Here is a 72,089-nt window from a genome sequence, read left to right as displayed (position 1 = left end):
CTTCCATAGTTCCAGAAATCTGTGCAGGCTTCTGGGGGGAGATAACACATTATATTTGCCATCACTGGACTCTGAAGTTTGCAATACTAAACTTCCAGGCAATATGTGCCCATTGAGGCAATACTAGTGGTAGCCAACTGCTCTCTATAGAACTTGAGGTCTGATGTGCAGGAGTGTATTCATGCCAGGTAGTAGACACATGATCAAAACCCATGGGTAAAGAATTCACAGGCTCCAGGAGAGAATATTTTGATGATGTTGACAAGTGGTCATGTTGTCAAACTGTCTTCTAGGTATTTTTATTTATTTCAATGTATTTGTTCTAATCCCAGTCTTGGACAGAGAATCTTCTTATTGCAATGTGTCACAGTTAATATAGTTACTGTTCAAGATCTGTGAATCCTCAGTCACATAAAGGACCCATATAGCATCCCCCTCCTCAAAGAGCAGGAAACATGGTAGGACAGAGGACAAAAAGTGTTCAAAACTTGCTCTTGGGAGGCTGGGATTTGTTTGAGAAAGGATTCAGGAAGACAGCCTAGCCAGAAGCAAAACCCAACCAATGCCAGATCCTTAGGAAAATAACTTAAATGGCGAGGTACATTTGATGAGTAGTCCATTTGATGGCTAGCCTAGTTATTCCACCACAAAATAATAAATTTGTTGTATTTGTTGTTGTTTTATAGGTACCCAAAGTTGAAGAAATGAAAATCTTTTAGAGACACTAATGTTTTTCTGAGAAACTTTAATCTTTGAATAAGACTATGGATGTTTAAAGTAACTAAACTTTAACGTGTTGAAATTTTGGACACTGGGGAACTTACAAAGCTGTACTGCATTTCATTTTGATATTAGCATACCATCTAGGGAAAAATGATAAAGGAAGGGTTGTAGTTGGATTGTGTTGTGATCCTGCATTAAGTTAACCATAGTCAGTGTCCAGTCAAGTTGGTACTTGCCTTATTAGTTTAGGAAGATGGATCCTCTCCTATTTTAGTGTTTCACAATTTATGTTCCTTTTTACTATTTTATGTTATTTAAAACAATTTTAAAATTTAACTATAATTTGATCATATTCTTCCCTTCCACCAAGTCCTTCCAGATCCCTACACATTAAATTTTAGTTTGTTTCTCAAAAAAGTAAAAAACAGAAAACACAATTTGAAAAGAAAATTCTGCCAAAACAATAAAACAAATACGTCCCCCCAAAAACAACCAAATGTAACCAAATAAAAGCCCACACAGAAAATAACTTGGAATTTCAATTATATGCTGGGCATGAGGCCTATCCTGGAGTGGTTGGTATATCCAGTGTATGGGGAAAACATAATTTTGCGTTTTGCAGCAGGTATACGTGTAAGGGACAGCTCTGTTGCTTAATTTTATCCTGGTGGCTAGGTTTTCTTTCATTCACTCATTCATTCATTCATTCATTTGTAAAACAATTTAAGAAAAAATATGTAAAACACAATCTATGCTATGAACTTCCCCCGTAGCACTGCTTTCAAAGGGTCCCATAGGTTTGGGTATGCTGTGTCTTCATTCTCATTGAATTCTTTCTTTACTCTGTATATTTGGGGTCTTGATTATTATGTGGTGAGGGGATTTTTTTGTGATCCACTCTATTTGGTGTTCTGTAAGCTTCTTGTACCTTCATTGGCATGTCTTTCTTAAGATTGGGAAAGATTTCTTCTATGATTTTGTTGAATATGTCTTCTGCCCCTTTGAGGTGGTTTTCTTCTCCTTCTTCTATACCTATTATTCTTAGGTTTTGTCTTTTCATGGTGTCCCATATTTCCTGGATGTTTTGTGTTAAGGATTTGTTGGACTTAAGGTTTTCTTTGGTTGATGAATCCATTTCTCCTAGGGTATCTTCAACACTTGAGATTCTCTCTTCCATCTCTTTATTCTGTTGGTAATGCTTGTATCGGTCGTACTTGACTGTTTGCCCAGCTTTTCTATTTCCTGCCTTTCTTCAGATTGTGTTTTTTATTGTCTCTATTTCAGTTTTCAACCCTTGCAGTGTTTGCATTGCTTCTTGCAATTTTCGGCTTATCTTTTCATCCATTTGTTGCCTTTTATGAATTTTATGGTTTGCTCTTTCTTCCATTTCTTGCATTTTTTGGTTTGCTTTTTCTTCCATTTCTTGCATTTTTTCCTTCATTTCTTCTTCCATTTCCTGCCTTTTTTGGTTTGTTTTTTTCTTCCAATTCTTGCATTTTTGGTTTGTTTTTTCTTCCATTCCTTTGAGGGATTTTCCTATATCCTCTTTTAGGGCCTCTATCATTTTCATAAAAGTGGTTTTAAGGTCATTCTCTTCTGCTTCGTTTGCATTGGAATGTTGGAGTCTTGCTGGTGTGGAGTCTCTAGAATCTGCTGGTGTCATATTTGTTTTTCTGTTGCTGAGTGTGTTTTGTATTGTCTCTTTCCCATCTCTTCTTCCAGTGGGTGTAGAAAGAGCCCCTTACTGGTCTGGTGGTTAGGGGACCAGAGTTCCCGTTTGGTGGGTGCTAGCAAGTCCAATAATCTGGTGGTTCTTCTTTTTTTTTTTTTTGGTTTTTCGAGACAGGGTTTCTCTGTGGCTTTGGAGGCTGTCCTGGAACTAGCTCTTGTAGACAGAGATCCACCTGCCTCTGCCTCCCAAGTGCTGGGATTAAAGGCGTGCGCCACCAACGCCCGGCTCTGGTGGTTCTTCTATTCCTTGTCCTCGTTCTGGTCCCGTGGGTGGAAAAGAAGAACAGAAATCTGGAGCGCTTAGCCTCCCATGTGGTTCCTTGGACCCTTTGCTGGATCCTGTTGTACCTGATCCTGCGGCTGAAACAGCAGCTCACCTGGTCTCCCTGGCTCCTCTTGTTTCCTGGTCTCCAGAATCTTCTTATTGTACTGTGTCACAGTTAATATAGTTACTGTTCAAAATCTGAGAATAAAATTGTGAATCCTCAGCCACAGATAGGAGCAAGGGAGTCCAGGGAAGCAGCTGTTCCGGCAGTGGAATCAGGTACAACAGGCCTTGCTTCTGGGCCTGTGTTCCAGTGCCTGGGGATCGCCTGGGAACTGTACAGAGCTTCGAATACCGGCAGGAGCCAAACATCCCAGACTCCAGGACTTCTCTCCCACCAACGAGACCAGGAAACAATGTTGATGTTGCTGATTTTAGCCATTCAAGCAGGTGTGAGATTTTATTTAAGAGTTGTTTTGATTTGCATTTTCCTGATGGCTAAGGATGTTTAGCAATTTCTGTCATTTTAGATTACTTTACTGAGAAATCTCTATTAAGTTCCACACCCAACTTTTTAATGGGATTATTTGGTGTTTTGGTGACTAGCTTCTTGAGTTCTTTGTATATTTTGGAAATCAGCCAAACGTCATGTGTGGGGTTGTTGAAGATCTTTTCCCATTCTGTGGGCTGCCATTTTGTCTTGTTGACTATGTACTTTGACATATAGAAGCTTCTCAGTTGCAGGAGGTCCCATTTATTTTCAATCTCAGTGTAAGTTCTACTGGTATTATGATCAGGAACAGACTTCTGCACCAATTCATTCAAGGGTACCTCCCACTTTCTCTTTTCAGTGGTTCAGTGTGGTTGAATTTATGTTGAGGCCTTTGATCCATTTGGACTTACGTTTTGTGCATGGAGACAGACATGGATTCTTCTGCAGTCTTCTACATGTCAGCATCCAGTTATGCCAGAACCAGTTGATGAAGATGCTTTCTTTCTTCCATTGTATAATTTTAGTTTCTTTGTCAAAAATAAAGTTTTTTAGGTGTGTGGATTGATATAGGGCTTTCAATTAGATTCCACTTGTCTGCTTGTCTTTTTTGTGAATACCTAGCTGCTTTCATTACTATAGCTATAAAATAGTGCTTGAATTCTGGAATGGTGATGCCACCAAAAGTTCCTTTGTTGCACAGGGTTGTTTTGGTTATCCTGAGTTTTTTTTCGTATAAACTTGAGTATTGTTCTTTCAAAGTCTGTGAAGAATTGTGCTGGGATTTTGAAGTGGATTTCATTGAACCTGTAGATTGCTTTTGACAAGATTGACATTTTCTCTATGTTGATCCTACCTATGCAAGAACATGGGAGAACATTCCATTTTCTGACATCTTCTTTAAGTTCTGTCTTTAAAGACTCAAAGCTTTTGTCATACATGACTTTTACTTGTTCAGTTAGTGTTACCCCAAGGTATATTATGTTGTTTGTGGCTACTGAAAAGGGTGATGTTTCTCTGATTTCTTTCTCAGTGCATTTATCATTTACATATAGTAGGGCTACTGATTTTTTGAGTTAATCTTATATCCTGCCACTTTGCTGGCGGTGTTTATCAGCTGTGTGAGTTCCCTGGTAGGATTTTTCAGGTCACTTATGTAAACTATCATATCATCTGCAAATAGTGACAGTTTGACTTCATCCTTACCAATTTGTATCCCCTTGATCTTCTTTTGTTACCTTATTGCTGTAGCTAGAACTTCAAGCACAATATTGAAGAGATATGGAGAGAATGAACAGCCTTGTCTTGTTCCTTATTTTAGAGGAATCGCCTTCAATGTCTCTCCATTTAGTTTGATGTTGGCTGTTGACTTGCTGTATATTACCTTTATAATGTGTAGGTATGTTACTGGTATTACAGATCTCTCCAAGACATGAAGGTGTGTTGGATTTTGTTTAAGGATTTTTCACCTTCTAGTGAGATAACCATGTGGGTTTTATTTTTCAGGTTTTTAATATGATGGATTACATTGATTACATTGATGGATATTCGTATGTTAAACCATCCCTCCATCCTTGGAATGAAGCCTACTTGATCATGGTGGATGATTTCTCTTGGATTCCATTTGCCAGTATTGTATTGAGTATTTTTGCATCAATATTCATGAGGGATGTTGGACTGTAGTTCTCTTTCTTAGTTGTGTCTTTGTGTGGTTTGGGTACCAAGGTAATTGTAGCCTCATAAAAAGAGTTTGGCAATGACCCTATTGTTTCTTTTCTGTGGAACAATTTGAGGAGTATTGGTATTAACTCTTCTTTGGATTTCTGGTAGAATTATGTACTGAACTGAAACCATCAAGTATATACCTTATTTTCCGCACCACATGGAGGCTTCTCTAAAATTGCCCACATACTCTACAACAAAGCAAACCTCAACACATACAAAAAATGGAATAACCCCATGTATCTTGTCAGATCACCATGGTTTAAAGTTAGAATTCAACAACACAAATTGTAAAAGCCCTACAAACTCATAGAGATTGAACAATGCTTAATTGCATCACTCCTGGGTCAAGGAAGAAAGAAAGAAAGAAAGAAATTAAAGACTTCCTAGAAATCAATCTAAATGAAGACACAACATACCCAAACTTATGGGACACTTTGAAGCAGTGCTAAGAGAAAAGTTCATAGTACTAAGTGCTCACATGAGAGCACATGTGAAAAACTCTAGAAGAAAAAGAAGCAAAGTCACCCAGGTGAAGTAGACACCAGGTAATAGTCAAAATGAGGGCTGAAATCAATATAGTAGAAAAAAGAAAACAATACAAAGAATCAATGAAACAAAGAGTTGTTTCTTCAACAAAATCAACACGATATGTAAACCCTTATCCAAACTAACCAAAAGGCATAGAGAGAGAGAGAGCATCAAAATTAACAAAATCAGAAGTGAAAGGAGGGACATAAAAATGGGCCCTCAGGAAATGCAGAGAATCTTTAAAAACCTGCACTCCACAAAATCGAAAAATTTATGGGAAGTGGACAACTTTCTGGATAGATATCACCTATGGAAATTAAATCAAGAACAGATAAGCAATTTACACAGACCTATAACACCTAATGAAATAGAAACACTTATCAGAAGTCTGCCAACCATAAAAGCTCAGGGCCACGGGGATTTTTTTCTTAATTAAGTCATTTGAAGTGGGAAGTGCCATGTTCAATTCAGACCTTGTGAGGTGGGAGGACACACCTTTAATCCAGATTTTTTGAGACTGTTTCTCTGTGTAACAGTCCTGGCTGTCCTGGAACTTGCTTTGTAGACCAGGCTGGCCTCGAGCTCACAGAGATCTAGCTGCCTCTACCTACCAATTGCTTGGATAAAAGGTAAGTGCCAACATCACTTGGATATAATCCCACTACTTAGCAACTTAAAAATATAAGATAAATAATAGAAATTTGAACAGAGATGTCGTTTGTTGTTTTGTATTCTTTGCCCTTTTGGGGGACCTGCCACCCAACTCTCAAATAAACAAATTCTGCATCTTAACATTATATGTGAATTTCTGACTTTAATTGACTTGCTATTTACAATTTTTCTTTAAAATATCACCTGTCTATTGCCTCTGAGATATTTCCTTTCTCTATTTCTGTATACTTTTCTTTCATTCTATTTCACGGTTTATTTTTCAAAACAGGGGTTCTCTGTTGTAGCCTTGGAGCCTGCACTGGCAGTAGATATGTAGACGAGGCAGCTTCAAACTCATAGAAATCCACCTTACTTTACCTCCTAAATTCAGTGATTGTGATTAAAGATATGTGTCAGCACTGCCCGGCCTTTTTTTTTTCTTATTCCCTATTTTTCTGTGTAGCTGACCACTTCTTTTTTTGCTTCTAAATCCTTCCTTCTCTCTTTTTCTCCTTCTGTTTATTCTCCCTGCCTACCAACCCTGCCTGTCCTTTCTCCTGATTTGCTATTGGCCATTCTACTCTTTATTACACCAAGCAGGTGTTTTAGACAGGCACAGCAACACACCTTTAAAAATTTACACAAATTCAACATAAAAATGCACTTTAAACAATGTTACACAGCATAAACTAATATAACACACCTTAAAAGGAATATTCCACAACACAGAGATACCCTGCTTGCATAATCAGTGCTTCTTCTTCTTCTTCCTTTTTTTTTTTTTTTTTTTTTGGTTTTACGAGACAGGGTTTCTCTGTATTGTTTTGGAGGCTGTCGATCTAGCCTGGCCTCGAACTCCCAGAAATCAACCTGCCTCTGCCTCCCGAGTGCTGGGATTAAAGGCGTGTGCCACCACCGCCCGGCCAGTGCTTCTTATAAAAGGTAAAAGTTAATAAAAGAAAATTTAGGTGACAATCACCAGCTGCTTCTTTGTGTGGTTGGTGACAGAAGCCTTAAAGCAACCAAGCTAACACAGCCTCCTGCCTTAGCTTTTGAGTGCCTACCAAAGCATAAATAGATGGCAAGAGGTTAATGATGAAAACATCATATAATTTATTGCAGGATACACAAATCAATCATTAACTGACCAAAAAATTGCCTCCCTACTGGATAACATCCTTAGTGCTGGTAGACTATGTAGGGTACTGGGGGAGATAACAGTTTGGCTTATACATCACTGGACTCTGCATGTTGTAATACTGAACTTCCAGGCAAGATGTGACCACTGGGGCAATAATAGTGGTAACCAACTGCTCTCTTGATAGGAATGATGTGCAGGAATGTATTCATGTCAGGTAGTAAACACAAGATCAAAACCCATGGGTTAGGAAGTCATAGAATATAGGGAGAAATTTTGATGATGTTGACAAGTGGTCATGTTGTCAAGCTGTCTTCTAGTTATTTATAATTATTTCATTGCATTTCTTCTAATTCCTGTCTTGGACAGGGAGACTTCTTATTGCAATATGTCGCAGTTTATATAGTTACTCTTCAAAATCTGTGAATCCTCCGTCACCAATAGGATCCGTGTAGCATCCCCCTACTCAAAGTGCAGAAAACATGGTAGTAGAGAGGACAGAAAGTGTTCAAAACTTTCTCTTGAGAGGCTGGGATTTGTGTGAGAAATGATTCAGTAAGACAGCCTACTCAGAAGCAAAGCCCAAACAATTCCAGATCCTTAGGTAAATACTTTCAATGGCGAAGTGAATTTGATGAGTAGTCCATTTGATGGATAGCCCTAGTTATTACCCCACAGAATAAGAAAGATGTTCTTGTTGTTGCTGTAGTTGTTTTATAGGAGTCTCACAGTTGAAGATTTCATAGATTTTATAAGAGACACTTTTGTATTTCTGAGAGACTTTAATCTCTGAGTGAGACTTTGGATGTTTAAAGCGACTAAACTTTAAGGTGTTGAAATTTTGAACACTGTGTAACTTATAAAGCTTTTCTATATTTCATGCAGTAATACTAATATTACTATACCATAAAGGGGAGAATGATAAAGGAAGGGTTGTATTTGGATTGTGTTGTGATGTTGCATTAAGTAGACAATAGATCAATTGTGCTGGCCAGTTTTCAGTAAAAAAAAAAGATGTATGCTAGAATCAGTTAGGAAAAATATATTCTCTGTTATTTTAGGGTTTCACAATTTATACTCACTTTTACTATTGTATGTTATTTAAAACAATTTTAAAATTTAACTATATTTTGATCATATTCTTCCCTAACACCAAGTCGTTCCAGATCACTCCCCATACCTACCCATTCAAGTTTAGGTTATTTCTCAAAAAAAGTAAAAAAAAAAAACAGAAAAAAATTTGAAAAGAGAAAACAACAAAACAAGAAAACAAATATCCCACCAAAAAGAAAAAAACCCTGACACAGAAAATAACTGGGAAGTTCAATGATTCGCGGAGAATAAGGCCTGTACTGGAGTGGTTGGTATGTCCAGTGTATGGAGAAAACTTAGTTTTGCGTTTTGTAGCAGGTATAAGTGTAAGGGACAGCTCTATTGCTAAATTTTATCCTGGTAGCTAGGTTTTCTTTCATTCACTCACTAATTCATTCATTTGTAATACAATTTAAGAAAATAATATATAAAACACAAACTATGAAAAAGACAAACCAACAATGAGGAAAAGAGTTCAAGAGAAGCGGGACTGTAGAATGAGAAACCTGTACGATAGGCAAGATTGTCATGTATTTTCTTAATTAGTGATTGGTGTGGGAGGTCGCAAGCCATTGCAGGTGTTGCCGTCCTCTGGACGGGTGGCACAGTTTACTATAAGAAAGCAGGTTGAGAAGAATGGATGGAGCAAGCCAGCAAGCAGCTCACCTCTATGGACACTGCATCAGTTCCTGGCTCCAGGTTCCTCTGCTGTTTGAGTTCCTGTCCTGAATTCCCCGAGCAATGTACTATGCTGTGGAACTGTAAGCTAAAATAAACACTTCCCTCCAAAGCCCAACCAATGCCAGATCCTTAGGAAAATACTTTCAATGTCGAAGTACATTTGATGAGTAGTCCATTTGATGGCTAGCCTAGTTATTCCACCACAGAATGATTAATTTGTTGTTTTTTGTTGTTGTTTTATAGGAACCCAAAGTTAAAGGAATGGAAATCTTTTAGAGACACTTCTGTATTTCTGAGAAACATTAAACTCTGAATTAGACTTCAGATATTTAAAGTAACTAAACTTTAACGTGTTGAAATTTTGAACACTGGGGAATTACAAAGCTGCACTGCATTTCATTTTGATATTAGCATACCATCTAGGGGAAAATGATAAAGGAAGGATTGTAGTTGGATTGTGTTGTGAAAATATTTACAAAAGTAATGTGGTTGCATTTAAGACACCTTGCAGGTGAATCATGTACAAACAAACAAACCCAGATGTGATTGAATAAGCACTTCCCAATCTTTTAAATCTGTCATGAGGGGAGACTGATTTTCAGTAGAACATGTTTTCCTTTATTATTGGAACAATTCATATAAGCATATAATTTATTTTTATTTCTTTTTTAATTTTAAATTAAAATTAAAATTAAAAACATGGTGGCTTTGCCTGTCAAACCCAGGTCCCTCTCCCTTTCCCTCACCCCCTCGAACACCCTCACATCTAACCCCCCAAAAGCCCCTCATTTCACCAGGGAGGGTGTGGAACTCCATGGGGGTATCCATAGTCTTTCATTTTGTCCAGGGCAGGGCCTAGACCCTCCCACAATAGTACAGGGTCAGAGTGCATCTCTAATTGTTGGATGGGTATCCAAGTCCACTTGTATACCAGGGATAAATACTGATCTACTACCCAAGGCCCAATCGACTGCATAGGCCTCAACACTGACCCCACATTCAGGGGGTCTTGATCACTACCATGCTGGATGGAGACCCTCAAGAAGAAACGAGGAAATCCCTTAAAGAAATTAAAGAAAAAACAAACAAAAATCCATGAAATGGGGGAAAAATTCAAGAAATAAACAAATCTCTCAAAGAATCTAAAGAGCACCAAGAAAGAACAACGAAAAAAATGAAGGAAACAATTCAAACAGTTGAAGGATTGAAACCTGAAATAGAAACGATAAAGAAAACACAGAATGAAGGGATGCTGGAAATAGAAAAGCTGGGTAAACTATCAGGAACTACAGATGCAAGTATCACCAATAGAATACAAGAGATAGAAGAGAGAATCTCAGGTGTTGAAGACTCATTAGAGGATATAGAGTCGTCAACCAAAGAAAATCTCAAAACCAACAAATCCTTAACACAAAATATCCAGGAAATATGGGACACCATGAAGAAGCCAAACCTGAGAATAATAGGTATAGAAGAAGGCAAAGAAATACAACTCAAAGGTACAGAATACATATTCAACAAAATCATAGAAGAAAACATCCCTACCAAAGAAAGATATGCCTATGAAAATACAAGAATCTTACAGAACACCAAATAGGCTGGACCAGAAAAAGAAGTCACCTCGCCATATAATAATCAAAACATCAAACCTACAAGTAAAGAGAAAATATTAAGAGCAGCTAAAGAAAAAGGCCAAGTAACATACAAAGGCAGACCTATCCGAATTACACCTGACTTCACAATCGAAACGATGAAAGCCAGAAGATCCTGGACAGATCCTACAAACGCTAAGGGAACAAGGATGCCAGCCCAGACTACTATATCCAGCAAAGCTCTCAATTACCATAGATGGAGAAAACAAAATATTCCATGACAAAGACAGATTTAAACAATACGTATCTATGAATCCAGCTCTACAGAAAGTGCTAGAAGGAAAACCTAGATCCAAGGAGGATAACTACATTCACAAAGACACAGGCAAGATATAATCCCACACTAAAAAAAAATGGAGAAGAAACTACACAAAATAACTTCATTAACAATAAATCAAGCACAAACAAGAATCATCAATCAATGGTCATTAATATCCCTCAATGTCAACGGCCTCAACTTGCCTATAAAAAGACACAGACTAGCAGAATGGATACGAAGACAGAACCCTTCCTTCTGCTGCATACAAGAAACACATCTCAACATCAAAGACAGACGTTACCTCAGAGTAAAGTGTTGGGAAAAGATCTTCCAATCAAACGGTCCCAAGAAATAAGCGGGTGTAGCAATCCTAATATCTAACAAACTAGACTTCAAATTAAAATCAATCAAAAGAGATGAAGAAGGACACTTCATATTCATCAAAGGAAAAGTACATCAAGATGAAGTCTCAATTTTAAACATCTAAGCCCCAAATACAAAGGCACCTACATTCGTGAAAGAAACACTACTAAAGCTCAAAATGCACATAAAATCTCACACACTAATAGTAGGTGACTTCAACACTCCGCTCTCACCGCTAGACAGGACCTCCAGACAGAAACTTAACAAAGAAACAAAAGAACTAATAGAAGTTATGACCCAACTGGGTTTAACAGATATCTATAGAACATTCCACCGAATTACAAAGGGATATACCTTCTTCTCGGCACCACATGGAACCTTCTCTGAAATTGACCGCATAATAGGAAACATTGCTAATCTCCACAGATACAAAAAAATTGGAATAACCCCCTGTATCTTATCAGACCACCATGCATTAAAATTAGAATTCAGCAATAACACAAATCGCAGAAACCCTACAAACTCATGGAGATTGAACAATGCACAATTGCACCATCCCTGGGTAAAGGAAGAAATAAAAAAAGAAATTAAAGACTTCCTCAATTTCAATGAGAATGAAGACACAACATACACAAACTTATGGGACATTTTGAAAGCAGTGCTGAGAGGAAAGTTTATAGCACTAAGTGCCCACATGAAAAAACTGGAGAACAGTCATACTAGAGAATTAATAGCACAGCTGCATGTCCTAGAACAAAAAGAAGCAAACTCCCCCAGGAGGAGCAGATGCCAGGAAATAATCAAATTGAGGGAGGAAATCAATCAAGGAGAAACCAGGAAAACACTGAGAAGAATCAATGAAACAAAGAGTTGGTTCTTTGAGAAAATCAACAAAATAGACAAAACTATGTCTAAACTAACCAAAAGACAGAGAGAGAGCATGCTGATAAACAAAATCAGGAATGAAAAAGGGGACATAACAATGGACTCTGAGGAAATCCAGAGAATCATCAGGGCATACTTTGAAAATCTGTACTCCACAAAATTTGAAAATATAAAGGAAATGGACAATTTCCTGGATAGATATCACTTGCCAAAACTAAATCAAGAGCAGATAAACAATCTAAACAGACCTATAACTCCTAATGAAATAGAAGCAGTCATCAAAAGTCTCCCAAACAAAAAAAGCCCAGGCCCATTTGGCTTCAGTGCAGAATTCTACCAGAAATTCAAAGAAGAGCTAATGCCAATACTCCTCAAAGTATTTCAAACGATAGAAGCAGGAGGCTCACTGCCAAACTCTTTTTACGAGGCTACAATTACCTTGATACCCAAGCCACACAAAGACACAACTAAGAAAGAGATCTATAGACCAATTTCCCTCATGAACATCGATGCAAAAATACTCAATAAAATACTCGCAAACCGGATTCAAGAATACATCAGAAAAACCATCCACCATGATCAAGTAGGCTTCATCCCAGGAATGCAGGGATGGTTCAACATTAGAAAATCTATCAATGTAATCCACCATATAAACAAACTGCGAAAGAAAAACCACATGATCATATCACTAGATGCTGAAAAAGCCTTTGTCAAAATCCAGCACCCCTTCATGATAAAGGTCCTAGAGAAATCAGGGATAACAGGAACATACCTGAATAAAATAAAAGCAATATACAGTAAACCAACAGCTAACATCAAACTAAATGGAGAGAAACTCAAAGCAATTCCTCTAAAATCAGGAACAAGACAAGGCTGTCCACTCTCTCCATATCTCTTCAATATTGTACTTGAAGTTCTAGCTACAGCAATAAGACAACAAAAGGAGATAAAGGGGATAAAAACAGGAAAAGAAGAAGTCAAACTTTCACTATTTGCAGATGATATGATTGTTTACATAAGTGACCCAAAAAACTCCGCAAGGGAACTCCTAGAGCTGATAAACACCTTCAGCAATGTGGCAGGATACAAGGTAAACTCAAAAAAATCAGTGGCCCTATTATATACAGATGATGAAGTGACTGAGAAAGAAATCAGAGAAACATCACCCTTTACAATAGCCAAAAACAGCATCAAATATCTGGGGATAATGTTAACCAAGGAAGTGAAAGACCTGTATATCAAGAACTTTGTGTCTTTAAAGAAAGAAATCAAAGAGGATACTAGAAAATGGAAAGATCTCCCATGCTCTTGGATTGGTAGGATCAACATAATAAAAATGGCAATCTTGCCAAAAGCAGTCTACAGATTCAATGCAATCCCTATCAAAATTCCATCACAATTCTTCAAGGACCTGGAAAGAACATTAATCAACTTTATATGGAAAAACAAATGGCCCAGGATAGCCAAAACAACCCTATACATTAAAGGAACTTCAGGAGGCATCACCATACCTGACTTCAAGCTCTATTATAGAGCGATAGTCCTGAAAACAGCTTGGTATTGGCACAAAAATAGGCAGGTAGACCAATGGAACCGAATTGAAAACCCTAATTTTAACCCACACACCTATGAACACTTGATATTTGACAAAGAAGCTAAAACTGTACAATGGAAAAAAGAAAGCATCTTCAACAAATGGTGCTGGCATAACTGGGTACTGGTATGCAGAAGACTGCAGATAGATCCATGTTTATCACCTTGTACAAAACTTAAGTCCAAATGGATCAAAGATCTCATCATAAATCCAGCCACACTGAAACTTTTAGAAGAGAAAGTGGGAGATACTCTTCAACAAGTTGGTACAGGAGACCACTTACTAAACATAACAACAGTGGCGCAAACACTGAGATCGACAATTAACAAATGGGACCTCCTGAAACTAAAAAGCTTCTGTAAGGCAAAGGACACAGTCAACAAGACAAGAAGGCAGTCCACAGAATGGGAAAAGATATTCACTAACCCCACATCTGACAGAGGGCTAATCTCCAAAATTTACAAAGAACTCAAGAAACAAGTCTCCAAAACACCAAAGGATCCAATTAAAAGGTGGGGTACAGATCTAAATAGAGGATTCTCAACAGAGGAGGCTAAAATGGCCAAGAGACACTTAAGAAAGTGCTCAACATCCTTAGCCATCAGGGAAATGCAAATCAAAACAACTCTGAGATACCATCTTACTCCCATAAGAATGGCTACAATCAAAAACACTGAAGACAATTTATGCTCGAGAGGATGTGGAGAGAGGCGAACTCTACTCCATTGCTGGTGGGAGTGCCAACTCGTACAGCCTCTTTGGAAATCAGTGTGGAGATTCCTCAGGAAAATGGGAATTAATCTACCGCAAGACCCAGCAATTGCACTCTTGGGCATATATCCAAATGAGGCAAATTCATACAACAAGGGCATCTGCTCCACTATGTTCATAGCAGCATTATTTGTAATAGCCAGAACCTGGAAGCAACCTAGATGCCCCTCAACTGAAGAGTGGGTGGAGAAAATGTGGTACATTTACACAATGGAGTATTACTCAGCAGAAAAAAAAACAATGGAATCTTAAAATTTGCAGGTAAATGGATGGCACTGGAGGAAGCCATCCTGAGTGAGGTAACCCAGTCACAAAAAGACAAACATGGTATGTACTCACTCATATATGGTTTCTAGAGAGTCTGGGAAACAGGAAAGAACCTAAAAGACATGCATATATGCATAGTACCCAAGAGAAGAGGATTGAGACAAGATCCTCTGAATGGATGGGGAACATGGTGAGGGGTAAGGGGGAGTGGGACCTGGGAAGAAGAGAGGGGGAGAAGAGAAAGAGTAGGTCATGGGGGAACAGGAAGTGAGGGGGTGGAGATAGAATAGGGGGAAGAGGGAATCATAGGTTAGAAGACGGATCAGGCACCAGAGTGACCTTGAGTGATCTAAAGGGATAACACCAATTGACAAGCTAAGTAATAGTGGAGAGACCACCTCGAATGCCCATTCCTGATAGTGAACTAGATGTCTATAACCATCTGGGAGCCTTCATCCAGTGGCTGATGGAAGCAGAGGCAAGCACACAGTTAAACACTGAACTGAACCCAAGGAACCCAGTGGCAGAGAGAGAGGAGTGATGAGCAAATTGGCAAAGAATGGGCTGGCAAAAAAAGCAGAGACAGCTGATCTGATCAGGGGAGAGCTCTTGGACCCCAGACTGACAGCGGGGAGGCTAACATGGGACTGATCTGGACCCCCCCCAAATGTGAGTGTCAGTGAGAAGGCCTGGGCAACCTAAGGGGCCTTGAGCAGTGGATCAGTGTCTATCCCTGGAATACAAACAGTCATTGTGTGCCCATAGCACAAAGAGGGATTCTCTCTCAGCCTGGACTCTTAGGGGAATGCCTAGACCCTACCCGGAGTGAAATGACAGACTCTAGATATCCCCTATGTGGAAGGAATTGGCAATAGGGTGGGAGGCTGGGGGGGGGGGGGGGAAGGGGAGTGCGGGAGGAGGGGAGGGAGAGGGAACTGGGATTGACATGCAAAACAAGCTATTTAAAATTAAAATAAAAAATGATATAAAAAATAGCTTCCCTTTTCATTTAAATTAGAAACAAGCTTGTTTTACATGTAAATCCTCCCTATCCCTATCTCTTTCTGCTCCCCAGGGAGGGTGAGGCCTTCCATGGTTAGTCTTCATAGTCTGTCATATCATTTGGACCAGGGTCTAAAACCTCACCCATGTGTCTAGACATGGCTATCTCTATCACTCTCCTTTACTTTGACATAGTAGATACAGAACTGGGCCTTCAGATTTGTGCATTTTATGCTCCTGTTGCTCCTACTGGTTTGGAAAATATATTTTGAGAACATCATTGACCTAAACTGGTGTAAATATCACTGAAATGTGGGAACTAGATGGAGTCTTATAGTCCCTAGAAAAATAAGTCTAATACTAGACCTTAGTATACGCTAGCCACTATGATAAACACTACACTTCTATTACAAGCAGAAAGTAGGTCACAAAAAACTCATCATGACATGCAGATAAATACTCTTGCTAAAGTAATTGTGAGGACTTCATGACACACAAACTTTCAGACAATTTAGCTTTTTCTTCAAAATCAGCAACCACCGCAATGGTGTCCATACTTTGAATCAAACAGCAAGTTAAAAGAGTATGTATGGCATTCAGACTCAAGAAAACAATAACAGCCACAGACACTGATATTAAAAGGATACTCTATCCCAGTGTACTTATAGTTACACTGACTTGCCACCAAATAGCCACCAACAATCCTTTCCATGCCCCAATATCCCTTTGATGATTTAACATTGAAACCGAAAAAAGCAATTGTTCATTAAAGGACACCTAACTTTAAAACAGTTATCTAAAGTGAATAAACAAGGAAACTGAAACCTTGGAAAAACAGGAAATCCTAGCAACATGCTATAGTTTGGGTGCCTTGTGTCCTTCAGAGGCCTGTTTTTAAAGGCTTTGAAGATGGTGCATTGGAAGGGGTGGAACCTTTCAGAAGAAGGGCCTACTCAGAGGATTTGGTTGTTTGTGGAGGGAAGAGGTGTCCTCGTATGGAATTGTCGGAGCCAAACTCTTTGTCTTCTTGGCTCTGAGGTGAGAACTTCATCCAATACAAGATTCCAACATAATGTGCCTCCTCGCAACTTTTCTAAAAGCATCAGGCTACCAACTATAGGATGAAACCTCTACAACAAAGTCATGTTTGATATTTTGTTACTGTGTCAGCACTAAAACTGAGCGTATTAAAACTGTAAATGTTCAACACTCCCAAAATTTACAAATTGGTGTTCTCAGAGGGGATAATGTCCACGTGTGGAGAACATAGTGGGATATTATTCAGAAGGACAACTCTAACAGAAAAAGAACTCTGAGAAATTAATGATGTTAGCAGTAGAAATACTTCCATTGAAAGATTAGGCTATTTTGGAGTAAATATCCCTAAAAGTTCAACCAAAGGACAATAAGGTTGATAAAATGAGAGAAGACTATGCCAACTTTGATGAAGAGCCACCAATGGCTGAAGAAAGAGTTAGAGCTAATTTTCTCTGAGGATAAGTCCCTTGTAGGTTATTAACCCCAGTGGTCAGCCCTAAACATAGTGTATAAATGGAAAACTATGTATACTCGGGATAGGTACTGATCTGCTGCCCAAGGCTCAATAGATTACCTAGGCCTCCTCACTGACACCCACATTCAGAGGGTCTTGATCAGTCCCATGCTGGATTCCCAGGCTGATGCCTGGGATTCAAGAGTTAACCTTTGTATATAGCTTTTATGATTTTTAGGTAAGTTCCCGTTGTCCCACATATATCCAAGACCTTTATTGAGAATGGGTATTGTATTTTTTCAAAGAGTTTTTCAGCATCTAGTGAGATGATCATGTGATTTTTTTCTCTTCTTGTTAATATGCTGAATTACATTGATAGATTTTCGTATGTTGAACCATCCCTGCATCCCTGGAATGATCATGGTGGATAAGTTTTCTGATGTGTTCTTGGATCCGATTTGCCAGTATTTTATTGAGTATTTTTGCATCAATATTTATGAGGGATTTTGGTCTGAAATTATCTTTCTCAGTTGTGTCTTTGTGTGACTTTCATATCGATGTTATTGAAGCCTCATAAAAAGAGTTTGGCAAAAACTCCTCTGCTTCTATTGCATGGAATACTTTGAGGAGAATTGGTATAAGCTATTCTTTAAAGTTCTGATAAAATTCTGCACTGAAGCCATCTGAACCTGGACATTTATTGGTTGGGAGACTTTGATGGCTGCTTCTATTTATTTGGTGTTATAAGTGTATTTAAATTGCTTATCTGCTATTTATTTAAATTTGACAGGTGGTATCTATCCAGAAAATTGTCTATTTCCTTTGAAGTTTTGCATTTGTGGAGTGCAGGTTTTCAAAGTACGACCTGATGAATTTCTGGATTTCCTCAATGTCCATTGTTTTGATCCAATTTCATTTCTGATTTTGTTAATTTGCATGTTCACATTCTGCCTTTTGGTGAGTTTAGATAAAGGTTTGTCTATCTTGTTGATCTTCTCAAAAATCCAACTCTTGTTACATTGATTCTTTGTATTGTTCTCCTAGATTCTGCTTTAGTGAATTCAGCCTTCAATTTGATTATTTCCTGGAGACTACTCCTCCTGGGTGAGTTTGCTTCTTTGTGTTCTAGAGCTTTCAGCTGTGCTGTTAATTTTCTAGTGTGACTATTCTCCAGTTTCCTCATGTGGACACTTAGTGCTATGAACTTTCTTCTTAGCACTGCTTTCAAAGTGTCCCATAACTTTGGGTTTGTTGTGTCAATGCAATGAAGAGTTGGTTCTTTGAGAAATGGACTTTGGACTCCCATCCAACAATGTGAGATGCACTCTCACCTTGAATTTTTGGGGAGGGTCTAGGCCCTGCCCTGTGTGAAATGACAGCCTATGGACACCAGTATGGAGGGCCTCACCCTCCCTGGGGAAATGAGGGTAAAATGGGGGGGGTTGGGGTGAGGGCAAAGTAGGAGGGGAGAGAAACCGAGAGGGACATGGAACTAACCCATGAAGCTACCATGTTTCTAATTTAAATTTAAATTTAAAAATAAAAAAGAAACTTTGGGAAACACCCAAAGTAAGGATATTTTCTAGGGCAGATATGTACTTTTAAAACTCCCTGTAGTCCATTCCACCAGCTTTGGAACTTGCAATACAATCAGATAACATACACTGCCTTTCCAAACACCAAATCTGATAAGGATTAGGCAAATCAATGCTGTGTTTATTATGTTTTGAAATCACCCTTTTCTTGGGGTGTTACTGTTTGTTTTTTTTTTTTTACTACGGTGATATCTTGGGCTCTCTTGAATCCTGTAAGTGCATTATGTCACAAAGGGAGATGTAACAAACACTGGGAGGAGGCTGGCATCAAGGATGTTCAGTGGAGGCTGGTACTGCTGTCCCCATACCTCTCAGAATGGAGCATCTCATAACAGCAACCTATAAACCATTCCCATCAACCTGTGCCCCTTCCAAATACACAAGAGCACATCAGCCCTTTCTACCCCCACATGCTGTCCCATGATATAAAGCATCAGGAAAAAGCTGAACTTCTGCATGGTTGCTAACAGTGCATATCCGTCATCTCCAGGCTGTTGGTAGACCAGTTGTCAGGCTAAGTAAAGATTTGGTTCTTGGACAAAATGAACAAGATAGACAAACCTTTGTCTAAACGTACCAAATAGCAGAGTGTGAACATGCAAATTAACAAAATCAGAAATGAAAAGGGGGACATAACAATGGACGCTGAAGAAATTCGGAGAACCATCAGGTACACAACTAAATATAGAATTCTCAATAGAGGAGGCTAAAATGGCCAAGAGACACATATGAAAGTGCTCAACATCCATAGCCATCAGGGAAATGCAAATCAAAACAACTCTTACTCCTGTCAGAATGGCCAAAATCAATAACAACGAAGACAATTTATGCTGGAGAGAATGTGGAGAGAGTGGAAAACTCCTCCACTACTGGTGGGAGTGCCAACTTGTACAGCCACTTTGTAAAGCAGTATGGAGTTTCCTCAGGAAAATGGGAATCCAGCTACCACAAGACCCAGCAATTCCACTCTTAGGCATATATCCAAATGAGGCAAATTCATACAACAAGTGCATCTGCTCCACTATGTTCATAGCAGCATTATTTGTAATACCCAAAAGCTGGAAGCAACCTAGATGCCCCTCAACTGAAGAGTGAATAGAGAAAATGTGGTACATTTACACAACGGAGTATCACTCAGCAGAAAAAAACAATGGAATCTTTGAAATTCGCAGATAAATGGTTAACATTGGAAGAAACCATTCTGAGTGAGGCAACCCAGTCACAAAAAGACAAATATGGTATGTACTTACTCATATATGGATTTTAGACATGGATCAGGAGAGTGCCGGACTGCACTTCCACTGATAGAAAGTCTGGGAAACAGGAAGGAACCTAAATAATATGCATAGTATCCAAGAGAAGAGGATGGAGGCAAGATCCTCTGAACAGATGGGGGGAGTGGGAGGTGGGAAGAAGAGAGGGTGAGAAGAGGAAGAGAGAGTAGGTCATGGGGGAACGGGAAGGTTGAGTGGGGGCGTAGAATTGGGAGAGGAGGGAATCATAGGTTAGAAGATAGATCAGGCAGCATTGTGACCTCTACTGATCTAAAGGGATGACACCAAATGGCAAGCTAAGTAATAGTGGAGAGACCACCTCGAATGCCCATTCCTGATAATGAACTTGATGTCTATAACCATCTTGGAGCTTTCATCCAGTGGCTGATGGAAGCAGAGGCAAACACTCACAGTTAAACACTGAACTGAACCCAAGGAAACCAGTGACAGAGAGAGAGTAACAACTAGCAAATTGGCAAAGAATGGGCTGGCAAAACCAGCAGAGACAGCTGATCTGATCAAGGGAGAGGTCTTGGACCCCAGACCGACAGCGGGGAGGCCAGCATGGGACTGATCTGGACCCCCCCGAATGTGCGTGTCAGTGAGAAGGCCTGGGCAACCTATGGGGCCCTGAGCAGTGGATCAGTGTTTATCCCTGGAATACAAACAGACATTGTGTGTCCATAGCACAAAGGGGTTGCTCTCTCAGCCTGGACTCTTAGGGGAGTGCCTGGACCCTACCCTGAGTGAAATGACAGACTCTAGATATCCCCTATGTGGAAGGAATTGACAATAGGGTGGGAGGCTGGGGGGGGATGGGGGGTGCGGGAGGAGGGGTGGGAGAGGGAACTGGGATTGACATGTAAAACTAGCTATTTAAAATTAAAATAAAAAATTTAAAAAGTGCAAAAAATGAGCAGCCCTATTATATACAGATGATAATTGGGCTGAGACAGAAATTAGAGAAACATCACCCTTACAATGGCCACAAACATCATAAAATAACATAAGGTAACGCTAACCAACTAAGGGAAAGACCAGTATAGCAAGAAATTTGAGTCTTTAAAGAAAGAAATTAAAGAAGTTACTAGAAAATGGAAAGATCTCCCATGCTTCTGGATAGTTAAGATCAGCAGTAAAAAATGGCAATCTTGCCAAAAGCAATCTACAGATTCAATGCAATTTCCATCAAAATCTCAGCACAATTCTTCAAGACCTTGAAAGAACAATAGTCAACTTTATATGGAAAAGCAAAAGACCCAGGATAGCCAAAACAACCCTGTACATTAAAGGAACTTCTGGAGGCATTACCATACCAATGTTCTTAATCACAGCTGGATCCCACATACTACAATAAAATTGTAACACGACTGTTGTGCTGTTGTGTGAGACATTGGGTAATTCAACACACACACACACACACACACACACACACACACTCACTCACCAAGAAAGGAAAAATCTTGTATGTAAGAAAACAAATGACAACCAATACTGGAGAAGATGTGTATAACAGAATGTTTGCCCACAGTTGATAGAAGTACAAACTCATACAACTATGTGACAACTGCCATAGATATTACTCAAAATCTAGAAATTTTCCATAGGCCCAAGCTAGTCCATCACTGGGCATAACCCTAAAGTAATCTGCATATATGACATAGATTCTTGCATATCCATGCTCACTAGTGTAATATTCACATGAGTTAAGCAAGGCAATGAACCAAGAATTTGCATGGACAATACAAAACAAAATGCATATGCACAACAGAACTTTATGTATCAGTAAAAAAATGAAGTTATGAAATTTGAAGGACAATGGATGGAACAGGAAAACTTTATGCTGTGGCAACTCAGAAACATGAAGAAAAATGCAGAATTTCCTCCCTCATGTGTGATTCCTAGCTTGAAATTTCTAAGTCAGTGTATTGTGGTTATTTACAAGGTGGAAAGTAGTAATTTCCCATTGATATGATGGGAAGATAGTGGAATGTATGTAATATTGAAATATAGAGGAGAACAGTGGTTGTATGAGAATGGGGCATATGGGAGATTAGTGGGAGATGAACCAAAATGAAAGGTGCATAATAAATATGTGGAAACCAACTATTACCCAAGCCAATTAAAAATACTGGCTCACATAAAGTTAACAAGAAGGTGCCCTGCATGGCTGGAGAATGATTCTCTTAGGGACCATAGTTATTAAGTGGAAAGCCTGAGTACTGACCCATCCCTTAAAAGGACATTTATACAGCCCCTATTATGGTTTAAGGAATAACACATAATATGCATGCCAGAAATTGTCAATGAAAAAATTTGATAACAGTCATTTAAAATCATTGAAGATAGGCTCTCACACCCAGGAAAACCACTTATTAAATTTGAAGAACTATAACTTTACCAAGAAAAGACAGACTAATGAAATCAAGGTCACTAAGCCAGGTCTGAATCTGAAAAGGTTAAAACACTCAAGGTGACACAAGGACCAAATGTGCAATACAAGAACAAGCTATTATAAGAAAATTGAGAAAACACCACACAATCAACATGAGGACAGGAAGTGAATAATGCACATCTCTCAATAATATATTGAATTTTAATGGCCTCAATTCAACAATAAAATTCACAGATTAACAGAATGGCTCAGAAAACAGGATTCATCAAGTTCTCCTTCCAAGAAACTCACCTCACCATCAAAGACACCATTTTGACATAAACGAATGATAAAGACAGTGCATGCAAACATTGGTGCATTGATTCTACTGTATTCCAAAATATACTTCAAAATAAAATTAGTCAGAAGAGATGGCAGGAACAATTCATGCTAATTCAGGAAATCAACCACACCAAGAGGACATTGCAACCATCAACATACATGCACCAAACACAGGAGAACTGGTGGAGAGTTTCTTTCTGTGATCCCATTGACATTATTGCTCTGCCTACATTACAAATAATTTGCAGTAAATAAAGAGGACACTCATGGTGTAGATCACCTACACTGTTATGATATCTTTACACATTAGATGTGCTTCTCTCCTAGTAATTGGGATCATGAGCTCTTGGTCATACTTTGTGTTATCCTAGGAGTGAGAATTTTTTTCTATGGTATAATGCTTTACTGCTATGCTCACAGTGGAAGGAAACCACTAAAATATTCATCTTTCAAAGGGTCAGAGAATATGGTAGATGACATGGTCAAAAGAATTTAAAAGCCAGGAGAGGTAGAGTATCATGGCACTAGTCCTCTGAACTCTGGATATCCTAGTCTATTATAGTAAATTCCAGACAAGCCAGAAGTGCCTCATTGAGACCATCTCTCAAAAGAACACACAACATAAAACTAATGAGATCAGATTGGATAAGCCTCTGCTGCAGGGTATGATGCTACTTAGTTCTCATAGGACACACACAGTAGAGGAGACATGCTTTTAAACATATGCAGCTGAGTGAGTGGATATGATACTATATGTAGGAATAAAGGCAACTGTCACTACAGGGAAGTTACAGACTTCAGTTTCAGAAGCTGCTACAGAATAAAGTGATCTAGATCACATGGCAAGATATTGTGGAAGAGGATTGTAGCTGGGGCCGCACACCTGCAAGCATCTTCCTTTGCTGTCTGCACTACTATGTGTCTCTACTGTAAAGAATGATTGTTTCGCTTCTGAGACTGGACAGGTAAAGTGTTAGACTGATGAATTAACCTGATGCCTTCAGGGCTGCAGTGTTTTTGGATGGAAACACTTGTGAATGTGATTGTTCTGTGCTCATGTCTGGGACAGAATCTTGTTTTTCTTTTCTGTCAATGTCATTGACCATGAAGGGAAGGTTGACATCTTCATGTCTCAGAAAGTGCAGACTCAGAATGAGGCAAGTAAATGTGTATGAGAGAATCACAAAGATACACACAGAGGTGGGCACATACATTTAATTGCTGGTGGAACTCTTGTAAATATGGTGCCTATATCACTTCAAATACTTGTTCCTAGTTTCTAATCCTGCAGATCCAAAACCTGTTGCCATAGTACATATTGTCACTACAGTTTATTCTTCAGTGACAGTGATGTGAGTAAGACAATTTCATCTAAGATTGTCCTTACTAGGGCTCCTGGATTCTGAGCATCCTCTATATCCATGGTTACATACTACTGAGAGGTACAGGACGAAAGGGAATGAGAAAGAGAGAGAGGCAGAGAGGATGAGCCAGGGACAGAAAGAGAATTAGAGAGAGAAAAGCTGGATGCACTGAGAGAAAAATGCATAAAATCCTTGTTTTGTTCACATTATTATCATTTCTTAAATCAACTCTGTAAGAAAACATCAGAGAAACCAGGGTATTTCCCTTTCTACCATGACAATTTAATGACGTCACTTTTATAATATGAATAAGTTAAAGATAAGTTGTAAAATTAGTAGAAATCAGTGGAAAAGAAACTGAATGTTGCATGGTACTTGCTTATCTTTTATGGTTGCCTGAATTTTTTTCAGGATTATTCCAAAAATAGAAATAAAATATGGTTAACATTCCTGTAGCAACACATTTTGAGCAGTATTAAGTGTGTTTCTGGGAGATTGTTATTTTCTTTAGTGCTAATGAATATGCTTTCTGCTCTGACTTAATTTTCTAATCAAATATCTGATGAATATTATATAGTTTAATATTCTAATATATGTCAGGAAACATGTTATAGATTCCACAGTTGCACTGAGGCTTCCACCCCGGAGGAGGAACGAGCCAATATACCATAGTTTCCTTCTCCACCCATGGAACCAGGCCTAGAGTGGCTGCCAGTGCTTGGGGTCTACTGCTGCCTCTTCCATCCCAGTGGCAGGAGATAATGCTCCCTATTCTCCTGCCCCTCCCATGGTTCCAGGTAAACCAGGGACCATTTCTGGAAAGCCTGCCTGGGCCTGGGCTCTACCACTGACTTCAACCCTGGCAGAGTCGGCAGGAGCTAAGGTACCATAGTTTCCTGCTCCATACTGGTGCTAGGGGAATGCCACCATGGCTTCAGTCCCAGAGGCAGGAGCAAAGTCACCCAAGCATCCTAGATTCCTGCTCCACCCACATGACTAAGACTATCAGGGCCTGTCTCCAAGCCACACTCCTGTGCCTGGGGTATACCACTGGGGCTCCCCCCCATCCCATTTTTCCACACACAACCAGGATGTGGAGAGCTACCAGAAGAGTGGAGTTGCCTATAACCAACAGAAGGGAATGACATAAAAAAACAACTTCATGGAAATGATAGAGGCACTCAAAGAGGATGAGAAAATCCCTTAAAGAGATGGAAGAAAAAAAATCCAAAAATGCAAGACATGGAGCAAAAGACAAAACAAAACTCCAACTGTGCAAGGGATGAAATATGAAATAGAAACAATAAAAAAGTCTGAAGGAATGCTGGAAATATAAAAGCTGAGAACACTGTCAGGTACTACAGATGCAAGCATAGCCAACAGAATACAAGAGATTGAAGAGAGAATCTCAGGTGTTGAAGATACACTAGGAGAATTATTAGATTCATCAACCAAAGAAAATTTTAAGTCCAACAAATCCCGAATACAAAATATCCAGGAAATATGGGACACCGTGAAAAGACCAAACTTAAGAATATTAGGTACAAAAGAAGTGAAGAAACCCAACTCAAAGAGTCAGAAAACATATTCAACCAAATAATTGAAGAAAATTTCCCAACCTAAAGAAAGACATGCCAATGAAGGAACAAGAAGCTTACAAACACCAAGTAGAGTAGACCCCCCCCTAAAAATCACCTCAACACATAATAATCAAGACACAAAACATACAGAATAAAGAAAGAATATTAAGAGCAGCTAGGGAAAAAGGCCATGTTACATATCAAGGAAAACCTATCAGAATTTCACCTGAATTCTCCATGGAAACTATGAAAGCCAGAAGGCCCACAAGACAGAAACTTAACAAGGATGCGAAGGACCTAATAGAAGTTATGACCCAATTGGTTTTAACAGACATCTGTAGAACACTCCATCCAAACACAAAAGAATATACCTTCTTCTCAGCTCCACACAGAACCTTCTCAAAAATCCACCACATACTTGGCAACATAGCAAACCTCAACAGGTACAAAAAATGGAATAACTCCGTGTATGTTATCAGACCATCATGCCTTAAAGTTAGAATTCAACAATAACACAAATCACAGAAACATGCAAACAAATGGAAATTGAATAATACACTGTGGCACCACTCCTGGGTCAAAGAAGAAATAAAAAAGAACTTAAAGATATCATAGAATTCAATGAGAATTAAGACACAACATACCCAAACTTATGGGACACATTGAAAGCAGTGCTACGAGGGAAGTTCATAGCACTAAGTGCCCACAAGAAGAAACTGGAGAATAGTCACACTAGAGATTAACAGCACAACTTAAAGCTCTAGATCAAAAGGAAGCAATCTCACCCCAGATGCCACGAAATAATTAAATTGAGGGCTGAAATCAATAAAGTAGAAAATCCAGAGAACCATCAGGTCATATTTTGAAAAGCTGTACTCCACAAAATTTAACAACTTAAAGGAAATGGGCAATTTTCTGAAAAAATGTTACTTACCAAAATTAAATCAAGAACAGAGAAGCAATCTAAATAGTCCTATAACACCTAAGGAAATAGAAGCAGTCATCAAAAATCTCCCAACGACAAAAAAGCCCAGGGTCAGAAGGCTTCAGTGCAGAATTTAACCAGAAATTCGAAGAACAGGCTATACCAATTCTCCTGAAAGTATTCCATGCAACAGAAGCAGAAGGGTATTTTCCAAACTCTTTTTAAGAGCCTTCAATAACATTGATATCCAAGCCACACAAAGACACAACTAAGAAAGAGAACTTCAAACCAAAATCCCTCATGAACATGGATGCAAAAATACTAAATAAAATACTGGCAAAGCAGATCCAAGAACACATCCTAAAAATCATCCATTATGATCAAGTAGGCTTCATCCCAAGGATACAGGGATAGGTCAATATATGAAAATCCATCAATGTAATCCACCATAGAAACAAGCTGAGAAACAAAAATCACATGATCATCTCACTAGATGCTGAAAAATCCGTTGATAAAATCCAACACACATTCATGATTAAGGACTTGGAGAGATCTGGGATAACAGGAACATACATAAATTTAATAAAAACTATATACAGCAAACCAATAGCCAACATCAAAATAAATGGCGAGAAACTTAACACTATTCCTCCAAAATCAGGAACAAGAAAGGTCTGTCCACTCCATATCTGTTCAATAATGTACTTGAAGTTCTAGCTAGAGCAATTAGACAATAAATGGAGATCAATGGGGATACAGATTGGAAAGGATGAAGCCACACTTTCACTATTTGCAGATGATATGATATTTTACATAAGAGACCAGAAAAACTCTACCCGGGAACTCCTACAGCTGATAGTTCTCTTTTTAAAAGTGAACTCGACTGTGGTTCCCATCCCAGCAGGAACCAATACACCACAGCATTCTAGTCTCCTTCTCCACCCACAGGACTAGGTAAACCAGAACCTGTTTCTAGGCTGCCTCCCTGTACTTGGGGAGTGCCACTGTGGTTCCCATTCCGGTAGGAGCCAAGGCACCCCAGTACCCTAGTCTCCTTCTCCATGTCTAAACTGGGGTCTGTTTACGGGCTACTTTCCTGTGCCTGGGGATTACCACTGTGGTTCCCATACTGGCAGAAGCCAAAACCCAACAGCATCCTAATACATTTCTCTGTCCAGGGGACCAGGAAGAGGAGAGCTACAAGAGTATTGGACATACTTGCAAACAAGGGAAGGGAATCCTGGTTCCATACCCACCAGGAGAGGAAGAGAATCTTTCTGCACCCACTGTTAGAAGACAATATGAAAACAAATCAACAACAGAAAAACAAATATGACACCGCCAGAGACAAGAGATTCTATACCACCAAGACAAAAATATTCCAATGCAAATGAAACAGAAGAGAATGACTTTACAAGCAACTCCATGAATATGACAGAGGCCCTCAAAGAGGACATGAGAAAATCCATTAAATAGATGGAAGAAAAAGCAAACCAAAATATGCAAGAAATGGAGGAAAAGGAAAAGCAAAAATTGCAAGAAAAATTCAAACAGGGCAAGGGCAGAAAATTGAAATAGAGACAATAAAAAGAGTATGAAGGAATGCTGGAAATAAAAAAGCGATGCAAACGGTCAGATGTTACAGATGCAAACATAACCAACAGAATACAAGAGGTGGAAGAAAGAATCTCAGGGGTTGAAGATACACTAGGAGAAATAGATTCATCGACCAAAGGAAAATATTACATTCAGCAAATCCCTAACACAAATTTTCCAGGAAGTATGAGACACCATGAAAGACCAAACCTAAGAACAACAGGTGTAGTAAAAGGTGAAGAAACCTACGTCAAAGGGGAAGAAAACATTCAAAAAATCATAGAAGAAAACTTTCCCAACCTAAAGAAAGGCATGCCAATGAAGGTAAAAGAAGCTTACGGAACACCAAATAGAGTAGACCACAAAAATGTACCCTTGCCACATAATAATCAACACCCAAAACATATAGATTAAGGAAAGAATATTAAGAGCAGCTAAGTAAAAGGTCGAGTAAAATATAAAGGAAAACATTTCAGAATTATCCCTGACTTCTCCAAGGAAACTCTGAAAGCAAGAAGGTCTTGGAGAGATATCCCACCAACACTAAAAGACCAGGGATGCCAGTCCAGAATGCTAAATCCAGCAAAGATATCAATTGCTATAGATTGAGAAAACAAGATATTCCATGACAAAACTGTTTTAAGCAATACATGTCAACTAAGCAAGCCCTACAGAAAGTACTAGAAGGAAAACTCCAACTTAAGGAAGTTAACTGTACCCACAAAAATATAAGCAATAGAAAATCCCACTTTACCAAAAGCAAAAAGAAAAAGCAGGGTAAACCCACACACAATAACACCACAAGCAACAAATCAAAAACAAACAGGAATTAACACGCAATGGCCTTTAATTTCCCTCATTATTAATGGTCTTAACTCACCTATAAAAAGACACAGGCTAACAGAATGTATACGAAGACAGAATACATCCTTCTGCCCAATACAATAAACATACCTAAAATTCAAAGAGAGATGTTAAAACAAAATAAATGTTAGAATAAGATTTTCTATTCCCAGGGCAACCTGGGAAATAGGGAGGGGGAGAAGTGGAAGAGAGAGTAGGACGTGGAGGAACAGGAAGGTCAACTAGGGGGGTAGGATAGGGGGAAGAGGGAATCATAGGTAATAAGACAGATCAGGCACCATTGTGACCTCGAGTGATCTAAACGGATGACAGCAATTGGCAAGCTAAGCAATAGTGTAGTGACCACCTCGAATGCCTATTCCTGATAGTGAACTTGATGTCTATAAACATCCTAGAGCCTTCATCCAGTGACTGATGGAAGCAGAGGCAAACACCCACAGTTAAATACTGAACAGACCCCAAGGAACCCAGCGACAGAGAGAGAGGAGCGATGAGCAAATTGGCAAAGAATGGGCTGGCAAAACCAGCAGAGACAGCTGATCCGAACAGGGAAGAGCTCTTGGACCCCAAACCCACAGCTGGGAGGCCAGCATGGGACTGATCCAGACCCCCTGAATATGAGAGTCAATGAGGAGGACTGGGCTACCTATGGGGTCCTGAGCAGTGGATCAGTGTTAATCCCTCGATTGCTAACAGATATCGTGTGTCCATAACACAAAGAGGGTTGCTCTCTCTGCCTGGACTCTTAGGGGGAGTGCATGGACCCTACCCTGAATGAAATGATAGACTCTAGATATCCTCTATGCGGAAGGAATTGGCAATAGGGTGGGAGGATGGGGGGATGGTGGTGGGGTGCAGGAGGAGGGGGAGGGAGAGGGAACTGGGATTGACATGTAAAACAAGCTATTAAAAATTTTTTAAATGTTAAAAAAAAGATTTTCCAATCAAAAGAACCTAAGAAATAAGGATGGGTAGCTATCCTAATATATAACAAATTAGAATTCAAACTAAAATCAACCAAAAGTGATGGAAAAAGGTCATTTTATATTCATCACAGGAGGACTGCAGATAGATATATGTCTATCGCCATGCACAAACTTAAGTCCAAATGTATCAAAGACCTCAACATAGATCCATCCACACTGAACCTCTTAGAAGAGAAAGTGGGTGGTACCCTTGAACAAATTGGTACAGGAGACCACTACCTGAACATAACACCAATAGCACAGATGCTAAGATGGAAAATTGATAAATGGGACCTTCTGAAACTGATAAGCTTCTGTAAGACAAAGGACACAGTCAATAAGACTGTATGACAACTACCTTATATGCCATCCTAGGACCTTCATCCAGTGTCTGATGGAAGCAGAGGCAGACACCCACAGCTAAATAGTGAACTGAACACCTGGAACCCAGTTGCAGAGAGGGAGGAGTGATGAGCATAGTGGTCTAGACCTGGCTGCTGAAACACATAAACACAATTGACCTGAACAAGGGGCAGCTCTTAGACCCCAGACTGATGCCTGAGTGGCCAGCGTGGGACTGATCCAGGTGGGTGTCAGTGAGGAGGCCTCGGCAATCTATAGGGCCTTGAGTAGTAGATCAGTATATATCCCTGGCATAAAAATGGACTTTGGGTGCCCATCCCACCTTGAGGGATGCTCTCTCAGCCTGGACAACATAGGTTAGGACCTACTCATTGTCCTGTATGAAATGACAGACACTGTGGATCCGACATGGAGGGCCTCACCGTCCCGGGAGAGCATTGAGAGGATTGGGTTGGGGGATGGGGGTTGGTGGGGGGCCAGGGAGGAGGGGAGTGAGATGGGATTGACATGTTATGTAAGCTTATTTCCAATGTAAATAAAAAAATAAAAAAGTGAACACAGATCTCTTCTCTTCTCTGCAGGCATCGTGATTCACTCACCATGTAGAACATGAGAGTAATAACAAGTCCAGATCATTTCTCAGGTAAGATAAGACCTTACAGAAATACTTAGGTTGATAGAAATTGATTAATCATTAAGTCAGAGTTAACTAGTAAGATACCATAGCTAATGACCAACAGATTTATACTTAATATAAATCTTGTGTGTTCATTTGTGTTTGACGTCACTATGGGACCAGGCTGGCAGGAAGAGTTCATGTTACAAAATGGCAGCCTTAACGTGTGGCACGAATTTCCACTTAAAACTTGGCAAAAACTTAAAAAGGGACATTAGACACAAAAGAACAAAGCCAAGCACAGAGTCTTGGTGGCAGCATTTTCCCAGGTAGTCTCTGTTTTACTAGAGACAAGCACAGACTCGCTCGGCTCCTTTAAGGGAGCTATTCTGACTCAGCATTAGTGGCAAAAAACTGCAGGGCTCTTTCAGAGGACCAAACTACCAAACAAAAATGGTGTGTATGAGCATGTGACAGTGGCAGTGACCACATCTCCAAGTAGGCAGCATGCTGTTTGATGGCAGCATAGACCAAGGCATTGTACAGAGCTCCCAGTGCTGGCGTTAAATGTATCCCCACCATCTTGGAAAGACAGTGGCTAAAGCAGCCACGGCTCTGATTTTAGCAACGTTGTTTAGAGGATAAAGATTTACAGTAAATACAGATTCAGATGAAGTGAAACCTCTAAAAGTTTTACTATGCGTTTAAAAAAATACACACAGGCTTGTGAGAGAAAGGAAACCGGATAAAGCAATTAATCAAAGAAAGAAATAAATAGAGTAGCTGGGATGTGGTGGCACACATCTTTAATCCCAGGGCTCAGGAGACAGAAGCAAGTAGATCTCTGTGATTTCAGTGCCAGCCTGCTCTACAGAGTGAGTTGAAGGACAGCCAAAGGGACACAGAGTAAACCTGCCTCAATGAATGAAAAAATTAAAGTAAAAGAAATATAGTATTGATAAATAAATAAATAAATAAGCCACACAAGGATGGAAAATACACAGAGAGTATAGATATTGTATGCTTCTGTGTTGTCTTTGCATGGTTTGACTGCTGAGGAAAGAACAACATCTGCTAAAATAAATGCTGCTGGATTAATCCTAATTATAACTTTTAAAAGTGCCTTGATTTCAAAATTTAAGTATAAGGACATGTTACTTTGGAAAAGAAGTTTTGCTTGTGTTTCCACAGAAAATGAAAAGCTATGGATTCCTTCCAGATTAATATGGTTTGATCAAGCAAGACCCCCGGAAGCAGTGTCCCAACTGATCCAGCATCCAAAACTGCTGATCTGGTGTAGCTGCAGAGTAATACAGCCAAGATTTTGCCAGGTTTCTGTTTTAGGAGGCTCTCCAATGATATTTCTGTGTCATCAAACAGCAGTAAACAGTTTGGAGAGGACAACACCCATATTCCCAAATACTGTTTATAAATGCTTGTTTTCATTTAAATGGGGTTGGTTATACATGTTAATGGTCACAGTCAATCACTTTTTAAAGTAGAAAATGGGAGTATGATATAGAAATGAATACTTTGCATTGGTATGGATTTTGGATTATTGATACGAATTTAAGGTCAGTTTTGTGATATGCATATTTCTCTTCTTGTTTCGATATTGTGTTTATACAGATCTTTTAAAATGTAATGCATAATTAAATATAGATTGTATGTAGTCACCTATAATAGTGAAAACTTATAGTTAGGCTAGTTAGGTTTTCTAGATACACAGAGGTGCATTTGACATGGATAGATAGTCTTCAAACCCTTCAAAGACCTACAGATTATGGCATTTAAAATCATTAAGGGATTTTAATGACAGTGAGACACAACTACTCCTGGCAATACCAATTGCGTCTGAGAGGGAGATAGACATTGAAGAAACCTCCTTATGGAATTTGCCTTTTGCATGGCAGAAATAGCCATTTGGGCAAGAAACTATTCTTGCCTAGACCGTTTGACTGTGGCTGTATTACCTGAACATGCAGGACGCAAAGGAAAATGACTGCTGAACTTACAAAACAAAATGGACAGTCTTAAAGGATTCTTGTTTCATGGAAGAGTCTCCCAGATATTCTGTAAGACACAGAAAAATGACTGACAAACTGCCATTGTAGGCAGTTTAAATTTTCCTGATTTGCTGAGAAGTGTGACAGACACTCTATGACTTGTAGGCTGAGGATGGATGCCCCAACATTACAGAGGAACATGGATGACTGCTCAGGTAGCAAGATGTCTCTGTTGATTCTAGAGTTTATATACAATTCTTTTGTGATGTTGAATAGAGTTAAAGACAGTTATCGTTACTATTTTTCATTTTATATGATAATAGAAAACTTACTTATAAGGCGTTAGACTCACAAATATAGATGGATGATATAATATTTTCTTTAAATCTTGCTAAATGTTAATGGACTAAATGTAACTATAGCACTTACTTCATAACTGTTTGGCTATATGTAATTTGACTATGTTAAAGCTAAAACCCTTCTTTTTATTCAGACAGAAAAGAGGAGATGATGGGGAATGTTCTTCTGTATACATGTTGGAAGTACTTAGATTAGTACTTATGGGTTAAGAATAAGTAGACAGTGTCGCCAGACAACAACTTTAATAAAAAATAAAATCAAATAAACTGAACACCTGGTTTCTCCTCACAAGATTCCTTCATCTACTCCTGTTCCCAATATATACTTGAATTCCTTGTAAGCATGTCTCATATCTTCATTGTTGTACTTGGACGTGTTATCAGGCCTAGCATCGCAGTATAACATGAGCCGGGTATTTGACATTAAACTCCATTTAAAACAAGCATGCAACAACAATTTGTACCAGCACTCCTCTGACCAGCATGACTACCTCAGTTAGTTTGCATCTTTATTCTTACATACCTTAATTTGTAGTATGTCTTCTTCCTCTCTGAAAGTCTCATCCCACACATGATTGTGGAAGATGGAATTAAGGAGAGAGGTCCAAAGTGAAAATACAGCTATTCAATGGAATACTGGCTGCAGTCACTCTCCCCAAATCACAATTTTCTGATTACACCCAGAGAAGACATAATGATTCAAAAGCTCTCCTTTGAAATACAGACTCAGGATTACAGACAGCACCTCCCTCCTCCATCTCCCCAGTTTGGAGAGAGTATTTTGTTGTTTTGTTTGGAGCATCTGTTTCTCATTTGGGAAGGAGTGTGTCCAGGGCATTATTATTGGTTTAGCCATAATCAATACAAAACCTTGAACTCTTACACATCTTTCACACAGCCAAATCATGCTCGTATCCTACCATATATTTTTCCACACAGTGATCCCTTTGCCCTCCAGAGTAGACTGGAAATGACTGGGTATTTCAGATATCCCCACCAAGGAATCTGATCATGTGGTTTTGCTTTTGCAGTATATTTATATGGTGGATTACATTGATAGACTTTTGTATGGGGAACCATCCCTGCATTCCTGAGATGAAGCCTACTTGATCATAATGGATGATTTATCTGATGTGTTCTTGTATCTGATTTGCCAGTATTTTATTGAGTATTTTTTCATCAATATTCATGAGGGATATTTGTCTATAGTTCTCTTTGTTAGTTGTCTCGTTATGAGGTTTGGTTACCAAGGTAATTGTAGCCTTGTAAAAAGAGTTTGGGAATGGACCTTCTGTTTCTCTTTTGTGGAATACTTTGAGGAGTATTAGTATTAGCTCTTCGTTGAATTTCTGGTAGAATTCTGTACTGAAGCCATCTGGGCCTGGACTTTTTTTTTGGGAGAATTTGATGACTACTTCTGTTTCATTAAGGGTTATAGGTATGATTAAATTGATTATCTGTTCTTTATTTAATTTTGGTAAGTGATATCTATCCAGGAAATTGTCCATTTCCCTTAGATTTTCAAATTTTGTTGAGTACAGGTGTTGAAATTATGACCTGAAAAGTCTGTGGATTTCCTCAGCATTGATTGTTTTTATTAATTTTTTTATTTTTAAGATTAAATTTAGATTAGAAACATGATTGCTTCAAAAGTCAGTTCCAGATCCCTCTCCTTTTCCCTCCCCTACTCCCGTGCCCTCACCCCAACTCCCCCATTATCCCCTCACTTCGCCAGGGAGGGTGAGGCCTTACATGGGGGTGTCCATAGACTGTAATTTCATCCAGAGCAGGGCCTAGACCCTCCCCCAAATAGTTCAGGGTGAGAGTTCATCGCACATTGTTGGATAGGAGTCCAAAGTCCGTGTGTATACTCGGGATGAGTACTGATCTACTGCCCCAGGCTCAATAGATTACCTAGGCCTCCTCACTGACACCCCCATTCAGGGGTTCTAGATCAGTCCCATGTTGGATTCCCAGGCATCAGCCTGGGATTCAAGAGTTAACCCTTCTCAGGTTAGCTGTTTCTGGGGTTAAACCAGTCCAGTCTTAATCCCTTTGGTCATCAGTCCTGCCTCTCTGTTACTGGCTTTCTTGAGTTCAGCTCAGTACTTAGCCGTGGGAGTCTGCCTCTTCTTCCATCAGCCACTGAATGAAGTTTCTGTTTCCCAGACTCTCTGGCCATGGGATTGTAGGCTGGCACTTCCCAGTCTATGTCTAAAATCCATATATGAGAGAGTACATGCCATGTTTCTCTTTTTGTGGCTGGGTTACCTCACTCAGGATGGTTTCTTCTAGTGTCATCCATTTGCCTGCAAATCTCAGGATTCCGTTGTTTTTTTCTGCTGAATAGTACTCCATTGTGTAAACGTACCACATTTTCTCTATCCACTCTTCGGTTGAGGGGCATCTAGGTTGCTTCCAAGTTCTGACTATTACAAATAATGCTGCTATGAACATAGTGGAACAGATATCCTTGTTGTATGAATGGGCATTTTTTGGATATATGCCTAAGGGTGGAGTTGCTGGGTCTTGTGGTAGGTTTATTCCCATTTTTCTGATGAAACTCCATAATGACTTCCAAAGTAGCTGAACCAGTTGGCACTCCCACCAGCAATGGAGGAGTGTCCCCCTTTCACCACATCCTCTCCAGCATAAATTGTCATTGGTGTGTTTGATTTTAGCCATTCTGACAGGAGTGAGATGGTATCTCAGAGTTGTTTTGATTTGCATTTCCCAGATGGCTAAGGATGTTGAGCACTTTCTCAAGTGCCTCTCAGCCATTTTAGACTCCTCTATTGAAAACTCTCTATTTAGTTCTGCAGCACACTTTTTAATTGGGTCCTTTGCTGTTTTGGAGACTTGCTTCTTGAGTTCTTTGTAAATTTTGGAGATCAACCCTCTGTCAGATGTGGGGTTATTTCCCATTCTGTGGGCTGCCTTTTTGTCTTGCTGACTGTGTCCTTTGCCTTACAGAAGCTTCTCAGTTTCAGGAGGTCCCATTTATTAATTATTGATCTCACTGTCTGTGGTACTGGTGTTATGTTCAGGAAGCTGTCTCCTGTACCAATTCGTTCAAGGGTACCACCCACTTTCTCTTCTAAGAGGTTCCATGTGGCTGGATTTATGGTGAGGTCTTTGATCCATTTGGTCTTAAGTTTTGTGCATGGTGATAAACATGTATGGATCTGCATTCTTCTACATGTCAGCCTCCAGTTATGCCAGCACCATTTGTTGAAGATGATTTCTTTATTCCGTTGAATATTTTTAGCTTCTTTGTCAAAGATCGGGTGTTCATAATGTGTGGGTTAATATCAGTGTTTTCAATTCAATTCCGTTGGTCTACCTGTCTGTTTTTGTGCCAATACCAAGCTGTTTTCTGGACTGTAGCTCTATAATAGAGCTTGAAGTCAGGGATGGTGATCAGCATTCATTGTTATGTCTCCATTTTCATTCCTGAGTTTGTTACTTGCATGTTCTCTCTCTGCCTTTTGGTTAGTTTGGATAAAGGTTTGTCTATCTTGTAGATTTTGTCAAAGAACCAATTCTTTGTTACATTGATTATTTGTATTGTTTTTCTAGTTTCTACTTTATTAATTTCAGGCCTCAGTGTGATTATTTCCTGCCGTCTAACCCTCTGGGTAATTTTGCTACTATTCGTTCTAGAGCTTTTAGTTGTGCTGTTAATTCCCTAGTGTGACTATTCTCCAGTTTCCTCATGTGAACACATAGTGCTATGAACTTTCTCTCAGTGCTGCATTCAAAGTGTCCAATAACTTTGGGTGTATTGTGTCTTCATTTTCATTGAATTCTAGGAAGTCTTTACTTTTTCTTTATTTCTTTCTTGACCCAGGAATGGTGCAATTGCGCGTTGTTAAATTTCCATGAGTTTGTAAGGTTTCTGCAATTGTTGTTGAATTCTAACTTTATAGCATGTGGTCTGATAAGATACAGGGGATTATTCCATTTTTTTGTACCTGTTGAGGTTGTCTGTGTTGCGGTGTATGTGGTCTGTTTTAGAGAAGGTTCCATGTGGAGGTGAGAAGAAGTTGTATTCGTTTGTCTTTGGAAGGAATTTTCTATAGAAATCTGTTAATCCCAATTGAGTCATAATTTCTAATAGCTCCTTTGTTTCTTTGTTAAATTTCTGTCTGGTTTTCCTGTCTAATTGTGAGAGTGGGGTGTTGAAATCTCCCACTATAACTGTGTGATTTCTTGTTGTGATTTGAGTTTGAGTAATGTTTCTTTTATGAACGTGGGTGCCTTTGTATTTGGACATTGATGTTCACAAATGAGACTTCTTCCTGATGGATTTTTCCTGTGACTAATATGAAATTACCTTCTTCATTTCTTTTGATTGATTTTAGTTTGAAGTCTACTTTGTTAGATATTAGGATAGCTACACCAGCTTGTTTCTTGGGTCCATTTGATTGGAAATTCTTTTCCCAACCCATAACTGTGAGGTAAGGTCTGTCTTTGAAGTTGAGATGTGTTTCCTGTATGCAGCAGAAGAATGGACTCTGTCTTACTATCCATTCTGTTAGCCTATGTCATTTTATAGGCAAATTAAGACCATTAATATTGAGGAAAATTAAGGACCATCGATTGTTCATTCATGTATTTGATTTGTTGTTGGTGTTGTTTGTGAATCTATCCCGGTTTTTCTTTTGGCTTTTGGTAAAGTGGGATTATCTATTGCCTATGCTTTTGTGAGTGTCAGTGGAATTTTCCTTCCAGTTTTTTATGTAGGGCTGGATTAGCAGATGTGTAATGTTTAAATATGTTTTATATGTTTTTGTCATGAAATATCTTGTTTTCTCCATCTACTGTGATTGAAAACTTTGTTGGGTATAGTAGTCTGTGTTGGTACCTGTGATTTCTAAGTGTTTGTAGAATATCTATCAAGGATTTTCTGGCTTTCAGAGTTTCCATGGAGAAGTCAGGTGTGATTCTGATTGGTTTGCATTTATATGTTACTTGGCATTTTTCCTTTGCTGCTCTTTATATTCTTTCTTTTTTCTGTATGTTTGGGATTTTAATTAATATGTGCTGAGGGAACTTTTTTGTGGTCCACTATATTTGGTGTTCTGTAGGCTTCTTGTACTTTCATTGGCATGTCTTTATTTAGGTTGGGAAAGTTTTCGCCTGTAATTTTGTTGAATGTTTCTGCACATGATGTGAGGTTGGCTTCTTTGCCTTCTTCTATACCTACTATTCTTAGGTTTGGTCTTTTAACGGTGTCCCATATTTCTTGGATATGATGTTTTAGGGACTTGTTGAACTTAATATTTTCTTTGGTCAATGGATCTCTTTCTCCTAGTGTATCATCAACACCTGAGATTATCTCTTCCATCTCTTGTATTCTGTTGGTCATGCTTGCATCTGTAATAGCTGACCATTTGCCAGCTTTTTTATTTCCAGCATTCCTCCAGACTGTGTTTTATTCATTGTCTCTATTTCGGCTTTCAACCTTTGCACTGTTTGAATTGTTTTTTGTAATTATTTTCTTGTATTATAATCTATTACTTGCATTTTTGGTTGGTTTTCTTCCATCCCTTTAAGGAATTTTCTCATATCCTTTTTGAGGGCCTCTATCATTTTCATAAAGTTATTTTTAAAGTCATTCTCTTCTGCTTCATCTGCATTGGGTTGTTCAATTCTTGCTGGTTCAGTCTCTAGACTCTTGGTGTCATATTTGTTTTTCTGTTGCTGAGTTTGTTTTTATATTTTCTCCTTCACATTGCATCTTACAGTGGATGCAGGAGTCTCTTACTCTCCTGGTGAATATGGTGCCAGGATTCCCTTCTGGTGCATGCAAGCAGTTGCAATACTCTGGTGGCTCTCCTCTTCCTGTGGATGTAGACAGTGCTAGTCCTGGGACCTTGGTTGTCTCAAGGTGGGCTGGCTCCCACTGGGATGGGATCAGCAGTGCACAGTCCCAATGCCTCAGCCAGTTGCATGCAGGCTACAGGAAGGCAGGCTGGAAATAGGCCTAGGCTTATGTAGTTCCATGGGCAGAGAAAGAGACTAGGATGCTGGCAGTCTCTTGGTGACTTGGCTCCTGCTGGGATGGGAACTGCAGGAGTAGACCCCAGGCACAGGATGGTGTCCTGGTAACAGGCCCAGGTTTACCTAGTCCTGTGGGCAGAGAAAGGGACTTGGATGCTGGCAGTCTTTGTGTGCATCGTCTCATGCTGGGATGAGAACAACATTTTGCATTGTATCTCCTTACATGATACTGCAAACTGGTATTTTTCATCTTTAACTCCAAGTCTTGAAATTTCTAGTCAAATAGGAGCACAGCAGCCTTTGAAGGATACTATGAAAGCATAGTCCAAAACATGTTACAATAGAAACTCCTGCCACAATCATAGATTTTAAGCTTCATATACATACTTAAATTGTGTCTTCATATATACATATATATACATATATATGCATACATATATATGGGGGTACATATATAGAAAGAAGACACTTTAATATAATGTTGAGACAGCATAGAAAGTTGTGAGTACTTAATACTCTGTAAATCATGACTTGTTCTGTTTTCCACCCTTCCTTTATGTTCTTGGATTGACTCTATGTTTGTTCAGTCTCATCTCCAGATTTGTTGGGGTGAAAGAGTGGATCTTCAGACTGTCTGGCTATCTTTGAACCCTCTTGTCTTTGGTATTTGGAATAATCTTTGCAGGATTCTGCACAGTCCAGTCAACTCAAGCTGGATCATTTCACCTGAATTTTGATGTGCAGAGGAGTTGATCTTATAAAATCTGTGGTGGTGATTTTCAGATCATTAGGGTTAGCATTATAAAAGCCTCAGTCTCTGAGATTCAAATGCTCTACTACAAGTACGGTGTCTTAATTCTGGTTCTCAGAAGCCTTTTCACGGTTCTTTCTGTCACCTGGAAACACGTAGTAGATATTTATGGTGAAACTACTCTTGAATTTCTACCCACTTTTCCTGTTAGGAAAGAAGTTCTGATAAAGATAACCACAGTCATGTGTTCCACATAGGAGCCACGGCAACCACTTTGTCACTCCGTGGTATGATTATGTTCCTATTCCAAATCTGGTCCCTGAAATACAGACTAACCTGAATGCCCAGAATGCTCCAAACAGGCCTGTAAAAATGCCTGAAACATGAGCTTTGGTGTTTGCAAAGTGTGTCAGGACACTCCTTGTTCAAATTTCCTATTGCTACACAATATTCACAATATTCTTGTCATATTCTACTCATTTAAAATATAACATTCCTTTGATATTCAGGCTGTGTCTGAAGCTTGTGTCTCCCTATATCTTTCTAATGTTTTCCCTTCTTTAAAGGTGTTCACATCCCAAGCTCTGCATGCAAAGATGATGTGTTCAGATAGTGTCAACTCCCTGTGGCAGAAAAAAGCACTGGTGAAATGAAAATGACACAAATCTTAGAAGCAACCCTAAGGTGAGAGGTTTGTTGTTAAAAGGAAATAAAACACAAGGAATGCAAGTACTTGTCGGTTTAGGGACATTTAAGCCCTAATGAGTATTGAAGATAGACAGTTAATCCCCTGTGAAAACTGTTTCTGATGTCTTCTCTGATGATGGGAATATCTGAAATTCCCAAGCATTTCCAGTGTTCTCTGATGGGCAAAAGAGGTCACTGTGAGGATCAAATGGATACATTATGGGGGTTATTCAAATGTTTGGAAGCTCTCTGAGGGTTATAAATTTCTATTAAACATATGTAAGTCACTAATAATGCCCTGGATCCACGTAGGTCCAACTAGGAAACAGGTGTTCTCACTGAAACAGTGAAATAGGCTCTCCAGTCTGGAGCGCTGTGGAAGGCAGCTGGTGTCTAAAATTCAATGTCCATTTCTAGCAAGAGCTTCTCTGGGTGTAGCTGGAAAACGGGGTTTCTAATGGGCAACACAAGGGGTGGTTACCACATCCAGTGTTCTATTGAATAACTGTATTTTCAATTTGGTCCTCTCCTCCTTGTTCTAACTTTCGGAAAATGTGTGAGATGAGACTTTATTAGAAGAAGAAGAGAAAGTAACAGTTTACTCATTATCTTACAAGTATACCACATGCAATGTTATGCTTAATGTATTAAAAGGTAACTGCAAGGCAAAACCCACATAATTTCAAAAGGGTCACCACCTTCGAGATGAAAAATGTATTAATTCTTTGGACTATGAAAGTGGGCCAACAAATGTGAAGTCCCATTAAATTTAATGCAGTAAAAAGGAAGATGAGTTTTTCATCTCTGAACAACTGCACATTCCCCATGCAGAAGACTCAGATATTTCGTCTGGAATAGGGCCAAATTAGCCTAAACTTGCAGGAATTAGAAAAGAGACCATTTTGCATTATTTTTGTCTTTACCACAGAACAATGCAAAGTGGATTTTTGATATGAGGATAGCCATGTGGTCAGCAAGATTCTTCCCAGTAGAGATCACCAAGAAAGATGCCAGAAAGGCCAGACACCAATTAAGGAAAAGGGATTCTAGAGGATTCTCAGCATGCCCACTCTCTGAGAGCAAATGTGCTCTCTGAGGAAAATTTCACACCATACACTTTCCATTTCCATGATTCCACAATGTTTATTTTCTGGGATGATTGTGAGATTTAAGTTAGGGAAAGACTATGGATTCTCAGTAGTTCTATGGATTGCAATGTGGCTATATTGACTTCACAGTTAATATCCACATTTATGCGAATACATACTGTATTCATATTTCTCACTCAGGATAAGATTTGTCTGTTTCCATTCATTTGCTTGAAGATTTCATGGTGTCATTTGTAATAGCTGAGTAATACTCCATTGTGTAAATGTACCACATTTTCTCACTTGCTTTGTCCATTTTTTCAGTTGAGGGAAATCTAGGTTATTTTCAATTCCTGCTTATTATGGATATATTTGGGGGCACAAAGCATGTGTGAATAACCAATCAATAACACACTTGACTCAAGTACTACTCCACGGAATGTAACCAATATATAGCAGTGCTTGGGTGAACAAGGACCTGAGACTGGATAGCTCAGGGACCTAGGGTAAAACCAAATGACTGGTCTAAACAAAGAAAAAACTGTAGTAATAAAATGACTCTTAATGATATTCATAGATCAGTGACTTGTTCCACTTGCAGCAGTTGGGAACAAATATGGAGACTCACACCAGACCTTCTGGTTAGGAAAGGGAAATAGAAAGCAGAGTTATGGATGGACAGCAGAATAAAGTGGGTAGGGAGAGGTAGGAGAAAGAGCATTGTGAGAGGGACTAGAGGGAGAGACAACTAAAAATAAGGGCCATTTGAGAGGTAGTACAGAAACAGTGCAGTAGAACTATTATAAAATATATACATAGATGAAGGTGATCTAAATGAAATCGCCAAATAACACGGAAACAGAAACACAATTGACCATCTCTGGTCACCAAACCAAGTTCCAGTACCAAGATTTGGCTGATTTTTTTTACCAAAGGGTCTCCACAGGAATATCCAAATAATACAGTCTGTTGCCAAGACAATAGCTCTCTCTCCCCTAACTGACAGGAAGAACCCATTTTTGGCGGTAACTGCTACACATATCATTGAATATGGAGATGTTGGTCTGGTGCCTACATAGAGCCTTCACTCTTCTATTCCACTGACTTTGGTACAGGAACAAACTGCATTATCTCAAAGCAGAAACGTATACAACAAGCCAGCCACAAAACCTTTATCAATAATGGTGAATGGTGTTCTACCCTGCAAGATATGTTAGGGTAATGGTGGCACAAAGATTTTCAGACTAACCAACTAAGAACTGATTTGACTTAAGGTTCACTCCAGGAGATGAAACGCATACTTGACATTGCTTGATTGACTGAGAATCAGAGAGTATAGTTCATGGATGTAGGGTAAAACTGAATAATACTAGTGTAAAAAAGGGAAAAATGCAGGGATAAAATGGCACCTAATCATATTCAAATAGAAGTACCTTGTTCAGCAATCATTAGAGAAGCTTTCTTCTGCAGCAGATGTGAACATATACAGAAATTAGGGGAGAGAGCAGAGAGAGAGACAGACAGACAGACAGACAGAGAGAGAGAGACAGAGAGAGAGGCTATAACATATATATATTAAATGGAATGCTTACGGAAATTAGGGGAGAGAGCAGAGAGAGAGAGCACGCTATAAAATATACAGATTAAATGGGATGCTTAAACCATATACCTACTTTCAGAACTCAGGGAACCACATTTAAAAGGAAGCAGAAAGACTATAAGTCCCAGAGGGAATGGAAGATACTAAAGCAAGATTACTAAAGCAACATGCAACATGAGCTATGCTTCTATGAATTCACAGATACTGAAGCAGCATGCACAGGGCTTATATTATTATATGACAGATCATCTGCATATATGTTATGGCTTCTAGTTCAGTGTTTGTATGGGATTGCTGAATGTGTTAATGACTGAGTGTCTGATTGTTGTGCCATATCTTGGGCTCTTTTCCTTCTGCAGTTTGTTGCATCCAACTTTGATGTGATTGTTTTTGTTTTATATTACCATAATTTAATTTGTTATGTTAAAATGAATGAATGGTATATCTAAGAATTAGTGTAAAGGCTAACTACTGACTATCATTTATTCTCCATAGAGTGGCACTGGGTACATCAACCTTTCCAGGACAGGCTTTATGTTTAGGAGTATTTGACAAACAATGGACTCCACAATTTTTTCTCTGCTTTTATTTGGTTGCACTCTGGTTGGTGGTCGTGGTGGTTATTGTTGTTGGGGTTTTGTTGTATTTATTGTTTTCTTCATTTATTTTGTGTAATGAATTTTTGTTAAAGAGAAGTTGATGGGTAGGGAGTTGGACAGGATCTGGAAGGACTTGGGTGAGGGGAAGAAAATGAACAAAATATATTTAAATTTAAAAGTTGTTTTAAAAAACTAATGATAAATACTGTAGATTCTTTTTCCTCAATATATGCTTTTATTTAAATTAGAAACATGAATGCTTCACATGTCAATCCCAGCTTCCTCTCCCACCCCTGCTCCCTTGTCCCTCAACCAGCCCTCTAAGCCCCCCAACCAATCGCCACATCCTTTCCCGGGGAGGGTGAGGTCCTCCTTGGGAGGATCTTCAAAGTCTGTCATTTCATCCAGTGAAGAACCTAGGCCCTTCCCCGTATGTCCAGCCTGAGAGAGCATCCCTCTATTTGGAATGGGCTCCCAAAGATCATTCATACACCATGATCTACTACACAAAGCCCCAGTGATTTCTGTGGACTCCTCAATGGCACTACATTCATGGAGTCTGTATCAGTCCCCTGTTGGCCTCTCAGCCATCAGTCTGGGATTCAAGAGCTCCCCCTTATCCAGTCAGCTGTCTTTGAGGGTTTAACCCTCATGGTCTTGACCGCTTTGCTCATCACTCCTCCATCTCTGTCACTAGGTTCCAGGAGTTCAGTTCACTGTTTAGCTGTGGGTATCTGTCAATGCTTCCGTCAGTCCCTGGATGAAGGTTCTAGGATGTCAATTAGTGTACTTATTAACCCTATCATCAAGGAGGGGCTGTTAATGTTGTCTCTCCACTATTGCTTAGTTTTCCAGTTGGTGTTATCCTTGTAGATCTCTGGAGATCTCACTAGTGTCAGCTCTCTCCTCAAGCCTATAATGAATCTATCTATTATGGTATCTCTCATTCTGCTCTCCTCTATTCTTACCTTGACTCAACCTTCCTGGTCCCCCATGCCTTCTTCTACCCTCCTCTTATCCCCCTCTCTTTTTCCTGGTTCTCTCTTCCCTCCCCTGATGTTTCCAATGGAGTACTATTCAGCAGAAAAAAATAATGGAATCATGAGATTCGCAGGCAAATGGATGACACTAGAAGAAACCATCCTGAGTGAGGTAACCCAGTCACAAAAAGAGAAACATGGCATGTACTCTCTCATATATGGATTTTAGACATAGATCTGGGGAGTGCCAGCCTACAATCCTATGGCCAGAGAGTCTGGGAAACAGAAACTTTATTTAGTGGCTGATTGAAGAAGAGGCAGACTCCCTTGGTTAAGTACTGAGCTGAACTCAAGAAAGCCAGTAACAGAGAGGGAGGACTGATGATCAAAGGGATTAAGACTGGGCTGGTTTAACCCCCCCAGAAACAGCTGACCAGACAAAGGTTAACTCTTGAATCCTAGGCATCAGCCTGGGAATCCAGCATGGGACTGATCAAGACCCCCTGAATCTGGGTGTCAGTGAGGAGGCCTAGGGAATCTATTGAGCCTTGGGCAGCAGATTAGTACCCATCCCAAGTATACACACGGACTTTGGACTCCCATAGAACAATGTGAGGTGCACTCTCACCCTGAACTCTTGGGGAAGGGTCTAGGCCCTGCCCTATATGAAATGACAGACTATGCACACCCCCATGGAGGGCCTCACCCTCCCTGGGGAAATGAGGGGATAACGGGGGGGGGGAGGGCTCGGGAGGAAGGGAGGGAATATGAGAGGGACCTGGAACTGACTTGTGAAGCAACCTTGTTTCTTATCTAAATTTAAACTGGAAAATAAAATAAAAAAAACAATTATAAAAAAATGTGTCCTTCTGTACCCTTAACACCCATATTTCCTGAATAAAGGAGGTTCCAGATACCCCGGTGTAAAACTCACAGCTTTGGGGAAATTATTGGGGATATCCACGTGATATCCCTGGGCATTACTGGGAAAACCTATAAAGAAAAAAGGCTGGGTGGTGGCACATGTATTTAATCCCAGAGCGGGAGAGACAGAGACAGGGAAAACTCTGAGTTTTAGGCTAGCCTGGTCTACAGAGTGAGTTGCAGGACAGCCAGAGCTACACAGAGGAACTCTGTCTTGTAAAACAAACAAAGGTAAAGATCTGGCAGTATTATATTTTTATTTTCTTTTAGATTGCCAATTAGATCCTGATGTCTGGCTGAGAGCTCAACAAATGGAATCTGGATGTCATTCAGGTTTGGCCACTAGTGTCCACTCCCAGCAGACATTACATCTATTCACAGGCAAAACACAGGCAGAGGAGCATACATCACATCTGTATATAGACGGAGAAATAGACATCACATCTGTACACAGGCAGAGGAGCAGATATCTCAACTGTACACAGGCAGAGGAGCAGACCTCTCAACTGTACACAGGCAGAGGAGCAGACATCACATCTGGAAACAGGCAGAGGAGCAGACATTACATCTGTACACAGGCAGAGGATCTTGCTGAGAAGGAACAGCTATTTAACTAACTTAGCAAGTTTTCAGGGATTTCTTCCTTATGTAGGAGTCTGATGTAACAGACAGCTGATTGTGCAATTCAAACGCAATTTATGTCCATCTAGATTAAAGAGAAAAACCATTTCTCTGGCCTTATCCTTCTATAGGGCTCTGGTATAAATAACAGCAAGCTGAAACTTCACGCTACTGAACAGGAGCCATGGGAATGATGTGGAAAGATTTTTCTCATTAATTTTGTTTCAATGTTTCCCATAAGGTTGTAATCAAGGAGACCCAGTGGCTGACATATGATTTTATCCTAGCCTGAAAAATGTGTCTTGAAAATTCTTTTTTTTTGAGACAGGATTTCTTGGTTCCTTTCCTAGCTCTCACTCTGTAGACCAGGCTGACCTTGACCTCATGGAGACCCACCTGCCTCTGCCTACTAAATGCTGGAATTAAAGATGAGCACAACCATTGTTCAAATGGGAAGAGAAAGCAGATGTGATGTCCAGTAAATTGGGGCCAGGGAGGAGGGAGTAGAGGAAAGGGATGGGAACATTACTTATCAGGATGGAAGAGTTGTGGGAAGGACGGAGTAGGAGAGTGATGGGGGAGAGATCCTCATAGAAGGGGCCATTGTGGGGTTAGGAGAAAACCTGGTGCCAGGGGGGCTCCCAGAAACTCACAAGAGTGACGTCAGCTTCCAGTTGAAGAAAGAGTGGAGGAATTGTATGAGCAAGGTGTGTGGGGGGGGGCAAGATCTTGATGGGGAAACACAAAGGGACAGCTGACTTGAGCTTGTAGGTGCTGGCAGACTCTGAACCAACAGCTAGACAGCCAAAATGGGATCAACCTAGGCCCTCTGCTTGTGTGTGACAGTTGTGTAGCTTGGTCTTTTGTGGACCCCTAGCAGTGGGACCAGGACCTGAACCTGATGCTTGAGCCGACTCTTTGGAACCTATTCCCTATGGTGGGATACCTTGTTGAGCTCTGATGCAGCAGGGGGAGCTTAGTCCTGCCTCAGCTTGATGTACCATGATGTGCTGATTCCCATGGGAGGCCTTACCCCATCTAGGTGGAAAGAGAGGATTGGATGGGAGGCCAGGGGCAGAAGGGAGGAGATGAGGGAAGGAAAATTGTGCTTGGTACGTCAAAAAAATTAAATGATGGAAAAAAGGTATCTTGATCTCGTTTTTCTGTGTGGGGGGGCAGTTTCGAGGCAGGGTTTCTCTGTGGCATTGGAGGCTGTCCTGAAATTAGCTCTTGTAGACCAGGCTGGTGTTGAACTCACAGAGATCTGCCTGCCTCTGCCTCCTGAATGCTGGGATTAAAAGCGTGTGCCACCACTGCCCGTATCTTGAGTTCTTATTTCAAACCAATGGTCTACTCCATGCTTTACATCTTACAGTGTACAGGGATGCCAAAAAAATCACCATCTTGCAAATGCCTATGGCAAAGGGTGCCGAGGTTTCTTTGCATGGTTTCTTTGTCTGTTCTCTTCCTCTAATAGAGGTAAAACTTCCCCAAATCTTTTTCTAGTAAGTAGATGGCACTAACAGTCTCACTTATAGTCTGTTGTAGATGCTATTTCGTGCACATATCACATGCCAAGTATGTATGTAGCATCATAGGGCTTTCTTATATTCTGGATCATTCCGATTGGGTAAAGTTATCATGGCCGCTTTTCCAAGGCATGTGAAGACCTCTTCTACATTGTCACTTTTGTCACCTCAGGAGCAGTTAGGAAACTGTGCCTAAAACCACTAAAAGCACTAAAAGGGTTAATGAGGAACTAGGAGCTAGACAGAACCCTGTTAAGCTGACAGATAGGGAGAGGGGCTATAACTAGGAAATAAAGATGGTGAACTTCCAACATGGCTGCCTTCCTCCTCATCCTCCTCACCTTATATAAAAGCATGAAAACTTAAAGCTAAAGCAAAGGTCTTTTCCTCGTGCTGGTAGGGCCCATGCTGATGGTCAGACTCAACAAGTTCTAGACCAGATCAGGACATGTTACACAACAGATTTGGGCCATCCATCCATCCTGCCTTTCTTCAAAATGAAAGGCCCTAGATTAGGGCATGAGGACATTTCAGGGGTATTAAAAAAACATCAGTCCAATGAGATGTTTTGCTTTAGCTTCCCAAGGCTCACCACCCTACTTTTCCAAGAGTCTTTTCTATGTGTGTGCTCCTATTTACATCCTCATGCCTATTAAATGATTTTCTTGACATGTTGGGGGAGAGCAAGAGATACTATCTTAAATCAAAACAAAAACTTTGGATGTATTAGTGTTGCTTGTGCTTGGAGTAGAACCCAGGCCATTAAACACACTAAACAAGTGTTCTAGCACTGAGATATCCTCCCAGCTCTTGTTGTTTTTAAATTATTTTTCATGTCTAAGTACTTTGCCTGAATGTAGGTATGAGTACCATGCTCATGCTTGATGCCCTTGATAGACAGAAGAGAGTTTCAGATTCCCTGAAACTAGAGTTGATAGATGGTTTCAAGCTGCCATTTTTGGGAATTGAACCTGGACCTCTCCAAGAGCAACAAGTGATCTTAACCACTGAGTCATCTCTCCAGGCCTAGCACTCATTCGATATTTCCTTTATTAAAATCCCATCATTTGCAGCATAAATATACATATACACCAATAATAGAAACTATTACAAAAGAAACAAGACAAGAATTTCCTACAAGATTCCAATCATCTTACCTTAGTATAGATTGTGTATTTAGTGTACATATGACAAAACCTGTTATGTGGATGGGAATTCACAGATAATTTCTCTACAGTGGTTTCCAAGGGTTGGTAGTTAAGACAGTGTCTCATATAGCCTAGGCTGTCCTGAAATTAAAATTCACTGTGTAGTAGATGATGGCCTTGAACACCTGACCCTCCTTTCTTCATTTCTTTAGTGCTGAGTTTATAAGCCTGTACTATGCCTGATTCTATTTTTTTCTTGACTGCACCACATTCCTTGAACCAAGGCTTTAGGACAAATGTTTCGAAACTGATGACAGGAAGCATGCAGTATTTATAAAGAAAGGGAAAATCAAATGAATGCAACAATCCTCAGAACTTTTTTCAGGCAGGAATCAGAACTTTCATGGTTGGCATATTTTATTGAAATTACTCCATTGCTCATACCTAATCTTCAAATCAGGGAGCTGATAAATAGACCTGGAACATTTTTCAATACAGAGAAAGCAAATCTTCATGGTTTTGAGATATCATCTTCATATGAGTCTCCTATGCTAGGAGAACTGGCTAAAAATATCTGCTACACATGAAGCTCAAGAGAAGCAGTTTGCCTTTTCAGGATTTCATGAGTTTGAATTTCCAGCATTTCCACCCTGTTTCTTCTCTCCAAGTTCTCAAATGCCCCCACTCTGCCCCCACTCCCTGTCTACTTCATCACTTCTTCTTTAATTGTTATTACCTATATGTACATGTACACACACACACACACACACAAACACAAACACATAAAGGTTGGTTGTATTGTAGATGTATCAGCTGTGTTGGGTACCTAATGGTGAGTTCTCTGAATCTGACTACTTGTTGATGTTTGTAAAACGTCTCTCTCTGCTGCAAAGGAAGTTTTTGATGAGGACTGAAAACCACACTTATCTGCAGGTATAAGAGTAAGTATTTAGAATGCAGTTGGGATTTATACTGCTTTAGAAAAGTGGCAGTAGTTGGTTCCACTCTGTGTCCATGATTCCACAAGCCACAGGCAGGTGATTAGGTTTACAGTACCAGGCATGAATTCCCTCCAATTGAGCTGGTCTGAAGTACACTTAAATGACTGTTAATTATCCCCAAGCTACAAGTGCCAATATTGTACCCTTGAAGATACACTTACCATGCTGGTCACTGTTATGGTTATCGGTTTAAAGCTGTATATGATTACCAATTGCTTGTCTGCCTTGGCAGTTTTCATAGCATTAAGAAACTTCCATGCAAAGAATTTCAATTAGATACTTTCAGAATACCCCCCATTCTTCTCTTCTTCATTCTGCCTTATTCCCAGAGAGACACCCAGCCATATAGACTTCATTAAGATTCTTTCTTACACTATGGCTTATGTCTTTGAGATGAACAATGATCACAGCAACAGACATGCTAACATCAACAAGTGAAAGCCCAAGAGGCCTAAACCCCACTCAAAGAACTACAGGAAATAAAGAGTACTGAAGTGGGAGAAACAGTTTTCCCCAAGGAAGAGGACACCACTTGGTTATCCAATACAAAATGGTCAGTTCCAGGTCCCTCTCCCTTTCCCTCCCCTCCTCCCATGCCCTCCCCCCAACTCCCCCCTGTTATCCCCTCATTCCCCCAGGGAGGGTGAGGCCCTCCATGGGGGTGTCCATAGTCTGTCATTTCATATAGGGCAGAGCCTAGACCCTTCCCCAAGAGTTCAGGGTGAGAGTGCACCTCACATTGTTCTATCGGAGTCCAAATAATTTTAAAAATCAAATGTGTAATGAAACCTACGTATTTCTGGATATGATATGCTCTCTCATGTTGCACTGAACACAAACATGTGCATTTTTCACTGTGTAAGCCATCATGCCACAGACAAATAAATACTGCCTGGTGATTTACTGGGGCATTGTTCAATTTCTATAAGTTTATTGGCTGTCTGATATTAGTATTGTTGTTGAATTCCAACCTGAAGTCATGGTGGTCCCATAGGACACAGGGGTTATTCCAATTTTTTTGTATCTGTTGAGCTTTGCTTTATTCAAAGTATGTGATCAATTTTAGAGAAGGTGCTGAGAAGAAGGTGTATTCTTTTGTGTTTGAGAAGAATGTTCTATAAACGTGCGTTAAGGCCTTTTGTGTCATAACATCTGCTAGTTCCCTTATTTCTCTGATAATTTTCTGTCTGTCATACCTGTCCAGAAATGAGAGTGGAGTGTTAAAGTTTTCCACTATTAGTGTATGGGGCCTGATGTGTGATTTAAGCGCTAACAATGTTTCTTTTACAAATGAGGGTGTCCTTGTTAACAAAATTAGTAATGAAAAGAAGGATATAACACAGACACTGAGGAAATCAGGAAAATCATCAGGTCATACTTTGAAAACTTGTACTCCACAAAATTTGAAAGTTTAAAGGAAATAGACAATTTTCTGGATAGATATCACTTGCCAAAGTTATATCAAGAACAGATAGGCAATTTATATAGACCTATAACCACTAAGGAAATAAAAGCAGTCATCAAAACTCTCCCAACCAAAAAAAAAGCCCAGGTCCAGGTGTCCTAAGTGCAAAATTCTACCAGAAATTCAAATAACAGCTTATACCAAATCTTCTCAAAGTATTCCACACAGTAGAAGCAGAAGGGTCCTTGCCAAACTCTTTCTACGAGGTTTCAATAACCTTGATACACAAGCCACACAAAAACACAACTGAGAAAGAGAGCTTCAGACCAATATCCCTCATGAACATTGATGCAAAAACACTCAACAAAATATTTATTCAGGGAATACAAATGGACTTTGGACTCCCATCCAATAATGTGAGATGCACTCTCACCCTGAAGTCTTGGGGAAGGGTCTAGGCTTTGCCCTGGATGAAATGACAGACTATGGACACCCCCATGGAGGGCCTCATCGCCCCTGGGGAAATGAGGGGATATTGGGGGTGTTTGGAGGGAGGGCACAGGAGGAGGGTAGTGAAACGGAGAGGGACCTCGAACTGACTTGTGAAGCAACCTTGTTTCTAATTTAAATTTAAATTTAAAGATAAATAATAAAAATAAAAAAATACTGGCAAATCGAATCCAAGAACATATCAAAACAATCATTCACCACGATCAAGTTGGGTTTATCACAGGAATGCAGCGATGGTTCAACATTCTAAAATCCGCCAATGTAATCCACCATATAAACAAACTGAGAAAAAAAGGCACATGATCATCTCACTAGATGCAGAAAAAGCCTTTGACAAAATCCAACACCACTTCATGATAATGGTCTTGGAGAGATCTGGGAGAGGAGGAACATATCTAAAAATCATAAAAGCTATATACAGCAAACCATCAGCCAGAAACTCAATGTGGATTCCACTAAAATCAAGAACAACACAAGGCTGTCTAATCTTTCCATACCTTTTCAATATTGTACTCAAAGTTCGAGCTAGAGACATACGACAACAAAAGGAGATCAAGCAGATACAATTTGGAAAGAAAGAGGTCAAATTTTCACTATTTACAGATGATATGATAGTTTCCATAAGTGATCAAAAACTCTACCATGGACCCCTACAGCTGATAAATACATTCAGCAATGTGGCAGGACACAAGACCAACTCAAGAAAATCAGTAGCCCTACTATATACAGATGATAAAAGGGCTGAAAAAGAAATCAGAGAAACATCACCCTTTATAATTGTCACAAACAATATAAAATGCCTTGGGGTAATGATAACCGACCAAGTGAAAGATCTGTATCTTTAGAACTTTTGAGTCTTTAAAGAAATAAATTAAAGAAGACATCAGAAAATGGAAAGATCCCCCATCCTCTTGGATAGGTAGGATCAAGGCAGTAAAAATGGCAATCCTGACAAAAGCAGTCTACAGAATCAATGCAATCCCCATTAAAATACCAGCACAATCATTCACAGACCTTGAAAGAACAATAATCAATTTAGTATGGAAAAACAAAAGACCCAGGATAGCCAAAACAGCCTTATTCAACAGAGCAACATCTGGAGACATCACAATCCCTGACTTCAAACTCTACTATACAGCTGTACTCCTGAAAACAGCTCAGTATTGGCACAAAAATATACAGGTAAGAATTCATACAGGAGACTGCTTCTTGAACATAACACTGGTAGTGTAGACAGTGAGGTCAACAATTAATAAATGGGACCTCCTGAAACTGAGAAGCTTCTGTAAGACAAAGGACACAGTCAGCATGACAAAAAGGCAGCCCACAGAATGGGAAAAGATATTCACTAACCCCACATCTGACAGAGGGCTGATCTCCAAAATTTACAAAGAACTCAAGAAGCAAGTCTCCAAAACACCAAAGGATTCAATTAAAAAGTGGGCTACACAACTACATAGAAAATTCTCAATAGAGGAGTCTAAAATGGCTGAGAGGCACTTGAGAATGTGATCTATATCCATAGCCATCTGAAAAATGCAAATCAAAACAGCCCTGAGGTACCATCTTCCTCATGTCAGAATGGCTAAAATCAAAAACCCCAACAACAATTTATGCTGGTTAGGTTGTGATGAAAGGAGAACACTCCTCCACTGCTGGTGGGACTGCTGTTTCCTTTGATAACCCCATTTAGTAAGTTTTTCTTTAAAGTTCAGATTTATAATCGCCAATATTAATAACAATAATTTTGCTGTTTTTAAAAATATATTACATATTATATTGTGTGTTTATGCATGCGTGTGCACGCATGCCATGGCACATGTATGGAGGTCAGAGGAGAATTTTGGGAGTCTGGTCTTTCCACCAAGTGTGACCCAGGCATAGATTTCAGGACCTCTGGATTGGTGGCAAGAGTCTTCACCTGCTGAGCTACCTTGTTTCCCACTTAGGATTAGCTGAATTCAGGAAATGGAAGGGAGACAAGTGCACTACAACCTAACCTATCACTGGCACATCTTGCCTCCTTGACAGCAGGCAGATACAGCACTTCCCTTCACCTCATATAAAAACTCTCTAGAGAGGGACTATAAAGTTCGATGGGTAGGGAGTTGGAGGAGATATGAGAGGAGTTGGGGCAGGGGAAATAAGATCAAAATAGACTGTATAATTTTTTAATACATTATAAAATCCTTTTTGTGTTATTGATTATCCCAAACAAAGACCATGTAAAGACATAACCAGGAAAATATGATCATCAGAATTTGACTATCATGGCCCTCTAAAAGCGGTTCTAGTGTCTACTTTGTGAGAAATAAATGTGTGTTGTTTAAATCTTATATGGTTAAGTGTTGTGGTACAGGAGCCTTGAGGGAGACAATCGATGGCACCAAAGCCTTGAGCTTCATTTTCCTGTGATTGTCTCAATGAAGAATTTCCCAAGAGGACATAAATGAGGATGCTCAGAACATCACTGTTTGTGGCACTGTCATGCCCAGCAAACATAGATGTCCTTGAAAGCAGGAAGGGATTGGATGAGAAAACTGGTGTGTACATTCTAAAGGGATATTGCTACTCCATTAGAACTAAAGAGAAGCCAGGTAGTGGTGGTACATGCCTTTAGGCCCACCACTCAGGAGGGAGAGACAGGCAGAACTCTGGGAGTTTGAGCAATTATCATGATGAATTTTATTTCAGACCAACAAATGAATTAGAGCAGCAGCAGCATTTATTTCTCAAAAACACATGATTCAAAAACACCAGAATAGAAGATGTGTTACAGGGAAGGAAATGTGTGCCAGCAATACCACACACACACACACAAACACATACACACACACACACACACACACACACACACACACAAACAAAATAAAAACCCTTTAAAATAGTAAAAAAAAACAGTGAGGTCAGTGTTCAACTGTTGAATAAAAGTAGACATCCATTAGTCTACAAAAGCTTCCAATATATCCCAAACTCTGTTGCTAAGAAAAGGGCAGCCAGAAACATACTCTAAAGTTTTTGAACCTAGGAGGCTCTGGAGGGGAGGTATTGGCAGAGGGATTTAATAAAAATCCATCATACACTTATATAAAATTTTCCAACAATAAATAGAAAAAATGTTCTAAAGAAAATCAGTCACCTCTCATGACAAATTTAACAGGTTGGGAGGTACTTATTCATAAAGACCTGGTTTTGTTTGTTTATAGGAGATTGGCCAGCTAAAGAGTCCTAAATTTGATCAAATCACTTTTATAAATATTTTCAGAATGATAATATAATGTTCCCTAAGGGATAAGGGAAACCAGAATGATCCACTGAGTAGGGGTGACACAGGGAAGAATTTGGAGAATGGGGCTTCCAGCCACGTCTTCCTCTGCAATGAGCATTGACTGAAGGAAAGAAAAGTTGTTTGGGAAGTAGCTCTTGAAGAAGCTCACCAAGAGCCTCCTGTCTCCTGACAGACTCTCTTCCTTTGCAATCACAGTGCCCCTCTCCCCGCGAGGTATCAAGGTGGTGCATTCTGACTTCTCAGGTACATCCTGGTTTCTCTGGAAGCCCACCCCTCAACCCTGTGCCCAGTACCCAGAGAGGTCAGAGGTGGTGATATATGATGCTGGAAAGGTTCATAATGGCTGGTGAGGCTGTGCTGACCAATCAGGGCTGAAGGGTGTGGCCCTGCATTGTTTGGCAGGCTAGATCACTGGGGTGCAGAGAGCTGTGGGTCAGACCTCTCTCTGGTAGGCTCCGTTATGGATGTTAGTGAGGAGACAGTGGAGCCTAATACACATTTAGAACCTTCAACCTCAGAATACCAGCAAAAGAATGCCGTGAATTCCAGTCAGGATTATCCCTGCACACCTGGCACAGCTGCAGGTCAGCCGATTTCGGCAAGTTACGGAAAGGTGAGACGACTAGATCAAAGTATCCTTTCTTCGTCATTTAGCAGTTTCCCTTCCCTGGGACTCTTGTCTCTCCGTGGCCTGGCATGGATTTCCTCCTCAGCCCACACCTTTTCCTCACAGTGTCCCCTTCACATGCTTATCATCACTGTGCTGTCCTTGCAGGTTCAAAAGACTTTTAAGAGGCGAAGAAGACCAAGGCGGCGCAGGAGGCTAAGGAGGAGACTCCTGAGAGGAACTTGAAAAACCTTGTGAAAGATGTGGGTATGCCTTGCCCTAAGTGCTACCATCTGCTCAGCGTGGAACTGTGCAAGAATGATCCTCGTCAAGAAGGGGTCACAATGAGCACAAGAGTAACTACTGGGGACCTGACCAGCTCATGGAGTCAGCATGGTCAAGACCTCTTAACTCATCAGAGGTCTTGATGCTGGCTGAGTCATGGCCAGTCATGGATATTGGTACTTCCATTGACAGTTACCAAAGAGTCCTCTTGTGGTACCCCAAATAAAAGCAAAGATATGTGAGCAGATGAGTTTCCTGTGGTGTGTGGTGGGTACATGGTCTGGTAAGAGGGGGACATTGATTTCTACAGGTCTGGAAGCCTGACGACTGGTCTACCTATAGCATGGTGAGGAAGGATCCATACTACAGTTGGCAACCATGCAGAAGACCGGCTTGCTTCTGATGCTTTACTTCCTGGGAGAGGATGTGGTGGTAGAAAGGATGTTTGGAAGGGCAGTGTATGTTGTCTGCTTGTAGTGCAGGTCACAAAGCTGGGGGAATGGTCTACAGGGAGTTTTAAATGTACATATCTGCCATACACAATATCCTTACTTTGGGTGTTTCCCAAAGTTTATCTTTAAACTCAGATGGAAAATCCTCTGGTATGGGTCTCTTCATTGCTTTATCACGTTACTGATTTCATCAAAAACAAACATAAGAAGGGGGATGGACATGAAACTTTTAAAGATAGAGTTGTCAATGGAAGACTAAACTGATGTGTTTCCATTTAAAGTGCTGAGACAAGCTACCATGATTATAAACAATGTGGAGGCAAGAGTTCATTTTAGCTTACTGTTCCATGGCTTAGTACATTGCTCGGGGAATTAAGGACAGGAACACAAAACAGCAGGGGAACCTGGAGCCGGGAGCTGATGCAGTGTCCATAGAGGTGTGCTGCTTGCTGGCTTGCTCCTTCCTGTCTTCTCAACCTTCTTTCTTATAGTATCCGGTGCCACCCGCCCAGAGGACAGCAACACCTGCAATGGCTTGGGATTTCCCATACGAATCACTAATTAAGAAAATAAACTACAATCTTGTTCATCAATCACACCTACAGTTTTTCTCAATCTACAGACCTGCTTCTCTTGAACTATTTTCCTCTTTGTTGGTTTGTCTCGTTCAAAGTTTGTGGTTTATATATTATTTCGTTAAACTATTTGAAAATGAATGAATGAATCAATGAATGAAAACCTAGCCACCAGGAAAAAATTCAGCAACAGAACTTTCCCTTACACTTATACCAACGATGAAAGGCAAAAATCAATTTTCTCCATGCACTGGTTATACTAACGATGCCAGGACAGGCATCATGTTCAGGATTATGTGCCCAGCATATAATCGAATTTCCCAGGTATTGTTGTGTGCTATTTTATTTGGTTACACTTCGTTGGGTTTTTGGTGGGGTATGTATTTGTTTTCTTGTTTTGGCAGAATTTTCTTTTCAAATAGTTTTTTTTTCTGTGTTTGGCTCTTTTGAAAAATAACCTAAATGTGAAAGAGGAGGGATGGGGAGATATTTGGAAGAACTTGGTGGAAGGGAAGAATATGATGAAATATAATTAAATTTCAAAATTGTTTTAAATAATATAAAATAGAAAAAAGGAATATAAATTGTGAAATTCTAAAAAAAAGAGTGAATCCATCTTTCTAGCTGACTCTAGCATATATGTACTTGACCGAAAACTTGCCAGCACAATTGACCTACTTTCAGCTAAATGCATGATCACAACACAATCCAACTACAACCCTACCTTTATCATTTTCTCCTACATGGCATGTTAATACTAAAATTACAGCATGAAATATAGATCAGCTTTTTCAGGAACACAATGGTCAAAATTTCAACACCTTAAAGATTAGTCACTTTAAATATCCAAAGTCTTATTCAGAGTTTGAAGTCTCTAAGAAATACAAAAGTATCTCTAATATAAAATCTATAAAATCTTCACCTGTGGCAATCCTATAAAACACCTACAACAACAACAATAAGAACACCTTTCTTATTCTGTGGGGGAATAACTAGGCTAGCCATCAAATGCACTTCACAATTGAAAGTATTTTACTAATGATCTTGCATTGTTTGGGATTTGCTTCTGACTAGGCTGTCATCCTGAATCCTTTTTCACACAAATTCCAGCATCCCAAGAGCATGTTTTGAACACACAATGAGAACAACAAGAGCAAACAAGAGAACTGAGAGTTTTGCATTCTCGTCTCCACTCACAGGAACAGGACTAGACTGGCTGCCTGTGCTTGGGGTCTCCTGCTGCATCTTCCATCCCAGCAGGAGGAACCAACGCTCCCTACTCTCCTGCTCCACCCATGGGTCCAGGTAAACTAGAGCCTATTTTAGAGCTGCCTGTCAGTGCTTCAGGCCTACCAAGGTGGCCTCCATTTAGGTGGCAGGAGCCAGTACACCCAAGCATCCCAGTCTCTGTCTCCACCCATCCATGTGATTAAGACTATCAGGGCCTGTCTCCAGACACAATCCTGTGCTTGGGGTCTACCACTGGGGCTCCCATCCATCCCAGTGGGAGCCAAAGCACCTCAGCATCCTAATCCATTTCTCCAGCTACAAGACCAGGAAGTGGAGAGCTACCAGAACACTGGAAATGCCTACACCCACCAGAAGTGAACCCTGGTCCCAAACCCACCAGGAGAGGAAGAGGCACCTTCTGGAACACACTGCAAGAACTGATGGGAAGGAGACAATAAAAAAACACGAGGAGCAACAGAAAACACAATATGACACCACCAGAGTACAGAGACGCTATACGAACAAGACTGGAACAACCCAACACAAATGAACCACAAGAGATTCACATTAAAAACAGCTTCATGGAATTGATACTGACCCTCAAAGAGGATATGAGAAAGTCCTTTAAAGAGATGGAAGAAAAAACTGTCCAAAATGCAAGAAATGGAAGAAAAGACAGAGGAAAAGCTGCAAGAAACAATTCAAACAGTTCAGGGGCTGAAATCTGACATAGAAACAATAAAAAAAACACAGTCTGAAGGAATGCAGGAAATAGCAAAGCTGGGAACACTGTCAGGTACTACCGATGCAAGAAAAACCAACAGAATACAAGAAATGGAAGAGAGAAACTCTGGAGTTCAAGATACACTAGGAGAATTAGATTCATTGACCAAAGAAAATTTTATGCCCAACAAATCCCTACCACAAAATATCCAGGAACTATGGAACACCATGAAAAGACCAAACTTAAGAATAATAGGTATTGAAGAATGTGAAGAAACCCACATCAAAGTACCAGAAAACATACTCAACAAAATAATATAAGAAAACGTTCCCAACCTAAAGAAGGACATGCCAATGAAGGTGCAACAAGCTTGCAGAACACCAAATAGAGTGAAACAAAAAAAATTCCCCACAAAACATAATAATACAGAATAATCAAAGAATATTAAGAGCAGCTAGGGAAGAAGTCCAAGTAACATATCAAGGCAAACCAATCAGAATCACACCTGAGTTCACCATGAAAACAATGAAAGCCAGAAGGTCCTGAATAGATATTCTACCAACATTAAGAGACCACAGATGCAAGCCCAGACTACTATACCCCGTAAAGGGATCAATCACTATAGTTGGAGAAAACAAGATATTCCATGAAAAAAATAGATTCAAGCAATACATATCCACTAACCCAGACATACAGAAAGTACTGGAAGGAAATCTCCAACCCAAGGAAGTTAACTACAACCACAAAAACATAGGCATTAGATAATCCCACCTTACCAACAGCCAAAAGAGAAAAGGGGTGGAATTCCACATACAATTCCACTAAGAACAACCATTCCAAAGCAAATGAGAACAAGCAATCAAAGGTCATTAATATCTTCAATACTAATGGTCTTAAATCACCCATCAAAATGCACAGGCTAACAGAATGAATTCGAGACAGAACCCATCCTTCTGCTGCATTCAAGAAACACAACTCAGCCTCAAAGAGTTAAGGATTGGGAAAAGATTTTCCAATAAAACTGTCTTAAGAGATGGCCTCAGTGCAGAATTCTACCAGAAATTCAAAGAACAGCTTATACCAATTCTTCTCAAAGTATTCCACACAATAGAAGCAGAAGAGCCTTTGCCAAACTCTTTCTATGAGGCTTCAATAACCTTAATCCCCAAGCCTCATAAAAACACAACTAAGAAAAAGAACCTCAGACCACTATCCCTCATGAACATTGATGCAAAAATACTCAATAAAATACTGGCAAATCAGATCCAAGAACACATCAAAACAATCATTCACCACGATCAAGTAGGTTTCATCCCAGGGATGCAGGGATGGTTCAACATACGAAAATCCATCAACGTAATCCACCATATAAACAAGCTGAAAAACAAAAATCACATGATCATCTCACTAGATGCTGAAAAAGCCTTTGACAAAATCCAACACCCCTTCATGATAAAGGTCTTGGAGAGATCTGGGATAACAGGGACATACTTAAACATAATAAAAGCTATATACAGTAAACCAACAGCCAACATCAAACTAAATGGACAGAAACTCAACGCAATTCCTCTAAAATCAGGAACAAAACAAGGCTGTCCACTCTCTCCATACCTTTTCAACATGGTACTTGAAGTTCTAGCTATTGCCATACGACAACAAAGGGGGATCAAGGGGATACAAATTGGGAAGGAAGAGGTCAAACTTTCACTGTTTGCAGACGATATGATAGTTTACATCAATGACCCAAAGAACTCTACCAGGGAACTCTTACAGCTGATTAACACCTTCAGCAAAGTGGCAGGCTACAAGATCAACTCAAGAAAATCAGTAGCCCTACTATATACAGATGATAAAAGGGCTGAAAGAGAAATCAGAGAAACATCACCCTTTACAATTGCCACAAACAACATAAAATACCTTGGGGTAACGCTAACCAAACAAGTGAAAGACCTGTATCGTAAGAACTTTGAATCTTTAAAGAAAGAAATTAAAGAAGCCCTCAGAAAATGGAAAGATCTCCCATGCTCTTGGATAGGTAGGATCAATGTAGTAAAAATGGCAATCCTGCCAAAAGCAATCTACAGATTCAATGCAATCCCCATTAAAATCCCAGCACAATTCTTCACAGACCTTGAAAGAACAATAATCAATTTTGTATGGAAAAACAAAAGACCCAGGATAGCCAAAACAACCCTGTTCAACAAGGCAACGTCCGGAGGCATCACCATCCCTGACCTCAAGCTCTATTATAGAGCTATAGTCCTGAAAACAGCTTGGTATTGGCACAAAAATAGACAGGTAGACCAATGGAATCGAATTGAAAATCCGGGTATTAACCCACACACGTACGAACATCTGATCTTTGACAAAGAAGCTAAAAATATACAATGGAATAAAGAAAGCATCTTCAACAAATGGTGCTGGCATAACTGGAGACTGGCATGTAGAAGAATGCGGATCGATCCATGTTTATCGCCATGCACAAAACTTAAGTCCAAATGGATCAAAGACCTCAACATAAATCCAGCCACACTGAACCTCTTAGAAGAGAAAGTGGGTGGTACCCTTGAACAATTGGTACAGGAGACAGCTTCCTGAACATAACACCAGTAGCACAGACAGTGAGATCAACAATTAATAAATGGGACCTACTGAAACTGAGAAGCTTCTGTAAGGCAAAGGACACAGTCAGCAAGACAAAAAGGCAGCCCACAGAATGGGAAAAAATATTCACTAATCCCACATCTGACAGAGGGTTGATCTCCAAAATTTACAAAGAACTCAAGAAGCAAGTCTCCAAAACATCAAAGGACCCAATTAAAAAGTGGGCTGCAGAACTAAATAGAGAGTTTTCAATAGAGGAGTCTAAAATGGCTGAGAGGCACTTGAGAAAGTGCTCAACATCCTTAGCCATCCGGGAAATGCAAATCAAAACAACTCTGAGATACCATCTCACTCCTGTCAGAATGGCTAAAATCAAAAACACCAATGACAATTTATGCTGGAGAGGATGTGGTGAAAGGGGGACACTCCTCCATTGCTGGTGGGAGTGCCAACTGGTTCAGCCACTTTGGAAATCAGTATGGAGATTCCTCAGAAAAATGGGAATAAACCTACCACAAGACCCAGCAACTCCACTCTTAGGCATATATCCAAAAGATGCCCATTCATACAACAAAGATGTCTGTTCCACTATGTTCATAGCAGCTTTATTTGTAATAGCCAGAACTTGGAAGCAACCTAGATGTCCCTCAACCGAAGAGTGGATAGAGAAAATGTGGTACATCTACACAATGGAGTACTATTCAGCAGAAAAAAATAATGGAATCATGAGATTCGCAGGCAAATGGATGACACTAGAAGAAACCATCCTGAGTGAGGTAACCCAGTCACAAAAAGAGAAACATGGCATGTACTCTCTCATATATGGATTTTAGACATAGATCTGGGGAGTGCCAGCCTACAATCCTATGGCCAGAGAGTCTGGGAAACAGAAACTTCATTTAGTGGCTGATCGAAGAAGAGGCAGACTCCCTTGGTTAAGTACTGAGCTGAACTCAAGAAAGCCAGTAACAGAGAGGGAGGACTGATGATCAAAGGGATTAAGACTGGGCTGGTTTAACCCCCAGAAACAGCTGACCAGACAAAGGTTAACTCTTGAATCCCAGGCATCAGCCTGGGAATCCAGCATGGGACTGATCAAGACCCCTGAATCTGGGTGTCAGTGAGGAGGCCTAGGTAATCTATTGAGCCTTGGGCAGCAGATCAGTACCCATCCCAAGTATACACACGGACTTTGGACTCCCATAGAACAATGTGAGGTGCACTCTCACCCTGAACTCTTGGGGAAGGGTCTAGGCCCTGCCCTATATGAAATGACAGACTATGGACACCCCCATGGAGGGCCTCACCCTCCCTGGGGAAATGAGGGGATAACGGGGGGGTTGGGGGAGGGCACGGGAGGAGGGGAGGGAAAGGGAGAGGGACCTGGAACTGACTTGTGAAGCAACCTTGTTTCTTATCTGAATTTAAACTGAAAAATATATTTTAAAAAAATGGAAAAAAAGAAAATGGAAAGATCTCCCATGCTCTTGGATAGGTAGGATCAAGGCAGTAAAAATGGCAATCCTGACAAAAGCAATCTACAGAATCAGTGCAATCCCCATTCAAATACCAGCACAATCCTTCAAAGACCTTGAAAGAACAATAATGGATTTAGTATGGGAAAACAAAAGACCCAGAATAGACAAAACAGCTTTATTCAACAGAGCAAGATCTGGAGGCATCACCTTCCCTGACTTCAAGTTCTATCATAGAGCTGTAGTCCTGAAAACAGCTCGGTAGTGGCAGAAAAACATACAGGTAGACCAACGGATATTAACCCATACATGTATGAACATCTGATAATCGACAAAGAAGATAAAAATATACAATGGAAAAAGAAAGCATCTTCAACAAATGATGCTGGCATAACTGGATGCTGGCATGTCGAAGAATGCGGATAGATCCATGCCTATCACCATGCACAAAACTTAAGTCCAAATGGATCAAAGACCTCAACATAAATCCAGCCACACTGAACCTCTTAGAAGAGAAAGTGGGTGGTACCCTTGCAAGAATTGGTACAGGAGACTGCTTCTTGAACATAAAACTGGTAGCATAGACAGTGAGGTCAATAATTAATACATGGGACCTCCTGAAACTGAGAAGCTTCTGTAAGGCAGAGGACACAGTCAGTATGACAAAAAGGCAGCCCACAGAATGGGAAAAGACATTCACTAACCCTACGTCTAGCAGAGGGTGATCTCCAATATTTACAAAGAAGTCAGGAAGCAAGTCCCGAAAACACCAAAGGATCCAATTAAAAAGTGGGCTACAAGCTGTTCCCCTAGCAGCATCAGGTAAACAGGCCGGCTTCCCGGCCTGTGTTCCAGTGCCTGCAGATCGCCTGGGAACTGCACAGAGCTCCCAATCCCGGCGGGAGCCAAGCACCCCAGACTCCAGATCTTCTCTCCCACCAACGAGACCAGGAAACCAGAGGAGGCAGGGAGACCAGGGGAGTAGCTGTTCCGGATCAGGTACAACAGGACCCAGCATAGGGTCCAGGGGACCAGGTAGGAGGCTAAGCGCCCCAGATTCCTGTTCTTCTTCTCCACCCACGGGACCAGCATTTGGACAAGGAATAGAAGAACCACCAGATTATTGGACTTGCTAGCACCCACCAAAAGGGAACTCTGGTCCCCAGACCAGTAAGGGGCTCTTTCTGCACCCACTAGAAGAAGAGATGGGAAAGAGACAATACAAAAACACAGTCAGCAACAGAAAAACAAATATGACACCGCCAGATTCTAGAGACTCCACACCAGCAAGACCCCAACATTCCAATGCAGAACGAAGCAGAAGAGAACGACCTTAAAAGCACTTTCATGAAAATGATAGAGGCCCTAAAAGAGGATATAGGAAAATCCCTCAAAGAAATGGAAGAAAAAACAAACCAAAAAATGCAAGAAATGGAAGAAAAACAAACCAAAAAATGCAAGAATTGGAAGAAAAACAAACCAAAAAAGGCAGGAAATGGAAGAAGAAATGAAGCAAAAAATGCAAGAAATGGAAGAAAAAACAAAGCAAAAAATGCAAGAATTGGAAGAAGAAACATACCAAAAAGGCAGGAAATGGAAGAAGAAACAAAGCAAAAAATGCAAGAAATGGTAGAAAAAACAAAGCAAAAAATGAAAAAAATGGAAGAAGAAACAAACCAAAAAAGGCAGGAAATGGAAGAAGAAACAAAGCACAAAATGCGAGAAATGGAACAAAAAGCAAACCAAAAAATGCAAGAAATGGAAGAAAGAACAAACCAAAAAATTCATAAAAGGCAACAAACGGACGAACAGATAAACAGAAAATTGCAAGAAGCAATGCAAACACTGCAAGGGTTGAAAACTGAAATAGAGACATTAAAAAAACACAATCTGAAGAAAGGCAGAAAATAGAAAAGCTGGACAAACAGTCAGGCACTACCAATACAAGCATTACCAACAGAATAGAAGAGATGGAAGAGAGAATCTCAAGTGTTGAAGATACACTAGGAGAAATGGATTTATCAACCAAAGAAAACCTTAAATCCAACAAATCCTTAACACAAAACATCCAGGAAATATGGGACACCATGAAAAGACCAAACCTAAGAATAATAGGTATAGAAGAAGGAGAAGAAATCCACCTCAAAGGGGCAGAAGGCATATTCAACAAAATCATAGAAGAAAACTTTCCCAACCTTAAGAAAGACATGCCAATGAAGGTACAAGAAGCCTACAGAACACCAAATAGAGTGGACCACAAAAAAATCCCCTCGCCACATAATAATCAAGACCCCAAACATACAGAATAAAGAAAGAATATTAAGAGCAGCTAAGGAAAAAGGTCAAGTAACATATAAAGGCAGACCTATCAGAATTACACCTGATTTCTCCATGGAAACTCTGAAAGCCAGAAGGTCCTGGATAGATATTCTACCTACACTAAGAGACCATGGATGCCAGCCCAGACTACTATACCCGGCAAAGCTCTCAATCACTATAGACGGAGAAAACAAGATATTCCATGACAAAACTAGATTCAAGCAATATGTGTCCACTAACCCAGCCCTACAGAAAATTTTGGAAGGAAAACTCCAACCCAAGGAAGCTAACTACAACCAGAAAAACATAAGCATTAGAGAATCCTCTCTACCAACAGCCAAAAGAACAAAGGGGTGAAATTCCACACATAATTCCACCAACAACAACCATCGCAAATCGAAGAAGGATGAGCAATCAATGGTCATTAATATCCCTCAATATTAATGGCCTTAACTCACCCATAAAAAGACACAGACTAGCAGAATGGATTCGAAGACAGAACCCTTCCTTCTGCTGCATACAAGAAACACACCTCACCCTCAAAGACAGACATTACCTGAGAGTTAAAGGTTGGGAAAAATTTTTCAATCAAATGGACCCAAGAAACAAGCAGGGGTAGCAATCCTAATATCTAACAAACTAGACTTTAAAATAAAATCAATCAAAAGAGATGAAGGAGGTCATTACATACTCATCACAGGTGAAACCCACCAAGATGAAGTGTCTATCCTGAACATCTATGCCCCAAATACAAAGGCATCCACATTCGTTAAAGAAACATTATTAGAACTTAAATCTCATCTAAAGCCCCACACAGTTATAGTGGGAGATTTCAACACACCACTCTCACCACTAGACAGGAATACCAGACAGAAACTCAACAAAGAAGCAAAGGGTCTAATAGAAGTAATGACCCAACTGGGATTAACAGATATCTATAGAACATTTCATCCACATAAAAAAGAATATACCTTCTTCTCACCACCACATGGAACCTTCTCAAAAATCGACCACATACTTGGCAACATATCAAACCTCAGCAGCTACAAAAAATTGGAATAACTCCATGCATCTTATCAGACCACCATGCTTTAAAATTAGAATTCAACAACAACACAAATTGCAGAAAACCTACAAACTCATGGAAATTGAATAATGCTCAACTGCACCATCCCTGGGTCAAAGAGGAAATAAAAAGAAATTAAAGACTTCCTCGAATTCAATGAGAATGAAGACACAACATACCCAAACCTATGGGACACTTTGAAAGCAGTGCTACGGGGAAGTTCATAGCACTAAGTGCTCACATGAAGAAACAGGAGAACAGTTATACCAGAGAATTAACATCACAGCTGAAAGCTCTAGAACACAAAGAAGCAAACTCCCCAGGAGGAGTAGACGCCAGGAAATAATCAAATTGAGGGCTGAAATCAACAAAGTAGAAACCAGGAAAACAATACAAAGAATCAATGCAACGAAGAGTTGGTTCTTTGAGAAAATCAACAAGATAGACAAACCTTTGTCCAAACTTACCAAACAGCAGAGAGTGAACACGCAAATTAACAAAATCAGAAATGAAAAGGGGGACATAACAACAGACTCTGAGGAAATCCAGAGAATCATTAGGTCATACTTTGAAAACCTGTACTCCACAAAATTCGAAAATTTAAAGGAAATGGATGACTTCTGGACAGCTATCATTTGCCAAAACTAAATCAAGAACAGATAAGCAATTTAAATAGACCTATAACCCCTATGGAAATAGAAGCTGTCATCAAAAGTCTCCCAACCAAAAAAGTCCAGGTCCAGATGGCCTCAGTGCAGAATTCTACCAGAAATTCAAAGAACAGCTTATACCAATTCTTCTCAAAGTGTTCCACACAATAGAAGCAGAAGGGTCTTTGCCAAACTCTTTCTATGAGGCTTCAATAACCTTGATCCCCAAGCCACACAAAGATACAACTAAGAAAGAGAACTTCAGACCAATATCCCTCATGAACATTGATGCAAAAATACTCAATAAAATACTGGCAAATCGGATCCAAGAACACATCAAAACAATCATTCACCACGATCAAGTAGGTTTCATCCCAGGGATGCAGGGATGGTTCAACATACGAAAATCCATCAACGTAATCCACCATATAAACAAGCTGAAAAACAAAAATCACATGATCATCTCACTAGATGCTGAAAAAGCCTTTGACAAAATCCAACACCCCTTCATGATAAAGGTCTTGGAGAGATCTGGGATAACAGGGACATACTTAAACATAATAAAAGCTATATACAGTAAACCAACAGCCAACATCAAACTAAATGGACAGAAACTCAACGCAATTCCTCTAAAATCAGGAACAAAACAAGGCTGTCCACTCTCTCCATACCTTTTCAACATGGTACTTGAAGTTCTAGCTATTGCCATACGACAACAAAGGGGATCAAGGGGATACAAATTGGGAAGGAAGAGGTCAAACGTTCACTGTTTGTAGACGATATGATAGTTTATATCAATGACCCAAAGAACTCTACCAGGGAACTCTTACAGCTGATTAACACCTTCAGCAAAGTGGCAGGCTACAAGATCAACTCAAGAAAATCAGTAGCCCTACTATATACAGATGATAAAAGGGCTGAAAGAGAAATCAGAGAAACATCACCCTTTACAATTGCCACAAACAACATAAAATACCTTGGGGTAACGCTAACCAAACAAGTGAAAGACCTGTATCGTAAGAACTTTGAATCTTTAAAGAAAGAAATTAAAGAAGCCCTCAGAAAATGGAAAGATCTCCCATGCTCTTGGATAGGTAGGATCAATGTAGTAAAAATGGCAATCCTGCCAAAAGCAATCTACAGATTCAATGCAATCCCCATTAAAATCCCAGCACAATTCTTCACAGACCTTGAAAGAACAATAATCAATTTTGTATGGAAAAACAAAAGACCCAGGATAGCCAAAACAACCCTGTTCAACAAGGCAACGTCCGGAGGCATCACCATCCCTGACCTCAAGCTCTATTATAGAGCTATAGTCCTGAAAACAGCTTGGTATTGGCACAAAAATAGACAGGTAGACCAATGGAATCGAATTGAAAACCGGGTATTAACCCACACACGTACGAACATCTGATCTTTGACAAAGAAGCTAAAAATATACAATGGAATAAAGAAAGCATCTTCAACAAATGGTGCTGGCATAATTGGAGACTGGCATGTAGAAGAATGCGGATCGATCCATGTTTATCGCCATGCACAAAACTTAAGTCCAAATGGATCAAAGACCTCAACATAAATCCAGCCACACTGAACCTCTTAGAAGAGAAAGTGGGTGGTACCCTTGAACGAATTGGTACAGGAGACAGCTTCCTGAACATAACACCAGTAGCACAGACAGTGAGATCAACAATTAATAAATGGGACCTACTGAAACTGAGAAGCTTCTGTAAGGCAAAGGACACAGTCAGCAAGACAAAAAGGCAGCCCACAGAATGGGAAAAAATATTCACTAATCCCACATCTGACAGAGGGTTGATCTCCAAAATTTACAAAGAACTCAAGAAGCAAGTCTCCAAAACAGCAAAGGACCCTATTAAAAAGTGGGCTGCAGAACTAAATAGAGAGTTTTCAATAGAGAGTCTAAAATGGCTGAGAGGCACTTGAGAAAGTGCTCAACATCCTTAGCCATCCGGGAAATGCAAATCAAAACAACTCTGAGATACCATCTCACTCCTGTCAGAATGGCTAAAATCAAAAACACCAATGACAATTTATGCTGGAGAGGATGTGGTGAAAGGGGGACACTCCTCCATTGCTGGTGGGAGTGCCAACTGGTTCAGCCACTTTGGAAATCAGTATGGAGATTCCTCAGAAAAATGGGAATAAACCTACCACAAGACCCAGCAACTCCACTCTTAGGCATATATCCAAAAGATGCCCATTCATACAACAAAGATGTCTGTTCCACTATGTTCATAGCAGCTTTATTTGTAATAGCCAGAACTTGGAAGCAACCTAGATGTCCCTCACCCGAAGAGTGGATAGAGAAAATGTGGTACATCTACACAATGGAGTACTATTCAGCAGAAAAAAATAATGGAATCATGAGATTCGCAGGCAAATGGATGACACTAGAAGAAACCATCCTGAGTGAGGTAACCCAGTCACAAAAGAGAAACATGGCATGTACTCTCTCATATATGGATTTTAGACATAGATCTGAGGAGTGCCAGCCTACAATCCTATGGCCAGAGAGTCTGGAAACAGAAACTTCATTTAGTGGCTGATCGAAGAAGAGGCAGACTCCCTTGGTTAAGTACTGAGCTGAACTCAAGAAAGCCAGTAACAGAGAGGGAGGACTGATGATCAAAGGGATTAAGACTGGGCTGGTTTAACCCCAGAAACAGCTGACCAGACAAAGGTTAACTCTTGAATCCCAGGCATCAGCCTGGGAATCCAGCATGGGACTGATCAAGACCCCCTGAATCTGGGTGTCAGTGAGGAGGCCTAGGGAATCTATTGAGCCTTGGGCAGCAGATCAGTACCCATCCTGAGTATACACACGGACTTTGGACTCCCATAGAACAATGTGAGGTGCACTCTCACCCTGAACTCTTGGGGAAGGGTCTGGGCCTACCCTAGATGAAATGACAGACTATGGACACCCCATGGAGGCCTCACCTCCTCCCTGGGGGAATGAGGGGATAACAGGGGGGGAGTGGGAGGAGGGCATGGGAGGAGGGAGGGAATGGAGGGGACCTAGAACTGACTTGTGAAGCAACCTCGTTTCTTATCAAAGTTAAACTGGAAAATAAAATTTAAAAAGTGGGCATACATAACTACATAGAAGAATCGCTCAATGAGAGAGTCTAAAATGGCACTGAGGCACTTGAAAGTGATCGTAATATCATGTGCCATCCGAAAGTACAATCAAAACAGCCCTGAGGTAACATTCTTACTCTGTCAGAATGGCTAAAATCAACAACAACCATTGTGCTGGTTAGGAGTTGTGGTGAAAGAGAGAACACTCCTCCACAGCTGGTGGTTGGCCAACTCATGCAGCCACTTGCGAAATCAGTAGTAAATTCACCTCAGAAAAATGAATAAACCTACTACATCGATACATCAATCCATCTTGGGCACATATCCAAAGAGGAAAATTCATACAACAAGGACATCTGATCTTTACTATACATGTAGCATTAATTGTAGTGACCAGAATTTGGAAGCAACCTGGTCACCCCTCAAGAGTAGAGTCGATACACAAAATGTGGTACATTTACACAATGGAGTACTATCAGCAGAAAAAAACAATGGGATCCTGGAAATTTTGCAGGCAAAAGGGATGGCACTAGAAGAAATCACTCCTGAGTGAGGTAACCCATTCACAAAAAGAGAAACATGGCATATACTCTCATCACATGTGGATTTTAGATAGAGATCTGGGGTGTGCCTAGCCTACAACCCATGGCCAGAGAGCATGGCAAACTAAGAACCTTCATTCAATGGCTGATGGAAGCAGAGGTCAGACTCCCACATCTAAACACTGAGCTGAACTCAAGGAATCCAGTGACAGAGAAGGAGGACTGATGAGCTAAAGGGGTTAAGCCTGGGCTGGTTTAACATCAAAAACAGCTGACCTGACAAGGGTTAGCTTTGAATCTGGACTTAGGGCTGTGAATCCCAGCATGGTAGTGATCAAGACCACTGTCTGTAGGGGTCAATGAGGGGACCCTAGGCAGTCAGATTGGGCACCTTAGGAGTAGTAGATCAGTATGTTATCCCTGACCATATAAATGGATTTTAGAGGCCACATCCAACAGTGAGTGCAGCTCTCATCCTGGACTAGTGGGAAAGGTCTGGGCCCTGCCCGGACAAAATGAATGACTATGGATACCCCCAGGAAGGCCTCACCTCCCTGGTGAAATGGGCGTGCCTAAGAGTGGAGACGTGGGAGCGTTGGAGGAGAGGAGGAAAGGGAGGGACCTGGGGTTGACAGGCAAAACCCCACTTGTTTCTAATTTAAATTTAAATTAAAAATTAAAGAAAGAAAGAAAAATAAATCATATGTATCTTGTAGAAATTTTCAAATGATAAAAACATGTTATAATGAAAATCGAGGCTATATCCGCAGCCAAATTCTAACAGG

The 72,089-nt window shown here is 40.1% G+C and overlaps 1 pseudogene; it reads left to right on the top strand.

The window, feature by feature from the left end:
• The first annotated feature begins 19,542 nt into the window (after window positions 1-19,542).
• On the top strand, window positions 19,543-40,676 carry LOC110339270 (annotated as a pseudogene).
• Window positions 40,677-72,089: the final 31,413 nt, after the last annotated feature.

This window comes from Mesocricetus auratus, unplaced genomic scaffold (genome assembly GCF_017639785.1).
Source record: "Mesocricetus auratus isolate SY011 unplaced genomic scaffold, BCM_Maur_2.0 Super-Scaffold_100003, whole genome shotgun sequence".
Classification (NCBI taxonomy): Eukaryota; Metazoa; Chordata; class Mammalia; order Rodentia; family Cricetidae; genus Mesocricetus; species Mesocricetus auratus.
Note: the sequence above shows the minus strand (reverse complement) of the source record. Positions and strands in the feature narration are given on the sequence as shown.